Here is a 72,089-nt window from a genome sequence, read left to right on the forward strand (position 1 = left end):
TAGAAACACATTATCCAATAATATAACTACTCTGGATGGCATTACTCTGGCCTCCAGCACCACTGTAAGGAACCTACAGTAGGAGTTATACAGTGGGGCAAAAAACAATTTAGTCAGCCACCAATTGTGCAAGTTCTCCCTTACTTAAGATGAGAGAGGGTACACTTCAACTATGAGAGACAGAATGGGAGGAAAGAGTCCAGGAAATCACATTGTAGGATTTTTAATGAATGAATTGGTAAATTCCTCGGTAAAATAAGTATTTGGTCACCTACAAACAAGCAAGATTTCTGGCTCTCACAGACCTGTAACTTCTTCTTTAAGAGGCTCCTCTATCCTCCACTCGTTACCTGTATTAATGGCACCTGTTTGAACTCATTATCAGTATAAAAGACACCTGTCCACAACCTCAAACAGTCACACTCCAAACTCCACTATGGCCAAGACCAAAGAGCTGTCAAAGGACACCAGAAACAAAATTGTAGACCTGCACCAGGCTGGGAAGCCTGAATCTGCAATAGGTAAGCAGCTTGGTGTGAAGAAATCAACTGTGGGAGCAATTATTAGAAGATGGAAGACATACAAGACCACTGATAATCTCCCTCGATCTGGGGCTCCATGCAAGATCTCACCCAATGGGCCAAAATACCAGCAACAGTGTGTGAACTTGCACAATTGGTGGCTGACTAAATATTTTTTTGCCCCACTGTATTTGATCAGGATCTGTCCTTCAATTCCCACAAAACATTTCAAGGACTGCCTTTTTTCATCTGCATAATATTGGAAAAATCAGACACATTCTGTCTCAAAATGACACAGAAAATCTAGTCCATGCATTTGTTACTTCTAGGCTGGATTATTGTAATTCATTATTATCAAGACTCTCCAGTTGGTCCAGAATGCAGCTACATGTATACTGACAAAAACTAGAAAGAGTATTAGAATAGAATTTTCACCTTCAAAGCTCTTAATGGTCAGGCTCCATCATATCTTAAAGAGCTCATAGTACTTTATGAACTTACCAGAATTCTATGAGCATGCAGGTCTACTTGTGGTTCCTAGTATCTCTAAAAGTAGAACAGGAGGCAGAGCCTTCAGTTATCAGGCTCCTCTCCTGTGGAACCATCTTCCAGATTTGCAGACACCCTCTATATTGAAGAGTAGGCTTAAAACGTTCCTTTGTGATAAAGCTTATAGTTGTCCTGTACCAGCTCCTAGTTTATGCTGCTATAGGCTTAGACTGCCAGGGAACTCATGATGCACTGAGCTCCTCATCCCTCTATATCATCTATAATATCATTAACATTCATGTGCTGTTAATGCATTCACTAACTTAAACTTCTTTCTCGTCTTACAAGTAACCTGGGATTGTGGATATCGGGTTGACAGATTCATGCCCTGGACCCGCTATCATTCCGTCTAGGTCCTACTAACTTCAATGTGTGTGTGTTTTTTTTTTTGTTTGTTTGTTTTTAATGTGCTTCTCTCACCCCCTCCTCAACCCCAACTGGTCAAGCCAGATGGCTGCTCACTTTAAGCCTGGTTCTGACTGAGGTTCCTTCCCATTTAAAGGGAGATTTTTTTTTTCTTGCCACTGTCACCAATTGCTCCTGTGTTTTTGTTTTTGTTTTTTTAAATTAAAGAATGTGGTTTAGACCTGCTCTTTGTAAAGTGCCTTAACGACTTTTGTTGTGATTTGGTGCTATGTAATTGATTGAACCCAGTGTAATGTAAGAGGATATTGATGTTTGGATTGTTAACCTATTAAGCAGAATGTGTATGGTGCAAATCCCACAAATGGCTCAAATGCAAAGAATATTTACTAAAGCATTTCCTTGCTGTCCCTAGTTCCAGCTTTGGGAGCTCTCTACTTGCTAGTGCCAGAGGATGATGGGACAGCATGGAAGCACAGTGTAGAGCAGAGAGATGTTGCTGGTGATGTGGTGGTCTAATAATCTGATTGGCAGTCTCATGTGGAGACTAAAATGATGTTAGTGCTTGCAAGAAGCTTCTTTCAGTGCAGTCTGTAGATGTTAAGGTTGTGGCTATCACCAAATTTCCTGTTCCCACTACAAAGCAAGAGCTGCAGTTTTCTGTTTAGCTGGCTATTACGGGTTTTTGCTGTAATGTTTCACAATTGTCCTTCAGGGCTCCAGTATTTTGAGGTTTATATTTGCTCAACACCACAGCCAGTAATGATATTCAAAGATCACAATGTCCTAGTGTTTCTAAATTGCATGTACAACAATAACTAATGAACTACTGTGGTTGGCTCTTATTGCCCAGAACTACAATGTAGAGAACAGACACAAAGGGGTGATAATGTTATGACCTTTCACTTGTACTTTTTCGCCTTTAATGTACAGGACAGTGGAGATAGACAGGAAACAGGAGGCAGAGAGAGGGGGAATGACACGCAGGATAAGACCGCTCGGCTCGGGACTCGAACCGGGGTCACCTGCAACGAGGGCTATAGCCTCAATGACACCAGTAAGGCTGTCATCTTAAGGGAGGTAATGTTACATGTGACTCTGCTGTTTTTTTTGTCTTTGAGTTCTAGGAGCAGCTGAGCTGACTGATTTGTGGGGTCAGCCTATACAAGTGGTTCTTCACTGTCCACTCCCTAGTCCAAGACCCAGCTATTTGTTTCATCTTTTAATAAACTCTTTGAAATCATAATCTGGTGTCATGTCCATTGTGTTGTGGCTCTCAGGCCAGCTATAACACTGCCATTGACAAAAAATAAAGCAGACTAGAGGAGAATGGCAACAGGATTTTTGTATCTGTGTGGTCTGCATGTTGTGTGTAATGCTTTGTTAATGTTGCAACTAGGTGTAGATAATCGGTCTACAGCAGATAACTCTGAATAAGAGGGAGAATAAACATGTAAGAATGCAGCGGTAATCTGGGAAAATTAAGTAAAGCTATTTCAAGTAACTTCATGTGACAATAAATGGACTGATGGCAAAAGAGTTTTGTTGCATGGGTGCCTGCAAAATGTGGGACAGAGGTCATTCTGACATGATGTATAAATATCATGTACAGCACAGATTTGGTGGAAGACTGAGCAGCAACAATGGGGCAATGAGAAAACAATCCAAATACATCTTCCTGATATAGTTTGATTACATCACAGCAAAAAAATATGTATGTTGCCAGTTTTGGAAAGCACAGACAAATGTCCTGCTGATTACTGCTGACAGACACAAGATGAGAAAATGCTCTTCTGTGTTCTGTTTGAGGACTTAATGAAAAAACACAAATACCTTTGGCTGCTTAACTATTTTATTGTGTGGTAAAAGTAATCTAAATACCACAATGTAGAAAAGACCTAATTACAAGTAAAACATCTGCAATTACAATTCTAGTGAAACAGGAAGAACAGATGTTTTAGCAGCAAAATGTATTTATAGTGTAAAAGATTTGATGAACAATTGTGAATAATCTATGTAACTAGTCTTGACTGTTATGTACTAGGAGTGAATGGGACTTCATTTTTCTGTACTTTGTTTTTATTATTAGTGTGGGGGGTTAATTGTATGTTTTAATGTTTCTCAAATTACATGTTTTTCTGTTTTATGTAAAGCACATTGAGTTGCCATTGTGTATGAAATGCGCTATATAAATAAGACTGCCTTGCCTTGCCTTGCCTTGCCTTATGGTTAGTAACCACTTACCTGTTCTGAGCCAGCTTGGAAGGTCCCTATTTATAGATCCTGTGGACTGAGTTATTAGATTTGATTGTGTCTGAACTGAATGGGACAAGTTTGAGGAAGGTACAGCAGCAGGCTTAGGGAAAGTCAATAATGCTGGATCAATAGCCAAATATAATGATTCTTTGACTCAGAGAGGGAAGGATTGTGTTATTGTTCCATGGTGAAACAGGGATTGTGAAAAAATCAGTGGGGAAAAGAAAGCATTTAGAGGTTTATGTAAGAGCCCCACTCAGGTAAATGCTGTGGATTACAAGTGATGGAGAGCATTAGCAAGGATGCAAAAAAGAAATGTCGGAGGAAATTTTGTTGTAACACTAGGTCTAGATACTCCAGTTAGGCAGATATGGTCCAGATTCCAGAATCTGGAAAAGTCCTCCACTGTAATGTTTGTTGTGAATGATGTTAAAAGGCAGTAAATAAAGAAAAAAATGTTCATAATTCCAAGTTACTGGGAGAAGAGGGCATTAGGATAAGGGAGGAAGTATTGAATGGAAATTAAATTATGTATGTGAAGGAAGCAGCTTGTACAATGTGTGTTTCTATTTGAAAGAGCTTAAGAATGCAGTACAGGCAGGGGCAAATACCACTCCAGGACAAGATAAGATCAGCTCTGAACTGATTAATCATTTAGATGATACTGTGTTATATGACATCCTTGCTTTTTTGAACTATATCTGGGAGATAGGTAAGTTACTAACAAAGTGGAAACATGCTGAAGAGATTCCAATTTTGAAACCAGGAAAAGATCCTTCCTATCCAACTTCCTATAGACTTATAGCAATAGCATCTGTTCTGTGTAAGGCAATGGAAAGAATGATTACAAATAGAGTTGTTCATTTCCTTGAAACCAATTTTTTGTGAACTATCAAACTAGTTTCAGAATTGGAAGAAGCACTTTATTACATTGCAGTCTTGGACCAGGATATTAGGAAGGTTATTATCAATAAGGAAGCTGTGGTTGCATGGGAAATAAAAAAAAATAAAAAAAGATTCTATGTGGAGGGAGGGTGTGCTTATTAAACTCCATGATGCAGTCATTAGTGGCAGAATGCTTTATTGGATAAATGATTTCCTCAATAATAGGTCAATTCAGATGAGAGTTTTTTTTTAATATAAAACTGTTAGCATTGAAAACTATATGCTCCAAAGGTTAGTCCAGTCCTCTTCAATGTAGTGCTAAATACCACACCTCAAAAGTCCACCAAGATTTTGGGAAGTCTGCATGTATGGCTGATGATGCCATCTGCAGGAAAGAAAAAAATACTGGTCATCTGTTCTGTCAAGCTGAAAGGGCATTGCACCAGGTTGTTCAGATAATTGGGGATTTATGTTAAGTACATTTGTGATTTTGGCTTCAAGAGGAAAATTCCTGCTTTAAACCTGTGTCAGTATTTACTGTGAGAGAAAGTAAATTACATTGTAAGCAGTTTAGCCAGAAGTGATTGAGGGGCCGAAAGAGACCCTTTGCTTGGGATTTATCAAGCCATAATAAGATCCACTTTAGGTTATGACTGTGCATGTCATGTCTGGGTTAGCTGCTAATTCTGTTCTCAGCAAATTGTATGCGAGTTTTGACTAATAGTATGTGAATGAGTTTGGTTTCATACATGCATGGTACTTCTGAATAATGTCCCTAACGGCTCCTCACAGAGAACGATTTGGGACGCCGCTGTCTTTTTTTACCTTTCACGCTTGCCGTAGTGTTGTACAACATTTAGCGCGCACTTTAACACAGTGCAGAGAGGACACTGCTGCAGCAGTTCCGCCTTATATATCATAACATTATACATTATATTTACTTTGTTAAGCCTTTCAGGCAGTAATTATCTATTCAGTAAGTTTGACAGAAAACCCGTCACTAGCGCGCTAGCTGTAGGAATGTCGTTATCAGGGTAACCAGGAAGTAAACTACTGTTTCTACACAGAGAGGAGAGGAGTTAACATAGCTTTCATCTGTCTCACAGAGAAAACTAGCAAAATGGTAAGCATGCCCAAGTATTATTAACTATTCCATGATGCCTTAAAGTGCTTTCGGGTGTTAACTATGTACTGCTAACACTATACGTTTAAAATGTTCATCCTAGAGAAGGAGTCTGGCTCCCAGTCAGGTTGCTAAACGAAAGCAAGGAGTAGATTCTGGTGAGGAGGATGAGTGGACATGTACAACTGTAAGTACATGATAACATTGATGTTTTTTGCCTGTAGTTGTACAGTGCATGACTGATACATTCAAAACTGTTCAATGCAAAATAACAATGATGTTTCAGATATGACAGATATTGTACAACATACAACATGTGTGAACTCTTCTTATTTGTAAGGAACTATTTTTCAATTCGGCATCATCACAGTCACTTATGAGTGTTTATTTCTATATAAGAGTAATCTTTAAAACTAGTAATCCCCACAAACTAATTCAGCCATCCAAGGTGCACTATGGAAGTAGTGAGCACAGTGAACCTCCTCTAAAAAGGAAAGATTTAAAACACTTAATTACTTAATTACTTAACAATTATATATGAGAGTTTCCTACACATTTGTTCTAGAGATAATGTTCTAAGTTATATCTTAATATTCTAACATATGCTATGTGACATTAAGATAAGATTTTTTCATAAGATTTTTTCTTCATAATGTAGAGCTATCTTACATCACCCTTTTTGGGAAAATAGGCACAAGGGAGTAATTTAGCCATTTAGAGCATGGTTGGCATTAAAAAAGTGTGTAATGTCTTTTCACAGGAGAAGAGGAAGAAGCGCAATAAAGAGGCGAGAGAAATCCATATCTCTCCTTTCAGAAAGCCTCTGACACAGCTGAATAACCGACCTCCATGTATGGATGGTGCCAAGCATGTAAGCACTGTTGAGTTACTTTGAAATGAATCTAAGTTGTGTATGTGAATACTTGGAATTACTGGCTACACTTTCATGCAATGACTTCTCTCACATGTTTAAAATCTTTTTCTGCAGGAGGAATTTATTCGCAGTATACTCTCCAAGCCATTTAAAATCCCCATTCCAAATTACACAGGTAACACTTCTTTTGTGACTGTGGCTTTTCTTTTATTTCTAGCTCAGTAAGTAAAAAGGTACTTCAACTGCTTCCTTCATCATTTCCTGTAGGCTCTCTGGGAATCAGGGCACTCGGTCTAAAGCGTGCGGGAGTACGGCGAGCACTTCATGATCCATTTGCAGAAGATGCACTGGTTCTCTATGAGCCATTAGCTCTGAGTGCTCATGACCTGATCAAAGCAGACAAGTAGGTTAAAAATATCTTACTTAACTGAATATTCATGTGTTGATTGGAACTTGTCTTTCATTTAAGCGTTTTTTCTGTGACATGTAGTGACTAATTTAATCTGCATGGGCACACGTTGTAGGAAGACAAAAAGGGAAATATGCACACTTTTCATCAGGTTTCTAAAGCCATGCGTGTGTGTGTGCATGGTTTTGGACATAAATGGCCTTAATGACCTGTTTGCATTTCAACATTTCTGCCTGCTCCACTGTCTTCCAGTGAAAAGAAAAACAAAAGTATTAGCAGAATTTCAGCTGTCCCTCCTCACAGTGAACAGATGTCACATGTAGCTGTAAAACACCATCAGCAGTGATCACAAACACATTTCAGTCTCTGCATTCTGTTATCTCTCTATATGTTTGAATTTACATTGTCCAAGTCTGCATTCCCCATGTAGGATTCAAATGTGCAGTGTGTCTGTATAATGCATTTCTTCACTTTGTCCGTTCTAGAGACAAGCTACCAGTCCACGTTGTTGTGGATCCAGTTCTAGGAAAAGTCCTCAGACCTCATCAGAGAGAGGTACATTTTAAGAATGTCTCACATTGATGAAGCTTGTATTGGTTAGTTTCTCTACAGAACTTTTACATATAAATGAAGTTTTATATTTCCCGTTACATACATGTTTTTATTGTATTTAGGGGGTGAAGTTCCTGTGGGAGTGTGTGACGGGCCGACGCATCCCAGAGTCGTATGGCTGCATCATGGCTGATGAGATGGGCCTGGGGAAGACCTTACAGTGTATCGCCCTCATGTGGACGCTGCTACGCCAAAGCCCTGACGCCAAGCCAGAGATAGACAAGGCCATCGTAGTCTCACCATCCAGTCTCGTTCGCAACTGGTACAATGAAGTAGGAAAGTGGCTGGGAGGACGGGTCACACCAGTGGCCATCGACGGAGGGTCAAAGGAGGACATAGACAGAAAACTATGTAATTCTCTATAGAGGAAAAAAAATAGCACCAAAATAGCAACCAAATGTTGTCTAGAGATGCGGGATACTTGAATATCTGGTTTGCCTGCTTGTTCATCATTGCTTTGTTTGCCTTGATTTCCAGTAAACTTCATCTCTCAGCGAGGTTTGAGAGCACCAACCCCAATCCTCATCATCTCATATGAGACATTTCGTCTGCATACTGAGGTTTTGCACAAAGGCAAAGTTGGACTTGTGATCTGTGATGAGGTATTTCAGCAACATCATTTAACTCTCCCACTCATGCATTACAGTACAGTACAGTACAGTAAAAGGACTGCTGATGAGATGATGTAACATGAATGCTTGTGCATGTTGTAGGGCCATCGGTTGAAAAACTCTGACAATCAGACATACCAGGCCTTAAATGCCATGAGTGCACAGAGGAGAGTGCTGATATCAGGCACTCCTATCCAGAATGACCTGCTGGAGTACTTCAGCCTGGTCCACTTTGTTAATGCTGGGATCCTCGGTATGCAGCCACACACACACACACACACACTAAAGAACTAAAACACATCTGAGTTATTTCTGTCGTTTGTTGTGGTCCTCAGTTTTTGGTTTTTCCCTTTCCATTGCAGGTACAGCACAGGAGTTTAAAAAGCGCTTCGAGCTTCCCATCCTAAAGGGTCGAGACGCAGATGCCAGTGATAAAGACAGGCAGGCTGGAGAGGAGAAACTGAAGGAGCTGATCAGTATCGTCAACAGGTGAGCTCAAAGCACACATGCAAGCTATTTTTTCTTAGTTGATTTTTTTGTTACTGCTGCATCTTTTCCCTGCGAGGCATTCTGTCTGCTCTATTTCTGTGACAATGTTTGATTTGTTTCTAATTCTGTACACCTCACACTACTTATCTGATGTTGGACTGTGATGATGTGATGGACTCTTAAGGGCTGTCACACTCTTTATGACTTATATTCAGTTTGTTTTCCTTTTAGCAAGATATAATCCTTAATGTTGAGTTGAAGTTCTTAACCCTCACATACTGTTTATATTCTGACTAAATTAGTGTCTACACCAATTAACATTCATAAATTCCCCATCAGTCATTAATAAATATTTAATTAATCCTTAATGAAGCTGTCAGAGAGAAAAAAGGATTGTGTTCTTTTTATTAATGGAAAAAACATTCACAGTCACCATTACTGCAAACAGTTGGTCTTATGTAAGCATAGCACACTTTGTGCAAAAAGCATGTGTAACACTGCAGTTAAACACATTACATATGTTATGCTTTGTTTCATATATTGCTTGATATAAAGAAAACATTAGGCTGACTGACTAATGGTCTGCATGGTGTGTGTCAACAGGTGCTTGATAAGGAGGACATCTGATATCCTGTCCAAGTATCTCCCTGTGAAAATAGAGCAGGTTGTCTGCTGCAGGTGGGTTTGATACTGAAGCACAAATAGCATATTTGGGAACGTTTGATTAAATTCATGTATGCCAACGGGAAAGATTCCTGCAGACACAACTTAGATTTTCTTGTAATATTAGTGGTACTGACGGTGTGACTGTTCCCCTGCAGGTTGACACCTCTGCAGACAGAACTGTATAAGCGCTTCCTGAGGCAGGCCAAGCCTGTTGAAGCATTACAGCAAGGCAAAATCAGTGTGTCCTCCCTGTCTTCCATCACATCACTCAAGAAGCTGTGCAATCGTAAGTGCTTAAACTGAATATAACACACTCTGAAAAAGGTTGAATAATTATAATAAACAGACAGACTGTCCTCTCCTTTTTTAAGCAGGTACAACTTTCTATAAAGTACCGGCTCAAATGTAGCACTTACTAGTTGCCATGTTGATACTATATTAGTTACGTGTTGTAAAAACAATGACGTGTGTGTGTGTGTGTGTGTGTGTGTGTGTGTGTGTGTGTGTGGGGTGTGTGTGTGTGTGTGTGTGGTGTGTGTGTGTGTGGTGTGTGTGTGTGTGGTGTGTGTGTGTGTGTGTGGTGTGTGTGTGTGGGGTGTGTGTGTGTGTGGGGTGTGTGTGTGTGTGGTGTGTGTGTGTGGGGTGTGTGTGTGTGTGGTGTGTGTGTGTGTGGTGTGTGTGTGTGTGGTGTGTGTGTGTGTGTGTGTGTCAGACCCAGCTCTCATCCATGAGAAGTGTGTTGAGGGGGAAGAAGGCTTCGAGGGGGCTCTGGATCTGTTTCCACCTGGCTACTCCACTAAAGCTGTGGAGCCTCAGCTCTCTGGTAAGAACCTGTACAATACAGCACAGTAGATCTTTGACATCCAGCATGATGGCACCAGTGGAATCACTCTGTGTAACAGGGGTAGAATAACCTTGTTAAGATGTGTGGCCACGACTTTAATGGCTTGGAAAATTACTGCTACTTTCATCATCATTACATTCCACAACAATATTCCAACAATTATCTAAGTCATGCTGTGTTTGTTTGTTCCACCGTTCAGACAGACATTAATCCAGTAGGGCTGGGGTTAGTTTAACTTCATTCAATATCATGTTGTGAATAGAAGCATTAAATTGCTTAAACCACCAGGTTGTCGCTTCTGTGGCAGTGGGCCAATCACATGTCACATTAAATCATAGAAAGCTTGTGTTGATTGGCTGTGAGAAGGTCCACACCAATAGTCATGTTTTCTAGCTCTGGATGGATTGCAGGTATCATTTCACGGGAGACGTTTAGATACTACGATTTATTTTGGTATTGTACTGATACCCAGCCCAATGCTCCAGTCTTGTCATGTTTTTACATTTCTACTCTTCACAGACTAAAGAAACGAGATACAGCATGTTAGTGAGCTTTGTTCACTTCAAGTCAAGGAACACTTCCATCAAATCAACACAATACATTTAGTCCTCCGTCTAACCTTGTTTCCATAAAATAAATCAGATATATGCAATAGAACAATAACAGACTGATAGCCACAGAATCTGAATAACAACCCACATTAGTTTTCCTGCTAAAGTTTGCTTCTTATCTGACTTACAAACATGAACACACATCATCGTCACGAGTCACCAAACAAACCTTCACTGGGGAAAAGTGAAGTAACATCAGCTGCAGCACATTAAACAGCATGTAAACATATACAGTTGGGTGCTGGTGTCATCCCTACTCTTTTGTACCAGTGCTAACAACACACTGACTCTCATGTAGCTACAGCAGTTTGTTTTCTTCCTGCACTGTGCCAGCCTGCCAGCCTGTCAATCAAACAAGACTCCAGCTGCTGACATGAAAAGAATTTCCTCAAAGACCTTATTTTGTACCCCTTTTTTAATAATAAAGTGTATTGAAATGAAAATAGAAATAGGATTATCTTTGTGATTTTATTACACAGACGTAAGATCGACATCAATCTGAACATTTCACTGTCAGTCATCTAGATCATGTTTTAAATGTATAAAAGTGCCATAGAAAGTTCTACTGTTAATATTTAATTGTTTTCTAACCTGAACTGAATAAAGTGTTTAATTGTTCCCTCTGTTCACTCTGTTCCAGGGAAAATGCTGGTTCTGGACTACATTCTGGCCATGACGAGGACCACAACCAGTGACAAGGTGGTGCTGGTCTCCAACTACACTCAAACACTGGACCTCTTTGAGAAGCTGTGCAGATCTAGAAGGTGCATGTCAGAGAGAACTGCCATTTATTTCTGTATGTTTTATATGAGTTGTCAGTGAAAGTGAGCTGTTCTTTTACAGATACCTCTATGTTCGACTAGATGGCACTATGTCCATTAAGAAACGGGCAAAGATTGTGGAAAGATTCAACTGTCCATCTGTGAGTTGGAAACAGTTTTAAATGACAGTGTGAGCTTTGAAAAGCTGTTAGCTAGCGTCTGTCTCTTCTTTGTTTTGTTTATTAGAACCCAGAGTTTATCTTCATGCTGAGCAGCAAGGCTGGTGGATGTGGCCTCAATCTGATTGGTGCTAATCGCTTGGTGATGTTTGATCCTGACTGGAACCCTGCCAATGACGAGCAGGCCATGGCTCGGGTGTGGAGAGACGGCCAGAAGAAGACCTGCTTCATCTACAGACTGCTCTCTGTTAGTTCACTGCCTGTCTATTTTTACACTAATATTCTATATAGACCAAATGACTTTTTTTCACATTAATATAATAATAATGACAGAACAGTGTGGTGCTGTTAAAGAGTTTCCATATTTAAAGTGTGTGTTTGTGCACTGACAGACGGGTACAATCGAGGAGAAGATCTTGCAGAGACAGGCTCATAAGAAAGCTCTGAGCAGCTGTGTGGTGGACGAGGAGCAGGATGTGGAGCGTCACTTCTCTCTGGGTGAACTCAGAGAACTCTTCACTCTCAATGAGGAGACCACCAGTGACACGCACGACAGGTAAAAAACAAATCACTCTTAAAAGCACTTCACTCTGCTGATTCTGCTAATACTTGACTTTTAGTAGTCTGACCCACAAAGAGATATTGTTTTAATATTGTGCATATAAATCTTTTTTTACTCAAAAAAAATCCCATGACTGTCCAAAATAATATTTGTTCTGCTAAAAATACCTCATAATCTAACTAACATAAACTAATCCGAAAAAAATACCATCAAAAAGCAGGAACAAACACCAGTAATCAGTAATTGCCTGCTGTTCTATCAAAACTTAATTCATGGTGAGACATCCAAGTCATAATATCCAAGGAAGGAATCATTTCACACATTCAACCCTAATATGCAGACTCTAAGTATGTCTGATACAGTACAGACTCTCTTTTTCATTTTGAGAGATTGATTTAATGTTTGAATGGTGTTAGGTTTCGCTGTCGGCGCTGTGTGAATGGCAGAGAGGTCCGGCCTCCTGCAGATGACTCTGACTGTACCAGCGACCTCTCCCAGTGGAACCACTGCTATGACAAGAAGGGCCTGAAGGACCAAGTGCTGAAAGCCTCGTGGGACGCTGCCGTCTCCTTCGTTTTCCACCAGTGCTCTCATGAAGACCAGAGGGGCGTCGTATAGCATGAGGAGCACATCAGACTCTGTCACACTATCATATGTACATATATATAGATATATAATACTATTTATTTGTTGAGTTTTTCTGTTTGTTTTTTTAATGAAAACTGTAAAGAAAAATGAAATAAAGGAGAATGGTTGGTAATCCATCCATCAAGAATACTGTAACTTCTTCATATTAATAACTGCTCTGACAGAATGTGTAAACACTGGACATGGATTTGTGAGTTATGCTTGTGCCAAGTTTACTGAGTTGTGTGCAGATAGGACACTCTAACATGTTGAAATAAGATGTGATTCACACCTGCCTGTGAGTCAGCTGATTGTAGGAGGTTTGAGGGTTTACTTTGTTAAATTCATACACTCAGCTGAAGATGATGCTGCATAGATGCCATGACACTAGAAAACTGTACTAGTACTAGGTTGAATTGTAATTTAAATTCCATTCAAGAATATTTGTTCAATATTATTTTAGCATATATACATATATATCTGTGTCATTAGAGGAGCTCCAGCGTTGTGTTAGTGGATCAAAGTGGGACAAAGAGTTGAGTTACTGAGTAATTTACAAGAAAACAGTGGAACCTGTAAACTAAGGACAGAAAAGTAGGCAAACAAAGTTTTGACTGGACAGTAAGAGTAACTTCAATAAGTTGTCCAACTAAACTGGTTTCAGTCATACATCCTTAAGAGCTGTTGTTTCTTGAAAGAACTCATTTTGATTGCACAAACCATAAAGAAAAAAACTCTAGCCACAGATGTTTCAAAGGATACAAGTAATACAAATGAACTGATGACATAGTCCTTAAGTATAACCTTCATATTTATAACCAGTGATAGTTCCTCTGCTTACACAGAAGAAATGATGGCAACCAAGTCAGCCTCACTGTAATGATTAGATGAGACCTTAGAGATAATGTTTTTATTTAGATAACACACCAGAGGTTTAACTGAAATCAAATAAAACAAATCTAATGATGGGGCTGAGTGTGAGCTATTTAGCAGATGCCTTTGCAAAATAAACCACAAATTAAGAATTGTGTGAGTAGGTGTCATGAAATGTACAGGAAGCTGACACAGCTAACAGCTGATCCTGTAATGATCTGATGGTCTTGAGATCAGACACTGAGAAGATACCTGATAGTGAGCATTGGAGCAATTAACTGGAATTAAGACAGAAGAGATATTTTATAGAGAAGTTTGAGAAATGACTGTTCATTACCTTAAGAGAACTCCATTGATTTACAGAATGTGTGTCTTGTCTGTTCTCTTTCTATCATGTTATTATTGTTATATATTTTAATTACTTTTATAAATATTAGCACTCTTAATGCCGTCCACACTCCTTATCTGTGGGTGGCGCTATTGCACCATTTATGTGTTTGTTAACAGCATAGAGAGAGCAAACAAAAAGAGCAGCTGCTGTCATGCTGTTGTGACTGATAGTGATGAATGAAGTCAGTGTACATAAGCCTGCTAACAACAACCTCACTTCTTAGTTAAAGGATACAAACAACTTAACAATGCAAGCCGACAAAAAAAAGCCAGAGGATATAACATTATGTCTGAAGAAGATATGTTTACAAGCAGTCAGGAAACATTTGGCTGCTGTGGGCGCTGAGGCTGTTGTTGGTAAGTAGGAAATATTATCGCTTATGTATTTACACTTATGTATTCACACTTAGAGAAAACAAACAGGTTGTTAACTTAACTAACACTAAGAACAGGGAGATACTGCAGCTAACTGCTAGCTGCTAAAAGCTAACTAGCGTTAACGTTGACTGATATACTAAATATCTGATCAGTTAGAGATACTAACTACGCCATACTCCGTTCAGTATCTATCTCATCTAGTTCTATCTAGATGTTTGTATCTGCCCTAAAACAGTCATTAAATACTGTTCAATAGGTTTCCTGTTAGTTAAAGTCTCAACTTGTAGAGAAAGTGCTCAGCAGCGCCCTCTACTGTGTGTTCTGGTTATAAAGATGATGTTTGAGATGATGCTCTTACTAGAATAGTGTTTAATAAACACCAACTAACTGAACATTAGTCCAGAGTGTAGTGTAGTGACACACTGTTACACCTGTACATGCTAATGTATACATTCACATTGTCTGCTTTGCTGTGTTAGTGATACTTGACCACACTGATACTTGATTTTGAAGGAAGATATTGAGAAAAAACTCCATAACTATATATCCATAGTATTTTTTCTTTACATATCCCAAACAAACATTCTCTATACAGATCTTTTTTTCACAATTATGTTCAAAGCACACACTGGGCAGCACAATGTACACAGGAAAGCAACTTATCAGTGTTCTCTGGTGGACAAACTGTGTCACATTAATGTTAACACTGTTCCTCAAACACCTCATAATCATAAACACTACCCCCAGAAGATACTTTGACTTTTCATCATAGTAAAAGTGCACCTGTAAACAACCATCAGACTCAACTGGTGATTTGACCTTCTGCTGGTACCTTCATTAATAATAATAATAATAATAATAATACATACATACAATAACAATGTTAATTATAATAATAACAATAACAATAACAATAATAACAATCTTTGTTCCAGAGTCATGGGGCTTGGCTTGACCGTCTCTGGTTTGTAGTCTTGATCTAGGAGCTAACAGACCTCGGCTGGAGGATCTCAGGTAGTAAGTCAGTGATATAATCAGGGCCAACTTTTAAACAGGCTTTAAAAGTAATCATTAAGATAAGACGCTGACATAAGCATTATGTGGACTCTGTTGGACTTTGTGAGTAGTCTTGCTGCAGCATTTTGAACTAGTTGAACTTTAGAGAAGTTGTATTGAGTTGTATTGAGACAGAAATCCAGCGAGTTACAGTTGTGTGAGCAGAATGTAATGAAAGAGTGAATGACACTCAGAGATATTGCAAAGTTGCAGAAAGCATGACTGTGGAACTGACTTCACTTGCTTGTCAAAGTTGAGTTTGTGGTCAAAGCTCTGGGTTTTGATGCAACAGGATAGAGAACCTGAGTGAGAGGAGCGTAGCTGGCTGGAGGGGTGTGGACTGTGGACTTGAGATAATGGCTTCTGATTTTTGTGAGTTTAGCTGAAGAGGTCTGGAGATAGCCATGTTTTAACATTTGTAAGACAGGGTTGTATTTGAGCAGTTAAATTGGTCCTAACTGGAAACTGATATATATGGTTTGATTCATGTCAATTCAAACTCACTATACTTTAACTGGTATGACTGCCACTCATTCATTGTAGAGCAGTGAGCTGCTCATTGGTGTCCACTGTGTTCTAACTGTGTTCTATCTGTCATAACTTAGATCTTCCAAAGCCTCTCATAGAGGAACTTCTTCCTCATCTGACTGTTTGCCAACTGGATGAACTCCAGCCTGCTCTAAATCTCAAAGGTAAGAACAATGCTGTTTGATCATTTTTCTTTGTCTGTCTTTGTTTGAATAACAACTATTCATATTTAGATTTCCCTTCAGTGATCTGTTTTGTTTGCTGTCCCTCAGGAATATCAACTTACTCTGGATGGATTAGGATCCTGGAAGACATGTGTGGATGTGCTGCTGACCGTGTATGTGTATGTCTTCTTAAACAATGAAAATCTCATGTGTAGTAACATCTAGAGCCCAGATGTCATCTGTCTCCTGTGTTATATTTCAGACACCAGACTTTCTCACAGAAGAAGCAGCCAAACATGAAGTGATGAGAGCGCTTTTTACAGTTGTATTCAACGGCTTCACAAACACCTTTGTGAACAGAAACATCACAAATCTAAACACCCCGTCCTTCCTGCAGGCTGCAGCTAAATGCATCAAACATTTTTTACTCTTTACTGGCATGCATAAGCCTCTTCAGAGTTTAACAGCTGAGCAGAGGCCTCTTCTCAACCTCTTAGAGCAGTGTATCAGGAGTGTTGGTGTATCACAGTCTGCAGATCTATCAAAGAAGAAGACACAAACTGCGCTGTATGTCCTCCATCGTCTGCTGGATCATGGAGTGGCTAAAGAACTTGTGGTACATGTGAAGTGTCCCCTTATGCTAGCCTGGCTCCTACATGGAAGAGGATCTCAGTATGTGAACCGCAAGTTGAAGAAACTGATGCACAGCAAACGTGCAAACCGTGTTTCACAAGCTGTTTCAACCAGTGCAGACGAGGCCAGTTGCAGTCCAGGTCTTGAGACTTTGGACACGCAAGATGATGAAGCGACTCCATGCAAACGTTTAAGGCTGGATTCTGTGTGTGTGGAGGAGGCGGGATCTGGAACAGACCTAACCGTGGACCCACAGGTTATCTGTCGAGCCTTCACTCCCTGTGCTGGTCCTCCAGCAGAAGCTTGTCCATGGGGAAAGATTGAACATCTGGAGATCAGACAGTGTGGGTCTGACTCCCTCACAGTGCTGAACTCTGCCCTGCTCACCTTTTTCTGCCTTCGCTCTCTAACTCTTCACAGCACATGTAAGTCTGCCAATCAATTTGCCAGTAGGATGAGGTTCAGGAGTTATTATGCTCTTAGTAACATGTATCTGTGTTTCTGAACTTCCTCTAGTACGGCTAACAGTTTCTATGACTAGTGTGTTCAAGAGCATCATTCTTTCACAAGAGCTTTGTATTTAGCTATTGTTTAAAATGTCTCCATACCAGTACAGATATGATACCGGATACCAAAGTAATATTTATTTTTATATACTCTAGAAGTATAAATGTGATTAGACATTTTGATGCTTTAGATACTTGAACAATGTTCAGTCTGTGCTACAGACACATTCATTTCCTGCCTAAATAGTTGAAGTTAGACACCACCTCTGGTTCTATCTCATGAGTGTAAAACAGAAACGTCACAGTGAACAACTTTTACTGGCTTTATATTTGGAGACAACACATAGCAGCTCAGCTCAGAGTTGTTTTTCTTATTTTTCTTGTAATTTTAATGGACTGAACCTTTAAATGTTACAACTTAATATTATTCATGTATTCCTTCCTTCTTTTCTCCCTCCCTCCTACTTTCCTTCCTTCCTTATTTCCTCCGTCCTTCCTTCCTTCCTTCCTTTCCTTCCTTCCCTCCTTCCTTCCTCCCTCCCTCCTTTCATTCCTTCTTCCTTCCTCCCTCCCTCCTTTCCTTCCTCCCTCCCTCCTTTCCTTCCTTCCTTCCTTCCTTCCTTCCTTCCTTCCTTCCTTCCTTCCTTCCTTCCTCCCTCCCTCCCTCCTTTCCTTCCTTCTTCCTTCCTCCCTTCCTTCCTTTCTCCCTCCCTCCTTTCCTTCCGTCTTCCTCCCTTCCTTCCTTAACTCGAGGACAACAGGAGGGTTAATAATGGCATTTGCTTTTTTTTTTTTAATACACTTCATCATAAATAATTCAAAAACTCAGGGAGACAGAGTTAAACTTTGGTTTATATTCAAATGTATTATACTTAGGGTTGGTACCTTTCACATTAGTACTGATGTTAGGTATCAGAGGTACTTCATTTCAGAACTTTACTCTAAATCTGTAATGCCTGAACTATCAACCAAAAAATGTCCCAAACTTAACTTAAATTTTTTGCCTATTTATGTGGAACATTTTAAATACAATATAAAATGTCTGAAAATATGAACATATAAAAATAGACAATCGCTGCAAGAAAACAGAAAATGGCTGCAGGTGGCGCCAAATCATAAATAACAAAACAAAACACACTGCCTTACCCAACAGATCCCAACAGATCCCCACTGACTCACTACAGCTGAAAAAACACCTGAAATAAAAAATAAATATGTTTTTATTTATACAGACTTATTAACGTAAAAACTGTGGTTCTAGTGTTAAAGGGACATAACAACATAACATGCGCCCAGCTCGTGTGTTTCACTCCAGAATGATGCACAATGAATGAGCCAAAATTTGACTAATACTCCATAGCACTGACATCATTCGGTCAGTTCCACTAAAAGTACCAACCATAATAATGTAAAAGATGAATTATAAATGGGAACAGTACACGGAAGAATGAAGAGCTGGACTACACAGTGTTATAATCTGACTGCTCACATCAAAATTCAAAGGGATGAATTTAAACACATGGTGTCTGTAAACAGTGTACTGTAGTAGAACCCATTAACTTTGTTGACTAAAATGAAATATCACTGTCAGAGAAATGACATGATGTGAAATAGTTGCACCATGTTTGTTGTGTTGTGCAGGAATGACTTGTCGTGTGTGTGTGTGTGTGTGTGTGTGTGTGTGTGTGTGTGTGTGTGTGTGTGTGTGTGTGTGTGTGTGTGTGTCTGTGTGTGTAGCCACCTTCAGTGTATCAGATGTGTTAGGTCTGGCTGGAGCCCTGAAGCAGCTGTCAGGAAGCTCTCACAGCTCCCTCACTGATCTGAGTGTCAGCGTCCTGCCAAACATCGAGCTCATGGACGTTCTGCTGGACACAAACCACAGCTTGACCTCCCTCAGTGTGGAGTTCCAGACCGATTTATGGGAACAACGCCTTAGTCTACGTCCTCCACTGTTAGACAAGTCAGGTACTTTGAAGCCTTCACTAAAGTCGAGCAGGATTAAAAGTGTTTCATACCTGCTGAAACACAAGGTTCTTTTGGGAGACAGTGCTGAACCAGGTGAAATGTTAAGTCATGGTCAGGATGCTGTGGAATGCTTAGTTCAAACCACACTGACTTTGCAAATTGAATTCAAAGGCAGTTTGAAAATAGCTAGCCACACTGCAATTACTGCTGTTGTTAAAGTTGTTCTTTTTATATGTATTCTTCAAACTGTGGAAAGTTCCAGAGGTCAGCAAAGACTATAGCAAACACTGCTGTAGGTTCCGTGTTGATGAAGCATTTAAGGACATTTGATGTTAAATGATCATTCTAGTTTATTATTATTATTATTGTTATAACTTTGTTCAAATTTTTTTTTTCAATCATTTCTATTAGTACTTATAACTTATGTTCATTACAATTAATCTATTGATTACCTTTTCAGTTTATAATCGCATCCATAAAAGTCAGGAAATTAGCAACACTGCTTTAAATGCCTTCTTTTATCTGATCATACAGAAACACTCATAATATTACTCAATTGTTGAAGTTGATTGATGAGTTGAGAACCTTTTTCATCCAGATGATCAGCCAACAAAACTGCAGGATTTATTTGGAAAAGACAACAAAAGTTAACAGTCCAAAACATAGTTCAGACTTTGTTATAGTGATGCCATCACATTCTCAGGTCTCTTAATTGACAACAATTTTCTTATTACTTGATAGGAGTAATGGTCAAAACTACAAAAATAAGACAGAAGAATATGCTGCATGAATGATAGTGAAGCAGTGTAATTGATTGATTCCTCTCCCTCCCACAGCAGAGCTGGCCCTGGAGAAGCTGACAGTCAAAGTAGCTCAGGTCCAAACAGATGTGACCTTTATTACATCTGTGCTGAGACGCTGTCCACATCTCACTTCGCTCCATGTAGCTGGGATGAGACTACCAACTGGCTCCTCCCAGAGTCAGCTCCTCACCACTCTGTCAGGTAATGTGTCAGTGTACAGTGCTCCACACAGGTCAGTGCTGACACACAACCTCAGGACCCTGTCAGATTAGATTCTTGTTTCTTGGCGACCCCCATGTAGGCATTGGCCGGTATGAGATTCTGGCGGTATGATAACCATAAGCTAAAATATCACGGTTTCACGGTATGGCGGTATTGCGATCACAGCTCTAAAATGTTCCTGAAAGGAAGAAAAATAAAGACAGACATTTAACCTAAATATACACTGTAATGACAGTGTGAGGGGTCGTGATACTCTACGCTGCAGCTGCACCACCTGAGGGATTTCTGACCACCACTTTCTGTCTTTGACCAGACTAAAAACGGCTCATACCTTAGGAACGGTATGACAGAACATTTGGCGGTTTCGGTTATTGTGACTTTTTCAAATCGCGGTATACCTTGAACACAGTTATCATCCCATGCCTACCCCCATGTGTGGTAAGGCGGTTCCAGCAGATCATAGTAATAGAATAAGTAGAAATGAATGATAAAGACCGTGTAAAGTGAATTCAGACATTTTCTTCTAAACACATTAAATAGGTCATAAATGTATTTCTAAAAAAGGTGTAAAAAGCATTTCAACCATTTAGATTTGAATTGTGGAGCTAGGCTTCACAAACTGTGTTTCAACATTTCTGTGTTCAGGATTTAGTGGGCAGGTCTGAAAATCATAAACCCACCCCTGCTGCTGTAGAGGTATAAATACATTCAGCGCACACTACTACTACTACAGTCTACAGTTAGCCAGTTAGCAGCCGAGTTAGCCGCTGAGCTAGTAGCCTAATTTCATATATTTGGTGATTTTTTGAATCATTCAAATATTGGCAATAAATCTCATGTGCAGAGCCACACTGATGTACTATACATAAGTACTGTGTGTGTGTATACAAAGCACGATACATCATATTCTGGTTTCAGTACAGGCTGATGGTATACCTGCTGGACATTCCTGCCTGTCGCACCTCCACCGGTGCCTTGGAGACCAGGGGTACTCCTTTTTTGTGGCCTCTTTTGGGGTCAACACCTCTGAGGGCATTCGTGGGTCATCAGCTGGGGACCACCAATCATGGACGTTTGGCTCCTTTAATCCAGTACGCCTCTCGGTGGCGGAGCGATCCCCTGCTGTGCTGATGCCCTAGGTGTTAGCTTGCCCCCAACTCTTCTCCTTCCTTCTCAGCCATAGCCAGAAGCGCCTTCTCTCTGCCTCTTCTGCAAGCTTGTTGTGCTACATAACATGTTCTTTGAGAAATTGTAGTAAAAAGTCAAGAGGTAGTGTTATGTGAAGCTCTGTTTTGCACAGGCACATTACAAGAAAGCTCTCACCTGAGTGTTTCCTCTCACTGTGTGGAGCCATTTCTACACAAGCTAAAGTAGTCACTGTCTTCACATACAAAGGAACATGTCAGCCTGTGCAGCACAGTGACTCACTGACATCTCACTTGTAAGTTCATCAGTTTATTCTTGGTTTGGCTCTGCACATAAGATTTGTTGACAATAAGAAATATAAGGAAAACTGCCAGCCTTATACTTCACCTATGGTCACGAGCTTTGGATAGAGACCGAAAGAATGAGATTGTTGATACAAGCGGCTGAAATGAGATTCCTCCAGAGAGTGTCTGGGCTCAGTCTTAGAGATAGGGTCAACAGCTCAGACATTAAGGAGCCAGCTGAGGTGACAGACGATGGATTGATGGATACTTTAATGTTAAATAAAAGGAGAAATGTATTGTTCACAAAAATAAAATCAAAAACACTAAAAGGAGATCAACTTTTCATAGATAACTCACCAGTCAAGTCCTGTTGTTCTGATGAAATGTATTGTGAAGTGCTGTCTGTCAGTGTGAATGTTATGATCACCTTTTAGAGTCAAATCCCTGCTTGAGGAGTCTCACTTTGGAGGATCTGAACCTGTCTGATTGTCTACCTGAGATCATACATCTACTGAGAGGCTGCAAGTTGGAAGGTAAGGAAAGAAGAGAGAGTGATGACTGCAGGAGAACAGACACCTCTTTATCTGTTTATCATTCTTTGTTTTAACCACAGAAAACACAAGAAAATAGACTTGAAGCTTTAGAATATGTTTTGGCTCACATTCACACCCATATGATGTAGTGAGAGTGATAGCATGAGCTGTTCTGGAACAAAATGCAATAACAAAGCTGTGTAGACATTCTGACAATCTCCATCTGATACCAACAGCTGCCTGGAAGAGCACAGAAGACACATTTTCTTCCTTTTCATTTTATTCATTATTCAGTTTATTAGTGGAATGTTTAGAAACGATTCTGCATCTGTCAAGTTATGAATGTTTATAAAAAAATGAAACGATACAGTTGAAAACATGTGTAGTCTGGAGTTAGTTAGAGTCCTGTTGTCTGTGAGCTCTGCAGCAGTACATTATAGTGACTCTATATATGAATGTGCTCCCTCAGGGTTTAAGGATCTGCTTTAAAGTATCATATTAAACCTGCAGGCATTGTATCAGCCTTACATAAACCACAGCTGAAATGCAGCAGACATAATTGTGACAATAATTGTAGCCAGCAGAAAGGACATATGTGACATTAGAGTCTTTCATAAATGAAAGGAGATGCAACAATATTGCATACTGCATCATTAAGACCACTTAAGTGACTTTTTTCATGTGTCAGCGTTCTTTTCAGGCTGAAAGGTCTAAAATTGCATGTTTAATGTGCTGAGTCCAGTACACAGAAGCATTCTCTGTCTCTGTCTCTCAGAGCTGCAGTTTAATGACTGTCGCCTTCTTGAGAAATGGTTTGACAAGCAGCAGAGTTTGCAGCAGTTGGTTTGTGCTCTAAAGACAGTGTCCACTCTCCACACACTCAGCATGGCTCAGAATCGACTAGGTAAGAACCTCCTCTGCATTTATCAGTACCTATGCTAGAAACTAAAGTGTTTGCAGCCACAGTCACGATTAGCTTTTGTTGGTGTCAAAAATGTATAAAAATGCATGCATGTTTGCTTCCACTGCTGTCATGTGACTAGCAGACATTTAGTTTGTTAAGATCAACCAAGAGTATCAAACTCATTTTAATTCAGGGGCCACATACAGTCCAGTTTGATCTCAAGTGGGCCGAACCAGTAAAATCATTCCATAATAACCTACAAATAATATAAAATATATAGATTATATCTTTACTATAATAAACCATGTATTTACTGTGAAAAACAAGCAGTTTTAACAATATTACGTCTGTTTTTTCAGATGATTTCACCGCAAGCAGCTTGACAACATTCAGAGAGCAGAGAGAGTATTTTTTAGGTTTTACACCACTACTATCACACAATATCATGTCCATTTTACCAAAGACATGAAAATATAACAGCAATAATGATGGAAATGTATTTTATTGAAAGTGAAGTACAAGAACTTAATGGAAACATAAAAAGAAATCCTCATAACTACTTATTAAACTATTTATAACATAACAATCTTATTAAAACTATGAATTTAACAAAAAAACCAAACATTTGTAGCATCTATACAAAAGTCTGACATTTTAAAATATTTTCATTTTCATGCGTTTTGGGCCACTTTAGGAAGAGTCATCAAATAGAGTAAAAGACATTTAGAGTGTTTTACAGCTGTTAATGTATTGTGTTGAATGTTATTCTGGTCTGGATGTAAAAAGTCTGTATTACTTTGCAAAGTATGAAAATTATAGAAAAGTTATCCAGCGGTCCGAATTTGACCCCTTGGCAGGCCGGTTCTGACCCACGGGCCTATGTTTGACACCCCTGAGATAAACAGTTGATGTACTTATTTGCAGTGTAAGGAGTCTTACAGATGTCTGTTTTATAATAGATATGTGAAATATCCAACATTATATCTATATATAAATAACAGAAAATCTCTAAAAGCATGATATGTCCACTATAAGTTCTGTGGTCAGCTCTCACATTCTAATCATTTTGGTGATTGAATGAAGAATGACACTGGTAGAAAGTGTAGCAGATAAATGTTTGTTCCTGTTGCCCTTAATCTGAACTCCTGCTGACTGACAGATCAAACACACTGTCAAATCCTTTCCTCCAGTCCCGATCAGCCCAATTTAAACTTGGTTCAATGTTGAAGTGGCTGTAAACAACATGTTTATATTGACAGTGAGTCACATTCTCCTCACTTCTCTACTGAGCTTTATAATGTCTGTCATGTGCACTCAGAGCTCTCATCAGTCTGGTTTCCAGCAGCAGGCAGAACATGGTGGAGCATTTAGCAGCTAAACAGACAGACATTCATCAAACTGAAACAAAGCAGTGTTGCTCTGAGTCTGCTGTTGCCTGTTTATACAGTGTTAACAGCTTGTTTAGCCAGCCCAAAGTGGCCTTGTTGTTTACATAGTGTGAATTTCAGTCCCTCTCAACAGGCAGGTGACTTGTATTTGTGGTAATGATGTATCTCTAACTCATGAATAATGTACAAAACAAATGTTTTGACTGTGTCAACTAAATTCACTCTCTGTTTTAACAGCCAAGAGTGTGTGTGTGCTGGCTGAGCTGTTCTCAGGATCCTCACCAAGCTCAGTCAATCGCCTAGACATCAGGTAAGAGATGGTCACTTCATATTACCACAGAATTATTATCAACTTTTAAATCCATGTTCACACAGAAGAAGGACTGTGGATTTAGTCCTCCATCACTTCCATTGTAAGTGTACTATGAATGATCTTCTAATGATCAGTATGAACAGGAGGAATCATTACAGCAAGAAAAACAGGTTTCACTGTTCATTTGGGCTCCTGACTGTTGGTGTAAGTCAGACTTGGAAAAACTGTGAACCCATCCTTTAAGATGCTCTGCACAGCTGTTCATGTTAAAACTGAAAAAGCACAGTTCTCTTTGCATTATCTCACAATGTATTTTTCTTGTGTACTTTCTTGTAACAATAAGATTTCACTGTAACTCATTTTGAATAAAAACTTAAATTTAACTGAAGAAAAAACTTAAATTCTTCCTCAAAACTGTGCAAATGATACATGATCTATAGGATTAAATATATGTGACTTGATCCTACCACTATCATTCTGTTCATACATCTGTAAGAAAAATATGAAAGCTGTCAAAATCAGTCATTCATTTTATGTCAGTCCTCCTGACTTATACTTTACCATTACTGTCATTTAATGTGTAGCAATACTGTCACTCAACTATGTGTAACAGTATTTAATGTATTTTTCTTACATCAACGAGTAAGAAAGTAAGTGCTTCCAGTTCAATACCAAATTACAACCCCCCCCCCCCCAAAAACAAATGAACTTTTACAACTTATATTAAATATGATTCTCTTTTCTACGGTTTTTCTGTGGTGTAAAGCCATCATAATAACCTAGAATGAGATTATATAATAATATATTGCTTCCATGTGTTTTGTCCTGAACAGCTCTAACTTCATCCAGGCAGCTGAGCTGCTGGACTTCTCCGAGGCATTGAGGACACATTGTCCACCACAGCGACTGACCCTGGATCTCAGGAAGAACCCAGGAGACCGAGACCCCAACACATGGAATACTGCACTGAGGAGGCTCCGGCCACTCTGTGTTCTCCTGGTGGAAGGCTGGAAATCCACAAACACCATGGCAGACCACATCAGCAACATGTGAACGTCTGTTGGAGGAACTGTTTGTAATTTTGTCTTTGACAGAGAAGTGTGATACTTCAGTTTAGACTGTAACAATAGATTTGAATGACCTCAAAGAAGTCCAAACTACAGCTGCAGCAGGAGCTAGTCTCCACTGTCCATCTTCTGCTGTATTCTTCTAAACAGTCATATTCTCAACTGTTTATGGCTAAATACACTGAACAACTTCCATTCTGTGTGAATTATGACTTGAGAGCAACATGGAAGCAGTGTGAGAGTGTTTAGTTAACACTAAGAGGACATATTAAGCTGTATAAACTGCTTACTACTACTACTTACTATCTGGAATTTGTACATTTAAAAACGTTTTCATACAAAGCTAATGAGCAGGCGAGCTGTTAAAACTGTGTGATGTAACACATGTAATTGCATTAAAGCACAGTTGTAAAAATAAAGGCAAATCCTGTTAGTTTTGACATTTGAATCATTTATTAAACCAACGTCCATTACACTTACAGAGTCTTCTCTTGGACAGAGTGTGAGTGACAGTGGACTGTAAGATACAACTGAAAAACCTGGAGGATTGATGTTGAGGTGAGGAGCACTTTCACAGCAGCTGTCTCACACCTCTTCATTGTCATTTTCTTTACATCAGAAGAACAGCATCGACACTGACTACCAATTCATCATTAGTAGGAACCAAGTAGAAAAAAAACGGATTAAAAAGAGCTTCATCTTTATCTTAGTGGATTGTTTAAAGCTAAATATCGTAACACTTTAATGTAAATTGTTTTTCCTTGTATATTCTCATGTTTTAGTAAATTCAAGTTGAAGAGAGTGAAGACCCTATTTCTGCATGCTAATTGGTTGATTTGGTGGGTCAATACAGGACAGCACTGCAGTCTAAGTCTATCTACAACCATCTCTTACATAAAACAAAGACACAAATGCACACCACATACACACTCACACAAACTGCTGCAACCTTTCAGCCTGGCCTTGGCTTATCTCCCAGGCTGCTCAATTACTAAGTGGTTTCACACTAAATCAAATCAATAACTTTTGGCTATATTCATACTCCATAAAGAAATCACTTTTCAAATGAGGGTTTTCTATGATGTCACCTGTCTCAAATTTAAATGTAGCCTTTTAGCTGAAGCTCAAAAATGTTCTGATCATCTGAAAATGAGCCGTTTTAAGATTTAAAGCTGCAGCTGCAACCTAACATGGTGGCAGTGTGTTCAGCATCTCATGATGGGAAGCTAGATTTAGGTGCTGGGAATTAAAGTTGCCCTCTTTCCCCACATTTTCCTGACGTGGGTTTTGTCAGACTTTTGGAATGAGACATCCAGATAAGCACACTCTTAATGAGACTTCCTATTAGCTAGTTTGTTTCAAGCATATAACATGCAATACTAGTTCCTACACACAACTAAGTTGTTGCTCATTATCTCTGTGACTGTTATATAAATGTAATCAAACATCAAGACTCATTTCCCATCATTACAGTAGTATTATTGCATTAGCTGTTAGCTGTCTAAAAGCATCTGTTAGCACAACACTTCATTTGTTGACAGAATAATTGGAGATATGATGAGAGTCACAGTCTACTGGGTCACAGGAGGTTAACATGATTTTCTTGCATTCAGCAGTAGTTACCCACATTTCTGGTTTACTCAGAACTCAAAATAATTGAAACTTTTCCTCTAGAGAAGTCACTTCTTTGTGGAGTATGAATCAGACCTACAGTTACAGATATTGGGACTTGAAAATACTTTCTGGTACTTGATTAAATGGTGGGTGGGACCATGTGTAGTCCAGACTGTTCAGAAAAGGGTTTGAATCATCATTTTTGATACGTCTTTCAATGTGAGGAAACTATCATTTATCAAGACTTTTAAAAAGAACTTTAAGAAAAAAAAAGAAATAAACTCCCACCCTGTTACATTAACTTCCACAGCAGTTTCCACTATTACATATGGTGCTTTTTCCTCTCGTTTCTGTATATACCTATTTTTACATTGTCTGTACAGTGTCAATGTACATGTAATCTATGTGGAGTGTGTATGTCAGAGTGAGTGAGCTGCACATCACATACAGTACACAGAGACACTCATCACAGTCTCTTCACAAAAAAAAAAAATTGAGTCAAACATTAACTGCGAGTGAGACTGAGTGTCATTTGGACCTTTAAAAGTGAAAGTCCGTGTTCTGCCAGGATGGTTGTGGTTGTGGTTGTGTGTGGTTGTGTGTGTGTGTGTGTGTGTGTGTGTGTGGTTGTGTGTGTGTGTGTGTGTGTGTGTGTGTGTGTGTGTGTGTGTGTGGAGCGTTCACAATCATCCTTGCAATGTGTCACCAAAAACCCAAATGAATCAAACTGGTAAAGCAAGACACACATTCACACATCAACATGTATGTGCCCTATCATATTGAAAACCACACACTAAAGTCACACATTCATGCCATTCACACATACACACATGTGCCGTAACAAAAACACACACGCCGGAGCCTACAATACAATATCTCGAGAAGGCATTAAGGAAATCTCCTTAAATAAATATAAATAAATTAAATCATATATAAAAAGAATGGGTTAAAAAAACAGAAATTCTGTTAAATACAGCAAAAAATCTCAAAATTAATACAACAGTACTTGCTCATAGACAAAAGACTGTATGGATGCAAGAGACAGGTACATTTTGATTTTGTAAACAATGACAGGAGGACAGACAAGCACGCAGACAGGTAGACACATTCACAAATCATTAGTGAGCAAAAGGCCTGTTGGGGCTCAGTGGTGGGTGAGGGTGGAGTCAGTCAAAGTTTGTGTGGTTAGATGTGTGTATATGTGTGTGGGGTCTGATGGGGTCAGGTGGGGTCTGGTAGGGTCAGGTGGGTAGGGAGGACAATGGGGTCGGAGGGTTTTTGTGAGTGAGCTGGAACTTCTGAAGTAGGAGTGTGTAGTGGTGTGTTTGGCAGTGCTGCTGCATCCCTCCTACTGTATTGCTCATGAGCATGGAGGGGGGGGGGGGGGGGGTCAGACGCTTTTCCATGATGACCGAATGGTACAAGATAGGAGTGACATCTGTTTGTACAACCTTTGTACAACCAAGGATAGACCATCATCTATGACGGAGCCAAGGCAACAGCTGCTGGTTGATTTTGTTTAGTTTGCACAGTTCAAACCAGTAAGGGAGAAGTAAATACTGAAGATGATAGTGTAGCTTTTGGTTGGTCTTCCATGTAATGTGACTGCCTGTCCCTATGTGAAGTGATTAGAACATGGACACCAAACTCCAGCTGTACTGTAGCTTACTGACTCTAAGTGTCAGTGTAGCAATTACTGTACTGTACAGTCAACATAATAACACTACTGCTAACCATAGTGCATGTTTAATGTGAGAATATATAACCTTTGAAATAAGTAACACCACCATCCTCCCACATACAGTATGTTGAATTTACAAGAAATACTTCACACTGTTGCTCAGTTCAGAACACTTGTGGCTAAACTTAGCATACTTTAGATATATATTTCTCTGTAATTTTGGAGTCAATTTACTGACTTTGGGGGCACTGTTGCACTATGTTTTAGCATTTAGCTTCATCACTTGTAGCCAAAGTGGCTGCTGCCAATCAAAAGTTACATTGGCTCACAAGTGTTAGCACGCTATCAGTCAACATAGTATAATGCTGAATTCATTTAATGGAAACACAAGAAAGCCTGTGGTTATTCTGAACTGGCAGTGTTCATACATTATTTTAAGATGGTTCTCCTCATGCTAGCCTTGTAGTCATAACAGTTAGCTTGCTAACAAATGAAACAATAAACAGTCTATAGGTAGCTCATAGCTTATTAGTTGACTGACCAGAAAAGTTTCTCCACTCAGCTGCTTATTATGACTTAATATACTGTAGCTACAAAATGACATTTTTGTTTAAAATCATTTGTATTGCACATGAAAACACTTCACATAGTGTATAATAAAGTCTAAGCACTGAGCCTGCTATCATTGAGTATAGTTAATGCTAAGCTGTTAGCACAGAGAAGAACAGTGCAGTATTGTCCAAATTCTTCAGTTTATCATACTGTGTCATGTCAAAGATCACTATGTATATTGTTAGTATAGAAATGTGGTATGAGGAGTGTGTGAGTATGTACACTTAATGTAATATAAAGAAACTGTGGTTCATACACCTTCAAAACTGAGCTATAACGATTTTGCTCACTGAAACAATGCAGAAAATGAACTTGCAGGAAAACACCAACTGTTCAGTAAGATGAGTGGCAGCCCATGTCGACAAATTAACATGAACATAACCTCATATTTCATGTGTATTTAACAGAAAAGCAACAATATAGAATGAACAATTGCAGCAGAGTTTATATCTGCTAACTCAACATAGTGCTGAAAAATTCAAGTCACAACACAGCTATAGATGACATGGTGTCCATGTTCTCCTCACCTGATGGCTAAGTGACCAACAGACACATCACCTTATCAATGTCTTCTTTTGCAGCTACACTTTTTAAAGTCAGCTTGCTAGCAGACATGACATGACAAGACAGAATGAAGTTAAGATGGCACAGTTTTGCAATGCTGAGGCTGACCCAGACAACATGGTGACAATACATAATTTAGCAATGCCAGAGGGACAAAATGCCAGGAGGACTAACAAGCCTGTTGAAGTCCTTTGCACCCACCAGGTTGTGGCAGTGTAGAAGTGCTGTTGATGCAGTTTGCTGCCAGTGATACAACATGTTGGACACAGTTTCACCTTTCAATGTGGTGTCTGAGGCAGAAATCTAACATGAAACTGATAGAAGTACTGATGGAAGAGTGCAGCTCGTCTGTCTATCTGATGCAGAAGCCTATGGTGAGAGTGTGTGTGACTGTTTAACGTGTGTGGCAGAAAATGTGTGTAATGTATGTTTCAATTTATGTCTTTTAGTGGTCATTCTTGCTTTGTGTTAGATGGTCTTGTACACAATGATATGTGTGTGTTTGCGTGTGTGTTAGTTTGTTTAAGCAGGGGAAAACTACAATGAAAATCAGTTCATAGAAAACAAATGAGCTTGATTTCAACTTTATAGTGAGTGTGCCAGAGCAACTAACATATGTAATGAGATCCCTGTTAATTCTTCCAGATTGTATGTGTAGACTGTATTAATGCATGTGAAGGCACACACAGTACTGTTGTCGTATGAAAACATTGAAACTCAAATATTGGTGTTTTTCTTATTTAAATGGAAATTAAAGAACTACATCTACAGAGAAACAGCTTGTTAAACTAAAAGTCAACAGAGGACAAACTCAAATCAAGAACTCAAATCAAGGCAGTTACTGTTAGTTCCAGAAAAGTAAACATGTTGGAGATGCAAGGTATTCACCCAGCAGCAACACTGTGAGTTGATGATGTTCCTGTGCTGGGGAGTATGTGTGTGTGTGTGTGTGTGTGTGTGTGTGTGTGTGTGTGTTGGGGGAGGGGGGGGGGGTTGAAGGAAGCATAGGGGAGGCTTGGGGTAAAGTATGGGTGGTGTGTGTATATATGTGTGAGTGTGTGTGTGTGTGTGTGTGTGTGTGTGTGTGTGTGTGTGTGTGTGTGTGTGTGTGTGTGTGTGTTGGGTGGGGGGGCTATAGGATTCCGTCCATGAAGCTGGTGTCCAGCCGCTGGATGAGCACCCGGATGAAGGACATTTCCTTGCGGGTGTTTTCAAAGATCACTCGGGGGTCGTCAGATTGGCAGCGCAGACAGTTGGGAGCCATGACCATGGCTAGGTTGTTCACATCCATCTTGGTGATGGTCACATTGGCAGACTGGGCAAATACCTGCACACACAACATTCAGCACAGTGTTCTACAGGTTGCCTCAAGTCAGATTAGATTGAACACAGTTTAATGTTCCCTGGGTTAAACTAGCACAATCATTTTGATCTGAACCATAGATATTTGGTCAGGAATTGTTTGGCACAGTTTTGGAAAAGAGTATTAGTTTCGTAAATAGTAATATATCAACATTTTTTATGTATAATTTGACATATAAGATTCATTTGATTGGTGGCTGAAAGCATTTGTCTCTGTAAGAACACACACAACCAGAGCTTAAAGTGTTTCAGTGCTTCACCAGAAATCACAAAGAAACACAACAGAATTTCTCACTTCCTTCTGGAATACACAGATACTACTACAGAGAGTTTGGGTTGTGTATGTTCAGGCTGTGAGATATCTGTCTCTCAGTATGCTTACATGCGCCATAAACAGTTGGTTACAGGTTACAGTCAGCTTTCTGCATATAAGCTGATATCTTAACTGTCATGCAAACAACACATACGCATACACACTTTGATCGAGACCAAATAACAATTGAATCTAGACTAGCAACATTTAAGCACAGCACTGACCCAGACTGCTTTTGAGTGGCACATTGAGTGGCACATCAGTAGGTGCATCATTTAGCAAGGTTATGTAGAAATTTCTACTTAATAAACAAATGCGTGCATGTACAGAGCTCTGAGGGATTTGTACTGAAATATCATCATGTAATGCACCCTTCCTGGAAATGTGGTAAGTGGACCCCTGATTCTTGTATTTGAGTACTACTGGGATAGAGGGTTAGAGAAACCTGGTTACCCCTGGATGAAGCTGATTACTAAACCATGTACACACCTAACCAGGTTTCTAATGTGCATAACAAAATAACAGCAGCTGGATGAAAGCAGAGATCACTTACGCAGGGCGATTTGTCCTCATGTTTAAAATAACTATCTACTGCTGAACATTTGAAAAATGAAAGGCACATTTATAAAGGAGGTGATAGGAGAGAAATCTTATATACACAGATTTGCAGTAACCAGGTTACTACAGTGCATGTAAACCCTGAGATTTGTACATTTACTCTGATACAATGGAGATGAACAGCATTCTGATTGTGCCAGTCACAGAATTGAACATTTACACTGAGAAAGTCAACAGCGTCATGTTTTTATAGATTCATACTAGTGTGTACAGACACACACTGTCTACTTTCAGTCTTTTAGAGCTGTACCAACTACATTGTATTTAGCTCCACTGTATTTGGGTGGATGCAGAAAACTCAGCGACAGAAATGCGGGACCATGCATGCTGCTGCTGTGATATTATTCATACTCCTGTTATTTTCAATGCTGTTTGTCACTGTGCCTCTCTTTCCTCTCTCCCTCTTTCTCTTTCTCTCTCCTCTCAACCCCACCCAGTCGAGGCAGATGGCCGCCCACCTAGAGCCCAGTTCTGCCTGAGGTTTCTTCCTGTTAAAAGGAAGTGTTTTCTTGCTGCTTGCCAACTGCTGCTCATGTGGGAATGTTGGGTCTCTTTAAAGTTAAACCTGAAGTGTGCAGTTTAGACCTGCTCTATGTGTAAAGTGCCTTGAGATGACTTTTGCTGTGATTTGGCGCTATACAAATAAAGATTGATTGATTGATTGATTAACATTTCTAAACCTGCACAAATAAAACCTTGTGGCTGGATAGAGTCCACCAGAAGAAACATATATTCAAAGTTTCCCTCAAAAGGAAATATGCTCACTAACACAGACTCAGATGAGAAGTGAAAAAGTCCACATCAGTTTAAACTTTTTATCATCGGCCCAGTGAGGAATATTTCTGTTTTATAATTTGCTACTGCTTAAATACTTTAAACTGTGATTCCTCTAATGGCCACTGACTGCTGTCGCCAACAAAACGGATCACTTGCACTCCTGCTACTGTGTGTCTCAGTGGCAGATTATTGAAAAAAACTTGAAACAGTTATGTTTGCAACCATGTTGGTTTTACTGACAGATGTCTTAGTCTATCACAGCATGCCACTAGCCTCATTACACTGTGTTTTGGCTTGTCACTATTTCAAATGGAGATGAATACATGTGTAAGTAAACTAAAGTGTCACTAACACTAGTCACAGTCAGCCAGTATGATGCTGATAACTACTGTACATCAGTATGGGGCTATGACCTGGCCTCACTATTGTGTGTGTGTGTATGTGTGTGTGTGTGTGTGTGTGTGTGTGTGTGTGTGTGTGTGTGTGTGTGTGTGTGTGTGTGTGTGTGTGTGTGTGTGTGTGTGTGTGTGTGTGTGTGTGTGTGTGTGTGTGTATGTATGTGTGTGTGTGTGTTACCTGTAGGAAGCGGATGAGGTAGCAGAGCACCAGTTTGTTGATGTGCGGCAGGCCCAGCACCACGTTGACAGCTGCCTCTGGGTTGTCATAATGATTGATACACTCCTCATAAAACTCATGAGGGATGAGTGGCTCCTCCAGCTCTCTGTACCAGAACTTCAGCAGAGAGGCTGAGAGGGACACACAGGAGGATGCAGAGTTTTAAATAAAACATTTAAAAAACAGATGATACAGATCAATCTGCACAGACATCAAATGAAGCTTGTGTTACATACAAAAAACTCTGACTGATCTGTTTTTCTGTCAACTTTTTGCACAGAAATACTCCTACAATCCAACCAAGGTTCTTTTAGTGGCTGTTGTGGAGTTTTGGATTGATGATCTTCAGCAGAAGAAGTCTTTCTTGAAGTTTTTATATTGACTGTTCAACACTTTGAAGAACTTTGAAGAATTTTCTGACTCATATTCTGGCCTTTTTCAATCATACTTTGAACTGTGAAGGATTTCTTCAAGCATTCTTTTTAGACGTTACATCTATAACATCACAGACTTCCATGTGTCATCTGGCGGGCTGGATGACCTCTAACCCTACATCCTCTTTTTCTCTCCATAAATAAATCAACACAGAGATAGATTCTTGGCTTTAAAAGAATCTGAAAATATCGAAAAGTACAAGTGAATTATGCACTGCTGACAAAGACTACAAAGCATTTGTAATTTGTTACACTTATTTAGCTTTTTTACAGAGCTTCCAGGTGCATCAGTCTGTATCAGCAGGTGGAGTTTGCTCAGTTGTCATGGAGTCTTAAGTGAGGCAAGTTTACACTGATAATCCCATGACTCCAAGAAACCAGAAGTCATCTCCCCAACCGTGTGCTTGTGTGTGTGTGTATGCATGTGTGTTTACCTGGGATGTGTGGGTCTTCCAGCCCTGTGGGGATTTTCCATTGATCCACTTGCAGCTTGAGGGCATTGACTTCATCTATGTCACCTGGTACCCTGGAGGTCAAAGGTCACAGGCTGGTTACATTCTAGTCTCTTCATCACCTGGTTTCTACATGGTTGACCTTTAATTGTTTAACGCTTTGTGTCTGACAGAACAAATGTTCATAAAGTGGCTGGTTTTGATTGGTTTAAAGCAGAGATTTTCAAAGTGAGAGGCGGGTCTCCCCAGAGAGGCTCTAAACAGTTTCAGGGGAGGCTCAGTGAATGGAAGAGATACATTATTACATTAGTAATTACATTAGTTATCAAAAGGAGATCACACAGAATAGCTTCAAGGTGTGTGATTTGGTTATAGAGATTAGTTTAAAGGGTGTAGTTTTGGGGAATTTTACAGTTTTTTCTCTTTCCCAGAGTCAGAAAGTAATAAAAGTCTTCACACAGACCTTTTAATGTACTTGGTGCAGTCTGAAGATTGTCAGACAATAATATCAGGCTATCCTGGCTCAGTTGTTGAGAGTCTATGGGATCAAATATTATCATACTCCCACAGGCATCCAGGAATTGAGCGAGACTGACTTTTTCTAAGGTGTGTGTCTGAGGAGAGGTACACACTCTCAGACTCCTGCTAAATCACATCTAAACACACTGTGGGCTGAGGATTCATCATGTCACAATGTTTTAATAAAGTAAATCTAATGAAATCATGGACAGTAACTTCACTTCAATAAACTATAGAGACATAGTTACAAAATGCAAATACATTAAATTACTAAAAAATGCTGAACTTATATACAATGGTATCAAAAGGTTATTATAACCCGAACCTTCTCTGTTTTCTGCTTTCATGATGCTAAATTCGCCCCTCATTTTTCATTGCTGGATTCCAAATAATATAAGACTGAGCAGCCATGAGAGACTTGTGGAAGTGCACATTTTGTGTCTCCTGGTAATGTTGTTAAATGTTGTAAATGAAGTGTTAAAACATCCCATCTACTAGTCTGTTAGTGTGGTTAGAAACAACACATGTACGTTCTCATCACAAGCCACTCTGCTCCCTGCTCTCTCACCTGAAGATGCCCTCTGTCTGGTCTCCGTTGAGACCCAGAACCTCTTCAGAGAGGCGAGTCTGGACCCAGGGCAGCTGGTGGTCTGGGTATCTCTCCTTCTGAAGCGCCATCACCTCTTCCAGGGAAGAGCCAAACATGGAGGGACTGAAGATGGCGTTCCTGGCATGGTGGATCTCCTCCAGACAGGGCTTCTGCAAACCCTGGAGACACACACACACACACACACACACACACACACACACACACACACACACACACACACACTGTTACATGTCATGTTATTACAGCAGTGCAGCTTGAATACTTGAAAGATGTGGGTCAGACCAGTGGAAAGCAGTATTCAGATGTCACTGACACACACACACACACACACAGCCCATTAAAGAGCTGTCAGAGATTAGCAGGTTAACAGCAGTCAAACACCCGGCTGTGCTGTGTAGCCCTAAAAGTGACAAATGATCTGTGTTAGAGGCCTGCTGAGATTCTGGCACTACATGCTTCATAGGCTCTGAGCCAAGCTGCTGCCTGCCTGCCTGCCTGCCTGCCTGCCTGCCTGCCTGCCTGCCTGCCTGCCTGCCTGCCTGCCAACACACACACACACACACAAAAAACACATGCAGTCAACATACAGCATCTCTAACACTCACTCACACTCACACACACACACACACACACACACACACACACACACACACAACACATGCAGTCAACATACGGCATTTCTAACACTCACACTCACACAAAGTATATTAGAGAAAATTATGATTTCAATTATTTCAGTCTTATAAATAACAGAATGCCAGAGTATGATATACGTTGAAACTGTACTGTACATATAGCAGTAAATATAATACTGCATTTTGTACTTTGAATTCCTCACAGTAACATTTCAGAATGCACATGTTTTTAGAGTTCATAAATTCAAAAATTTAGATAAAAGATCAAGTTGAAATTGAGGCATCAAGCTCAAGATGAAAAATTCAAAGTGGGAAAATGTGGTCTACCAAGCTAACTGTACTGTATGCTGTGTTCCAGGAAAGAAGGAACACAGATGTCTGACTCTTATCCTCACTTTACAAGAGCTTCACTTTTCCTCTCTGAATCTCACCACTCCAATTTAGCAACCTTTAACTGTTTCTCATAGAAACTAAATGCAGGGTGTCACTGAGCATGTCAACAGATGTGGCCTGGCTGACACACACACACACACACACACACACACACACACACACACACAGCAGGGATCTGCCTGAGCTCTGACTCACTGACTCATTTACAGCAGTGTTTGTAACTGCATAATGATTCTATGTATTGCACAACCGGGAAGCTTTCCAGATGTTGCTCACAAGATGCAAAACTTGGAACCAAGAACAAATCTTTAAGAGACGTGGAATGTGATTCTAAATAAGATTGTAAGTGAGTTGTAAATAATATTCATAATAAAGACAGTGTGCCAAACCTTCTCCTCCTCTTCTTTAAGCCAGGAGAGCTATTGGACTATACTGGAAGAGTATGGACGCTCCATCAATGAGAATGTGGATGAAGGAGTTATCTACCTGTATCGAGCTGGAGAGACTAACTTTTAACCCTAAGGCCAAGTGAAATGACTTTATTCTACCATCAAGATTATTGTAGATGGAAATGTTGGCTTTACCTGGAAAAGAAATTGTGAACGGTTTATTTTATTTAAGGATGATGCTAAATTGAGTGTGTGTATGTGTGCGTGTGTGCATGTGTGTGTGTGTAAGCGTATGTGTACTGGATATAATGTATGTATCTTTGGTCAACGTGTTGCATTGTTGCTAGGTTACTGTATGTGTCTTTAGGGGAGAAAATAAGAAAATGACAATAAACGTATTTAAAAAAATACATACAGTTAACTCCTCTTGAAAATACAATAGTGTCAATAAAAAATGATGTGTATTTGCATGTGTGGACTAAACATCACATCCTAAAAGTACAGAGAGTAGAGACAGGGGTAAAAGTGTGCAGACAGTATGCTCATACATACTAAATGAAATATTAGTTTCAGTGTTTGATCTCAGCAGAAGAGACACCATGAAGACAGACGGAGACAGAGCTTCTTACCTTCTTGGCTCCAGTCAGAGCAGCTTTTGTCAGTTTCCTGTAGCAGTATTTGGCGTAGCTGCTGATGGCCACTCCTGCAGTGAGACAGAAGAGAACATTAGAATGATTCAGGTGTTAAAAAGAGAAGGACTCACAGCGCTTTTCATCCATAAAACTTCATAATACAGACTGAAATAAGCCTGATTTTATGAATAGTAGCTGCTCAGCCCCCTTTGAGGTTTATCTAACACATGTTTACAATATCTTAACACATGTTTAGACCAACCTCAGTCATGGATTTGTGTTAAATGCATACATTATAATATCCCTTTAAGGGTTAGGGGTTAAGGTTAGGCAAAAGGAGTCATTCCAGACATACTGTATATCCATTTAATTATTTGCAAAAATGGTCTTTTATGTATTTGCTAACCTCTACATGTCCCTGCTTTATTACCCTCATCATAAAAAGAACTGGTTTATGAGCCTGAATGTTCATTATTGACTCTGGGAACAGTACTGACAAAATTATGTTAACTCAAGGTCTTGTTCCAGAGCCTTCAAACAGAACTGGCTCATATGTTAACAGTAAGTGGAGATTATTAAGATTATTAAAGAAGAACGAGCAAATTTGATATTTTGCTCTGATTTTTAAATCTCATTAAAATGGAAAAACTGAAAGAGACATATTTTCAGTATTTCCTGATATTTCTGATCAAATCTAAAATGTTAGTTAGGAGGACAAATATTTCAAATTCCTAGTTGGAGGAATTAATCTGTGGTTAGGCATGATGTGCAGTTTAGCAACACTGAAGGCCTAGCAGTATACTCACATTACCCTCATATCAGTAGTTATGTTTCTGTCTGCTTCAGGACAGACTAAAAACATTAGTCCTATATCAGCACTCAGCCACCTATTCATCATGTTCACCTGTAGGGGGCAGCAGAGCACCAGTACAGCTGTATTCTGCCTGCCACAGAGCAGAACACCATTAAAATGCACCTGAATGGACGACACATGATGGGAATGTCTCTCACTTTGTCTCCTACTCATAGATGATGATTGTGGGAAGTTAGAGTTGTAGCCAACATGTTGGCCTCCATGTTTGTCATTACACAGCTTTCTGCTGCACCTGATATTCAATATGGGGTTTAGGTTTAATGCAGTTCATTGATTTTCTGCTTAGAAGAACCGGTCTGAAGATATTTGCTGGATTGTGATCTGGATCAGTTTCCCTCTTGCCTGATATTTCATCCTGCAGCTCCCCAAAGATCCTCGTCAGTGTGCTTCAGATCAATACTCCCATTATTAAAACCTCAACCATCTTTTCCCTTAATATCTTCTAAATGCTACATCTGTATGATCATATTGAGGAGTTTGACATGTGATGTGGCAACCTAACCCTAACCCTCCTTCTGTGTAAACATGTGTTTAAAAGTTGATCTGAAGCTAATATGAAGCTTCAGTCATGCAAATGAGTCAAATCTTCATCTTCTATGTTTGAAGATGAAGCTCAATAGAAGCTGATCATCTACTTTAAATGAGTGTGTGGACACACTGTGGATTTAGTCCTCCATCACTTCCATTGAAAGCACATTTGAAAGAAATCTTCTAATAGTCAATATGAACAGGAGGAATGATTACAGAGAAGAAAACCTCTTTCACTGTTCATATGAACACATGACTGCTGCTTTAGGACACATTTGAAAATGTGTGAACCTGTGCTTTAACAGGATCATGTATTAGATCTGGGTGATATAGAAGTAATACAGTATAGTAGATTCTGTGACCATGAGAACAATGTCCAAAACACTGACCAGATGTGTTCAAATAGCAACATCTGCATATATGGAGAGCAATAGACTGAACTGATGAGAAAGCCAAAACCACCAAATAGCATGTGTAGAAGTTCATTCTTGACCACAGAATCAGTCAGGAGACATGGTAGACAGATCGTCTGTAAATGAGAAAAGGTCCCGTCTGTAATGTGACTGTCTACAACACTCCTCCAGGCTCTGTTTGAGCAGTAATAGTTAACTACAGGTGCCACTGTGCTTCCTCCTGTCCTCGTTCCTCCATCCTCCAGCTACTGACCCACAGACTGATTGAGGTCAACTATTATCAAGAATGTTCTAATATCTTAAATGTGTCTCAGAGGAGACAGAGACAGAGGAGGCTTCAGGAAGAGCTTGGGCTGAGGTATGTACATGTAGCTCCTATAATACATAGTGAAAATGTTGTTGTGGGTGGGCGTGTTGCCCCCTCACCCTTGGTGTCATTGAGGGGGTCCATGTGTCGGTAGATGTAGCCCTCCAGGTAGGTGTGGAAGCGGGGTGTGGGGGGGAAGAAGGCAAGGCAAATAGCCATGAGCTCCCAGCCTCGCTCCAGACTGTCGTAGCGGAAGTTCTCGGTGGTTTGACGGCACAGCTGGATGTAGAGCTCATCACGCAGACCCTGGTTGCTCCAACCGCGGACCACCACCTGACAGACAGACAGAGAGCCAGCTCAACTGAGTACAGCTGTCAAATAATACATCTCCATATCTGCATATCATTGTGTCACTTATGATCTGAAAGGTTACTTCATCTTGCAACATAGTGTAATATTTTCATTGATACAGCTCATCTGTATCAATGAAAATTCATGATTGCAGTAAAACATTCTTGTCTCATGTACTGCATTTACAGTACTTATAAAAAAAGGATGTCTTTGCCTTTTATTGCTTTTATAAATGGAATCATGGTCAGTATAATTTGGCTTTATTGACAAGAAATTTACAAAGAAAAAAATGGATGGTGACTACATTTTTATAGGTACTGTAGTTGTACACTTAATGAAGTGGTGATGATAGTTTACATATATATAGCTAAAATCAGTATGTAATTACAATGTAGAGGTTATTTCATGGCCAAATTAGATACATCAGACAAAAAACTGCCCAGACCACAAGAAGCAAACTACTGAAACTACTACTACATGGAATTACTGCTGTGTCAAATACTTACTAAGCAAAATTAAAGAAATCAAGTCATCACTTGATGAGAAATGTTGGAAATTTTCTAAAATGGCCATGGCCTGCAAAAGCTGTGTGTGAGGCTGTTTTTACGTCCATTATCTTCTGAAATCTTGTTTTTATAAAAAGAACCTTCACAAAAGTGTATGATGGAGATTGACTGAGATTTACGCAGAAATGATGAGAGAGCTGCTGAATACACTCCAATAACACTGTACAGACTGCAACACAATCTACACACATACTTCTATATACAAACACCCTGAACATATCCATAAACGATGTTACAGACATTATTGACAGATGAACATTTTAAATGACAGATGATAGAACATTTGATTTTAAATATATTTCATGTATTTCTTATATCATTCATTGCATTAGAAATACTAATGTGTATCTATCAATTCTGATGCTACCCCAAAGTCTACATTTCAATATGTCATGTGGGCAAACTTCTGCTGACTTTCAACAGAAACAGGCAGCATTAGCATTCTTTTTGGAGCCATCATTCATATCATTTTATCTGCAACTTTATAAAATATTGGTCTATCTCTAAGTCTGTGTAAAGTAAGAATAAACCACAGAAAAGTGTGTTGTTCACCACCCTGCCAAATTTGAATGATTAAAAAAATCGGCAAATATATGAAATTAGGCTTCAAAGTTGTGTAAAACTCAGTCTCTTTCTCTGCTCCCAAACGCTGTGGGAGTGCCCGCCGAGTTCGCTAAAACACCGCCCCCTACCAAGTGTCACCTGTCAAAAGTCACCACCTCTACCAGAAACATGGACGCTATGTCTGAGAGCTTTCTGCTGCTAACTCAGCTGCTAGCTCGGCGGCTAACTCAGCTAACTGGCTAACTGTAGACTGTAGTAGTAGTAGTAGTGTGCGCTGAATGTATTTATACCTCTACAGCAGCAGGTTTATGCTAATCACGCCACGTTACGTAATGTGGTGGTGATTTTCAGACCTGCCCACTAAATCCTGAACACAGAAATCCTGAAACACAGTTAGTGAAGCCTAGCTCCACAATTCAAATCTAAATGGTTGAAATGCTTTTTACACCTTTTTTAGAAATACATTTATGACCAATTTAATGTGTTTAGAAGAAAATGTCTGAATTCACTTTACACGGCCTTTAAGCTTTGTCTGTCTGCCGTCTGTCTCTTTTATCCAATCAGCTTCACCTAGAAATAGATTTTCTTGGAAGGAAGGTGCCCAGGTTTTATAAAAGTGTGCACTCCTGCAGCCGTTCCGTGAACAAGGACACACAGCTCACAGTGTGAAGTACTGCAGAGAGGAGGAGAGTCACTTAAAAACTTATATACACATTCCATATGAGGATTCATCTCAGCTTGGAGTCCTACTGGAACCTGAAAATGATTTCCCAAGTTCACATAGAGGACATGAAGACAAGGTAAAATCACTATAGAGGGACAGGTTAGATATTAACCCATGCTGTGTGCATGGGTGAATGAGTCTGAGTAGTAGTGGTTATTTACACACCTCCAGAGCCACACAGAGGGGGTCCACCTTGGAGCGACGGTCTCCCATGTAGGTCTGGATGAGCTTAAAGATGTCCACTGCCTCCTTCTTTACACTGCGATCTGAGGTCACGATCATGGGCTTCTTGATTGGCTCACTGCTCCAAGCCAGCATGTTGGCAATGGATACCTTTCTTCTAAACAGACCCTGACACGAGACAAAAACAAGATCCATTCTAATGTACAGGAGGCTGGAGCACTTCAAATCTATAGTCTGTCAAAGACTTGTTTTAACTGTGAAAAGCACATCAGCGGACGACAGTAGAGTGTTGTAGTTAATGAAATGTTTTGAAAGTGTGTGAAGACACAGCTAAAAGATTAAAATCACAACGGCAGATCAATACAGAGCGTTATACAGAAGAAAACAGATAGTAATCCACTGGGGGGGAAACATGCATCTTCTTTTCTTTTGGACGGGAATATTTGTTCTTTGAGCTTTAAAATATTTCAAACACACCAAACAGATAAACATCATAATCACTACTCAGAGCTGTAAAACTAATAAGGGCATTTATAATTCTTCTATAGTTCTAATATTAAATGTATTACAGAAATGAGTATGCATGTTTTAGAAGTGGTACAGAGATGTTTGAGAAAAATAACAGATGACTGGAAATTATTTAGAATTCATCAACCCTCAATATATTTGAGCTATTTTAGCAAAGCTGAATGGAAGCAAGAAAGACTGACCAGGAGAAATGAGCCAGCACTTACCATGACATTTAATTAAGGATTAATTCAATTAATTAAGGACTGACAGTCATAAACACACTAAACACATTGTTCATCTTGGCTGGACTTGATTTATTTATGTCCTTTATTCTTTCTGTGTGTGTGTGTGTGTGTGTGTGTGTGTGTGTGTGTGTGTGTGTGTGTGTGTGTGTGTGTGTGTGTGTGTGCGTGTGTGTGCGTGTGTGTGTGTGTTCTGTCAACCTGATTAAGAAGGAAATGTGATTGTGTGTTTCTGGCTGGATGGTTATAATCGTTGTTAAAGCTCGAAGCAGACAAACTTCAATAAAGATATAAAAACATTACAGATAAATTCAAACTCAAAGGGTTCAACTTATTTTCATTCCTTTAACCACATGTCTTGGCCTTCCTCAGTTGTCATGGAGATGATGTATCTCATCTTTGGTGATGATGGTATATGATACCATCTCTATGACAACTTGAGGAACTGTTTTGTCAAGCTGCTGTTTCCAAGGTGAAGGAGAATGAGCCTTCAAGCTGAACTCATGCCTGCTGTGTTTTCTTTTTGCTTTTTTTGTGGCTAAGCCTGATTAGTGATCAGCTGATCAGTGAAACAATATATTTAACACTTTCCAATAACAGTGTAACACTGTGCAAGACATTAAGAGTGGGAGTTTAATCTGACACAGTGTTAATACTGAAATAATAAATAAAGAAAGAAAAAGTTGAGATGACATAAGCAAGATAATTATGCATTAGGGTTAGGACATTATTATATATGAAAATATCAACACATTAGACAGGGAGGTGAATCACTAACAGATACATGGTGATGATTATGATGTCATGGAAATCAGTACCTGTGTGTGTTTGTTGAAGTGCTTAGACGCCCAGTTCTCTATGTCGGTCTCTGAGGAGGGCTTTCTCAGGGAGAATTCTGGGAACACGCCACAGCTGGCGCTCGGCATCATATTCCTGGCATTTCGACTGGTCTCAAACTGGGCGCAGGCTCCGAGGTCCTCCGACTGACCCGCAGAGGAAGACAGACAGTGATGATGAGGAGAAGAAGAAGAAGCAGGAAATGTCTTTCATCTCTCTGCTGCTGCACAGCAAGGGTTGAAAGTTTGTCTGGAGCTCAGATGGAGCTGACTGGGATTAATACTGACGTGCTAATACGTCAATATCCACAAAGTTATTTCAGTGTAACAAAGAAACCATTTATTACTCAGTCTATGATAACAAAACATGACGCAGCAAAAGTTATTTAAAACATGAACATGTTCTTGTAACATAGTTACAAGAACATTTTTATGGTGTAGGATAGGACAGGTGAGGCTGCTATCAGTTGGCATGAGTGGAACTATTTACAGGGTCTCTGCAGCGTTCACTAAATTAAACGTTTAAGACTTTTTTAATACCACAAAGAATGTCATTTAGTAAATGTTTGACTGTTTGTCCCTCTCCCCTCAGGCAGGAGGCTACGCAGCATCCGGGCAAAAACCTCTGAGAAACAGCTTTGTCCCGGATGCTGTGAGACTGTTAAACTGTTTGACCATCCTGTTTGTGATACTGCACTTTATCTTTTTTTAAAACTATTGCACTTTAATTATATGATGTTTTAGTCTTATATGTTGTTTAGCCTATTTTAGCTTGTTTTTAATTAGATTTAATGTATTTTCGAATCCTGAGACCTGAGTACTACATCTCACTCACATGTCTGACATGATGACATTATGAAATAATAATGGGGTTGATCTATTCACTTCAACTCTATGTTTGTGACATGTGCATGTCATGCGTCAGCAGCACGTGCAGCATGCCAGTAGGCACAATTATTTATTATATTATATAATAAATAACAACTCAGGACATTTATATCTATGTGTTAATTTGTTGGGAAAGTAATGTCAAGTCAAGCCTGATGCCTTCAGTCTCTTCCACAAAGCGAGGTATAGAGTATATATATATTGATATTGGGTATCATCAGGTGAACATTACTGCATTATACAAATGTAAAGTACACATGTATTTTTTGCACAGCTGTCAAATATGAGCCATCAGTAGGTTTAGTCTGTAATAATTTGGTACCACAAATAATAACGTGAATGCTAATGCTAGCTTGCTAACTAGCTAATGCTCATTTCTGGTAAGTGCACAACAGCCATGTTTGATTTGACACAACACTAACTTGTCCAAATTTGTGCACTACACAAGTAAGTACAGAGTGTACACTGTGTACTAACAGAAGTATTAGAGTCATTAGAGAATGCACCAGTCTTGTCAAACTCTGGGCAGGAGCTAAGCTAGGCTAACTACAGACAGGAAACTATATGTATGTACTTGTATGAATTAAAAATGTTGAACTATTCCTTTAACAAATGCAATGTTTCTCTCTTGACATGTCTGTGCTGAACTCATGTCTAGCTGTTGTCTGAGCTTTGTGTAGAATACAGATGAAGTCTCATTATTCCCACACAGCCGTGCTAGTGGTTTCTAGCATGTAGCTGTTGTAATGCTGCCTGTCATCTAACAAGATTTCTACTTTTCACTCCTTCTCTGTGGCTGAATAAACTCTCCTCCATGTTCCTGTTCATTTCATTCTCTGTTCTCACTCTCCACTGCTTTTTCTTCTTTTCTACCAAAAGTGGATTTTGCTCGGCAGCTTTCTGCTTCAAACTGAAGCGTTGCTGAATTTTAAGAGGAAGACAAAGACAGAGTGGGAGCAGAGAAAGACAGCGAGGGGAGCAACAACCTATTTTCTTCTTGGGTAAGTGCTTCCCAGCTCTCTTATCTCCACAGGCCCACTGTGGGCTCAGATAAAGGAACTTTTTCACACCAACCTGTGCTTATGTGTTCATTCCATATCTGTCACATGACACTGAAACAAGCTGACCATTCATGTGTTTGTGAATAAATGCAGGTTTGCTTGGTTTTTAGGTGAACTCACAGAGTTCTCAGACCAGGACTAAGCAGCACATCACACATTTCAAGTGTTTCTATAGTGAACTATCCAAAGACCATGTACAGAGCTGCAAGTGGAATAAAAAGGTGCTAGTGCTCTAATGCAGCATCATTTCATGCAAATGCTGCATATTTATGAGGCCATAAGTAGGTTGAACAACACTGAATGTGATTAAGGCAGTCTATGATAAATGGGTAGTACAGTGTCCAGTTTGGGAGAGGTGTGATGTGTATTTCTGTACAGAGAGCACAGTGTGGTATGACACAGTACCAGAATCTAACTAGCTTCTCTTCTAGAATAAAACAGCATCTCCAGGAATCCTGCTGGAGCGTTCAGGAGTTAAAGCAAGGCATCATTTTAATTCACTGAATGTGCTTAATACAACTTCACTGACTGCTGCAGGAATGGGACATGACTGCTCTGTTGCAGCTTTCTCTGAGCTCACAAAGATGATTAGTTTGTCATTCCATCTGTCTGTTAGGTTTCATTTTGCACCATGATAAATGACAGAAAACATGAGAGCACCATTCAAAGTTTTCAAGAAATGCTTCTATGTCTCCTCCAAGTTACACTTTGCATTAAACCCTGTGTTTATCTCTCAATACTTGTAACTAGATCTGGTTAGAAGTTTAGTTTGACAGTTATGATGTCATACTTTCAGATATCAGCATATATCAGCACACTGAACATTTAACAGTATGAAACTGGTACAGAAAATGCATCAAGATGTCTCCAAGATTAGCACAGGTTTGTTGTGCTGACCAAACATTCTCCATCCAACATCCATTTAATCGTTTTGTTTTCAGTTCAGTTTTCAGCTTCCAGTTTGCTCTGTTTTACTGGGCAACTTCAGAGAAAATGAAAGTGTGAACATGTTGCCCATGACAACTCCATCTGCTGATGAAAATCATAACAGCTGCTAAACAGATGTTGAGGTGAGATGTTTTGTCGAGGTCAAGAATGAACCTTTTCTGCTTTTAATGAATGTTAATAATGATGATTAATGACAAAAAATGTGTTGCTTCTTTCTGACATGGAGATCATTTTATTTAATAATTTAGTCATGTATTACCAGTAAGGGATGTAATATCTCACGATGAGCTGTGCTCACTCTGCCCACACACTCAACTAAATTCTCTAGAGAAAAATACAACTTTTAGCAAATGAAGGATTTCTTCCAACTTGGATAATGTGCTATTATTATAAAACAATTAATGCAAGGGCAATAACCACACTGAGCATCCTTGGTTTTTCTATTCTAGGTGTGTATGTGTGTGTATGTGTGTGTGTGTGTGTGTGTGTGTGTGTGAGAGAGAGAGAGAGAGTAGGTGCAGTGACAGTGTATCTTGGTGGAGCAGACAGCAGATTAACCATTAGATAAGCCAGTCTAAGGCTCACAGCGTTACATGGAACATCCAGGTCTTTCCAGCAGGGTGGCGCTGTGACACAGGATGATCACACCTGACTGGCCCATCAAGTGGTTTTTTATCTATATGTGTGTGTGTGTGTGTGTGTGTGTTTGTGTGTTGTATACAGTATGACTTTGGCTCTGTAGCTGCCAAGTTAATCAGCTTCATTTATCTGACAGATGACAGAATAATGAAGGAGCCACAGAAACATGTTTGTATTTTTAATAAACCAGACAGTTTCCTAATAATCTGCTGGCTGGTGGCTCTGTACAGAATGTTGATGTGCACTCTCTGGTTGGAAGTTATTGGATGTGGTGTGATGTTCAGTTAAACCACTGGAGGTCATGTTGAGAGTGGGTTATGTGGATGTAACAGTACCTGTGAAGGGTGCAGGTAAGGCTCTGGGGAGGCCAGGTTGGTCTGGACAGAGAGGCTTTTCTCCAGCAGAGCCTGAGGAAAGCCCAGTCGATCAAAGGTGCTGCGTTTCCAGTGGTGCCCGTCGCTCTGAGCCAGCGCCTCGTCCTCACTGAATGCCCTCACCACTGGTCCCGGTAACGGCAGAGGCAGCGCCCCGTCACTCTCGTAGCCATCCTTGGAGCCGGTACCCTGCCCCACCCCCCCTCCCTGCCCCGAGTCCCAGCTGCTCCTCTGTTTCATCACCTGCTGGGCCTCCCACGCCAGCCTAGCCTGGGCCAGCATCGCCTCCGATGCCGTACCTGCCAGCTCCCCCTCTGGCCCCCCGCAGCGAGCCAGCTCCTGGGGGAGGGACGGTTTGCGGCTTTTGCGTTTGCGGTTTCCGCCAGGAGAGAAAGCCCCAGTGGAGGAGGAGGAGAGGGAGTGGGTTTGGCTGGACGTCCAGGATATGGAGTCCTCATAAAGTAACCTCTGGCCTCCCTCTCCACCCTCTCCACTGTAGTCCAGCAGTAGGCGGGGGTCTCTGATCAGGGACTGGCTGTGCTGCAGGGTATAGGAGCCTCCATACGAGCCCCCGTAGCCCCCTGTTGTGCCGTAACGCAGCAGACGGTCGGCGGTCTTGAAGCGAGGGCTGGAAGACGACTGCTCCACGTACACCAGCTGCTTGACGTACTCTTTCCCCACAGGACTGTATTCCAGACTCTGGGTCTTTTCTGGACACTTCTGCCGGGTCAGAACCAGCTGGCCATAGGGGGACTGGCCCTGCTTGGGGGAGTGATAGAGGGGGGCCGGAGACTTGCGAGCCGGTGACTTGCCGGTGCCGTAAAAGGAGGAGGAGTCAGAGAGGTGCATGTCAGTGGGGGGCTCCTCGTAGATGGGCGGGGGCTGGTACTCCGACGGCGGCTCCTCGTACAACGGGGGCTCGTAGGCGTAGCGGGGGGAGGGAGGCTGGGAATCAGCTGAGGAACGACGTTGGGTGCCGGTCCCGCCCAGCTCCGCCCGCTTCAGGTAGGGAGACTGACGACGGTCAGTGTAGAGCACGGGCGAGCCGTCAGATTCGGAGGGCGGGTTGCCTCCAGAGGAACGGCGGGTTCGTGAGGTGGTGCCTCCTCCAGAGGGAGGTCCAGGGGCGAGGGGGTCACAGGGGGAGTAACCGTTCCCCTGGTGGGCCAAGAAGCTGGGCTCTCTGTCTGTCACTTTGATCAGCATTCGCTCCTTTGTACCAGTGTTCCACCTGAAGGGAGAAGTCCTGAGAGGAGAGGAGAGGAGAGGAGAGGAGAGGAGAGATTTAATTAAGGGTTAAGGGGCAGAGTGATAAAGAGCTGTCTATCACATTCACACCACAGGGCCTGGCAATATTTTTATATTTTAACACATATTTGAAAAAAAAGCTATTATATTCAAACCTTGTGTGCTCTTCACTTTGCAATTACCACTTCATTTCCTTGGCACTAACTGTAATAATCTTCTAAATGGCCTCGACTTTGTGTCAGAACACCACGCTGTGTTCTACTCTGGTGATGCTCCATGAATAGTACTTTTTTTAAAACACAAGGATTTTGTATTTTAGGAGACCTGCTATCAACAAAGAACAGGACCCAGCTGGAAACAATGAATTATTCTCAAGGTATTTATAATATCTCTTAATACATGTATACTAAAAGATGAGGTGGGAAGCACACTGATTGTTTTTTTTTTTTTAAGATTCATTTTGGACTTTTTTGCCTTTATTTATAAAGTAACTGGCAGAGAGGCTGACAGGAAACAGGGAGAGAGAGAGGGGAAAGACCTGCAGCATAGGTCCCTGGCTAGATTCGAACCAGGGACGCTACTATTATGTGGCACGTGCTCTAACCAGTCAACCGCCAGGATGCTCCTCATGCACAACCCTGTCTCTGTGTTTTATGAGAATTTTTTCCTTTTTTTTTTCCCTTATTTAATGTCCTGATGATACACATTTGAAAAAATTCAATGGTCTTGCAATAGTGTGAAAGGTTCATCAGACGCCAAAACCACACTACTCCATATACAGTGCAACTACAGTATGTACTAACAACACTGAACACATTCATTTTTTCCCCAGTATAATATACATATGTAGCAGAATTAGGACTGCTTTAAATGAAGTGGTGGGCTGAATGTGGAGTAATTGGTCAGGTGTGTGCAGGTCTGAAGGTAAGCAGGATTTTGTGTGTAACACCATGAATGTCTTCAAGCAGAGACTGAAAGTGTTCATACGTATCACACTGAGACTACAAGAGACAAATCACTGTCGGTCTACTAAAAAGTCCAACAGTGACATAATGGTAATGAAACTGAATGTGATTGGTCATTTTCACATTGGCAGACAATGTGCAATTTAAACTTGGAATAAATGGCTTTTGTATCTGAATTATGGAAACAGCCCATTTAATTTTCCCTTTGGCAGTAATTGTTCATTTTAAAACCTAAAAATGAAAACTGAATTTGAAAATGTTCTTTTGAATTTCGTCATACATTCTGCACACACAAATGGAGAGTATCATTTTAATTAGATCTATGCCATAGATTTCCATACTCTAAAAATGTTAAAATATAAATATATAAAATACAAAAATGAGCTCTCAGATTTAATGTCTAAAAGCAGCTGAGGCAAACGTCATGAAGTAACTCAAAGAAATTTCATGTTTAAATAATGTTATTTTTATGAACTTCAGCATCCTGTTCACCCTCACATACTGTTCATATTCTGACTCATAATTCATCTCTACACCAATTCATATTCATACATTCCCAGTCATTAATAAATATTTGATTATTCTTATGGGAAAAAAAGACATTCATAATCACTATTTTATGGTCCAGAAGAATATTTTAACATGATTCAATACTGATTTATTTTTTCATCTTTTTATTAACACAGATCAAATTTGTACATTTGCATGTATAGAATATGTATCAGCTGAGACAAAGACAGAGAGGGATAGAGAGAGTGAGAGAGAGAGAGAGAGAGAGAGAGAGAGAGAGAGAGAGAGAGAGAGAGAGAGAGAGCGAGCAGTGGTGGTCGAGTGAGCTAGAGAGTGAATAAAGACAGCGTGAGGTGGGAGCGAGATCAAAGCTGTGAATAAAATATTATTTTGTAATTGTTTCACAGCGGTTACATTCTAAAGCACAAATACACACACACACACACACACACACACACACACACACACACACACACACACACACACACACACACACACACACACACACACACACACACTGTGTGTGGATCAAGCACACACACAAACCTGCTGCTCTGTACACTTAAATGATAGGGAGACAGAGAGCAGAAAGACAGAGAGCAGAGCAGACCAGAGAGAGAGAGAGCAGAGCAGAGAGACAGAGAGCAGAGCGGAGGGACAGAGAGCAGAGCAGAGAGACAGAGAGACAGAGAGACAGAGAGCAGAGCAGAGCAGAGAGACAGAGAGCAGAGCAGAGCAGACCAGAGCAGAGAGACAGAGAGCAGAGCAGAGAGAGAGAGAGAGAGCAGAGCAGAGAGACAGAGAGCAGAGCAGAGAGACAGAGAGCAGAGCAGACAGAGAGAGAGAGAGCAGAGCAGAGAGACAGAGAGCAGAGCAGAGAGACAGAGAGCAGAGCAGAGAGACAGAGAGCAGAGCAGAGCAGAGAGACAGAGAGCAGAGCAGAGAGAGAGAGAGAGCAGAGCAGAGAGACAGAGAGCAGAGCAGAGAGAGAGACAGAGAGCAGAGCAGAGAGACAGAGAGCAGAGCGGAGAGACAGAGAGCAGAGCGGAGAGACAGAGAGCAGAGCAGAGCAGAGAGACAGAGAGCAGAGCAGAGAGAGAGAGAGAGAGCAGAGCAGAGCAGAGAGACAGAGAGCAGAGCAGAGAGAGAGAGAGAGAGCAGAGCAGAGCAGAGAGACAGAGAGCAGAGCAGAGAGACAGAGAGCAGAGAGAGAGAGAGCAGAGCAGAGCAGAGAGACAGAGCTAGCAGCTGAGTTAGCAGCAGAAAGCTATCAGACGTAGCGTCCATGTTTCTGGTAGAGACGGTGACTTTGATTGACAGGTGACACTTGGTGGGGGGGGGGGGTTTCCAGCAAACTCACTCGGTGGGCACTCCCACAGCGTTTGAAAAAGTTTTACACAACTTTGAAGCCTAATTTCATATATTTGGCGATTTTTTTTAATCATTCAAATTTGGCAGGGTGGCTAACAACACACTTTTCTGTGGTATGTCAAACTCAGAACACATATTTATTCTTACTTTACACAGACTTTAAATCAAAGGTAGCCTATATTTTAGAGACAGTATTTGATGCAGGGACACAGTCACAGCTACCGTTCACCACAGCAGCCTCTGGCAACAACAGAGCATTACTTCATCAGCGAGCATCCACTAATTCATTCCTTTCAGTGAGTGGGCCTCACATTCTGCTTGTTAAGGAGACAACAGGAGGAAGAGAGAGAGAGTGGTGTGGGTTGAAGAACAAGAGGTGAATTAGGCGACAGGGAGGGAAGTGTGAAATCGATTGCAGCATTGGCCCCCCTCCATCTCCAAATACTTCCACACACTGATCCCCGGGGCCAGTGCTGAATGGTGGCAGTGTGAATGCGAGTGTTTGTGTACTTGTGGATGTTAATATGTATGTGTGTGTGTGTGAGTGTGTGCGTGTGAGTGTGTGAGTGTGTGTGTGTGTGAGTGAGAGAGAGAGAGAGAGAGAGAGAGAGAGAGAGAGAGAGAGAGAGAGAGAGAGAGACAAAGGGGGCAGGATTAAGCATTACAACATGGTCCATACTCACAGAGCTCAAACTCATTTTCTTTCTTTCCACCTCTGTGGTCTAAAGCTCTTACTCCATCAATTCCCTTTTTTCATCTACCCACCTTTTCTCTCTCTATATATATATGCTGCTCTGCTAACCAGCTACACAGTGAACATTGTTCCCACCTTCCTTATCTTTAAATTATTCACCATCATCTGACCTTCAAATCAATTTACACATCCTGTGATTGGTCTAATCTGTCTCCATCTGTCTCTGTCACTGACGAGTCAACCTGCAGGATCCTTCCTCTCCTTCATCTCTCTTTTCTCTAACTACACAGTCACCCCTGCTGCTCACATACATTACTCTAGCTGAGACGTTTCTCAAAGGTAACAAGAGATACAGATGGGAAAGGTGGGAATTCTTTCATAGATAGCATGAGTGGAATAATTCATCTTTGGTACAACTCAGTTTGTGGAAAAGAAAAGAATTTTCTAAATGTTGTTGGTGAAATGATTTCCTCCCTGAGAATCCCTCTTTCTATGTCCAATTACTGTCAAATCACTCTAGGAGGAGTTTTGAAAATGTGTTGCCCCATCACCCAGACATCATCATCTGAGGTATCGACTATTCTGTCAACATGGCTGACTTCTGGTTGGGTGGAGCTAATTAAAGGCAATATACAATATATGGGAAATGATGTGAGCAATGTGCCTACCAAATTTTGTGAATATCGGAGCAACTTCCTGACTCTCCTGACTGAAGCCTGTCATGCAACCCACTAAATACACTTGAACCCAACTGCTGTTTATTTTTACAATGTTCATGCTTCTGATGTGTGCACCAGCAGCCTCAGCACCTCAAAAACACAGCTTCATGTTTCATGATAAATAAATATATTGCAATACTGTAGCATTTATTCTATTATTCTATTTAGCTTCATCTCAAATAATCATTTCAAATGGGCTAACTAAAGTTTAGGCAGATGTGGTTAACCTGCTAAGTAAAAGATCTCAGTCCTTCTTCCACCTCTGTATAGGACATATACTGTAATACCATGACTTCATTTATCTTATTCTCTCTGTTCCTTCAAATGTCAACTAATTCATATGTAAAAATGAACCAACTGTGTGCCACATTATTTGACTTTCTAACAGCAGAAATGACTGCATCGTCAGCCATTATGCACTACAACTTCATTCATCTTGTGGCTGATCACATGAGCTTTTTTAAGTTAAGAAATAGTTTAGAAATAACATTTACTTTTTTCTGCCTGACGCTTATTTTTTTCAAATATAATGGAAGACATGGAACTAATTTGTTGATACTTTCTTGCATGTTACTGTGTTCCCCACATTTTGCCATTAAATAATAACACATCCTCCTCATGTACATTGAGTCATTGTACAGTGAAATGTTCCCTGCTCTCAGCACTGCCTATGAAGCCATCTCTTAGTCTGACATCAGTGTGAGAAATGAGGACAAAACCCACAATCTGTGCAAAAATACATTCAGCTCAAGTTATTATGAAGCTTCAGCAGTCTCAGTTTGACAAATCAAGCGGGTACCTTCCAAAGTTTAATCCTTCTTAGCACTAAAGTCCCTTTGTGTGCTACCATCCCTCCACTGCGGCTCATAAGTACAGAGTGTCTGACAAAACACAAAAGAGGAATTTCATACTATAAAAACGTATCCTTTAATATATACTGTATGAAGGCCATAACATCTTAAAAGAGAGTAGCAGTGTTCCATCGTGTTAAAATGATTAGTTGAATAAATATGTAATTAGCAGAAGGTCAGCTGATGGTCATTTTGGAAGCTGATAATCCCTGAATCATTCATGAACATTCTCTGTTCCAGCTCCTCTAATGTGACATTTTGCTGCTTTTCTGTTCCACATCATTGTAAACTGAACACATGTGTGCTTGTTAACAACAACAACAGCCTCTCAGAATTAAAAATAGCATTAAAAGAAGGAGCCAGGGCATTTCATGCTGCCTTATATGCATCATCAACTACAACCTGAGGGGGAGTGAATGACCTCTTAACACATAGCACACACATGCAATTACACACACACACACATACACACACACACACACACACACACATCAGACTACGGTCACTTCAGGAGACATTACATTCATTTACTGGACACCTAACACTAACCATCGTCACTACCTGCCGAACCTGAACCCTAATCTTTACCTCTGAACCAAATATGAGCCTTTTTCCCAACTGGAGACATGACTTTTGTCCCCAATTACGCAAGCTGTCCTCAATCAACTGATCCTAAGTCTGAAATTTGTAGCAGATGACAGTACACACACACACACACACACACACACATATATACTCTGGCTATATACACTATATAGGCTCAGTGTTCCTTATCTTGTTCCCTGGCTGATCATTCCTTTTTTTATTTGCATACTAAATGGATTGTGTTTTGCAGCAGTGCTGTTGTTTAGTTTGTCGTTTGTGCAGTTCTCCTTGTTAGAACATTACATTGACTTCCATTCATTGTGGACAGCCTAACCTGAACTTGAATCTTTACCATAACCAGTTCATGCCTCACTCTTACCTTCACCAAGACCTTGGAAATGTTCAATAGCCTCAACAGGATAATATTGTCGTCGTGACATTCATGCATTAAAGCAAAATTTGAATTTGAGAGAATGAGAGAGTAAGTGGACACTTCACATATAAAAACATCCAATAAAGAATGTGTGAGAGCAGATCTCCAAACCATCTGGACTGACAATCTGCAGCTGTGCTATCAGAGCCCTACACACACACACACACACACACACACACACACACACACCCTAGCTGTTCTACAAAGGGCTGGGCTGGGCTGCCACAGATGGATGGAGAACAGGTTTTCAGGACCAGTCCAGAGGGGTATTGCACAAAAGTAGAATAAAGAAATCCAGGATAACTGAGCAAGCGCAGCTTGATCTAGTCTGACCGGCGCATCTTGGCTTATTCGGTTGCACGTTTGCTGAGCCAGGATGAAAAGGTGCGGTTATGTCAAGCCAGGTGTAGATAGTTGGGATAAGTGCATGTTCAATGCATTCTCAAATAGACCCATGGCATCGATCACAGAATCACAGATTGGAAAATGGAAAGGTGTTGCGCGTCATTCTTCACGGCCGCTGAACAACAGCTCCTGATGGAGTTTCATGATGAGGTTAAAGAAATTATAAAAAAAAAAGGCAACACAAGCACAAAGCACTGTAATCAAGGAAAGGGAGAAAGCCTGCCAGACAATCGCGGAGCGGGTCAATGCGTAAGTAGTGCAATTAATATGCATTTGATGGGTTAAGCATAGTTTAGTGGGTAGAGCACTCGCACCATGTGTTGAGGCTACAGTCCTCGCTGCAGGCGACCCCGGTTCAAATCCCGCACCAAGTGCTCCTATCCTGCATGTCATTCCCCCTCTCTGTCTCCAGTTTTCCTGTCTCTCTCTACTAACCTGTACATCAAAGGCAAAAAGCCCAAAAAATATACTTAAAAAAAAAAAAAAGTACAATTAATACAACAGTGCTCCACTAGAACTGTCAAAATTACAATTAAAGGACTAAAGAAGTTACTGTCCAAGCCCACTAATCAACAGTTTTGATTTAAATTAAATTAAACACTTTGATTTAAATGTGGCAAGTAAAAGTGCATGCTACTCAGGAAATATAATTAAGTGCAAACAATTATTATAATTAGGTGTAGGGCAGGGGGAAGGTACTGTACATCTGCAGCTGCAGGATGCACTTCTGCAGATGAGAAGACAGTGTTGCTGGACTCCAGGCTTGAGGTATCATGTCAATTTTGTGGAACTGTCTTGCTCATTTAGTCCATACTGGATATGAAGTCAGTGATTTGGTGCTAATAAAAAATAAGGTGTAACAGGACCCAGATGCTGCTCAGCCTCAGAAGCAGCCAAGTAACATTGTGAGTATCGGCTAGTAAATAGTACAAAGTAAATCTACTGTACGTTATACACAATAATGATACCACATGAATGACTATAAAATGACTGCTGCAATTAAACAGTCAACAGACTTTAATGAAACGACAATATAGTCTATTATATCAACATATTTAGAAAGACCGTGGAAATGCTGTAAAACACATTAATTTGTCACATGATTGACAGAACTGCCAGATAAATCCCTGAGAATAATCTTAGCCTGGTTGTTAGCCTGGTCTGGAGCAGGCTAGCTACAGAGAATAAATCACCATAGTAACTGGGCCGGGTTAAATTTAACCTGCTTTCATGCAACCGACTTGAGGCTAAATTCAGCCAGGATAACTAACATATCCCGGCTTAATCCCTTATCCTGGTTTTGTGCAATACCCCTCAGGTTGAGTTGGTCTGCCCTGTTTACCAGTCCAACAGTTAGTGTAAACTAGGTTATGTAACTAGGTTGAATAAAAACAGCTGCAAAAACACTGGAGAGGCAACTTGTGTGCACATCTATAAGTCACATCTACACAGGAGGAGTAGTGTGAGCAGTGAGCAGAGCAGCAGCAGCCAGTGTGTACACAAGATGCCTTCAGGTCACCTGCATACTGCCACTGCTTTAGAGCCCAACACTCAATCATTCCCATGTACTTTATAAAGTAAGCAGGTTACTGGTTATACAGTACATGCAACAGATTAATAAGCAGCTTTCTCCTCTACTCTGACCTTGTTTTGGACATGTGGCCCACAGATTGTAACTGCATCAGTGATAGAAGATGCTGCTCTCTGACTTTCTTGTGTGTGTCAGAGCAGAACGACAGTGCAGTGAGAGGAGAAGGCAGGCAGATATAACAGTGCTTCTCTTTCACAGTGGAAGTGTATGATTAAACAGTCAAAATGTTCAGTTGGAAACTTATTTAGACTTGTACAGTTAGTTTCACTTAGTTTAGTTAGTACTCCAAAAATGCAAGGATGCATCACTGTGTGAAATTATCTCTACTTTTACCTTCTCTCGTCTTCATCTTGTCTCTTTCCTCTCTTCACCCCCCCATCCCCCCTCCACTCTCTCTCTCTGGCCTCTTTCTCTCCATTTGTCCGTCCCTCTCTCTCTTTAACAGGATCCTTGGTGTGTGCAGAGAGGCAGAGCTCTGTAGAGGTCAATAGCTCCCATCTGTCAGAGAGGAGGCTGTGTGGTCTATGACAAACTGCTCTCCTTAACCGGCTAAGGACAGTCTCTGGAGAGAGACTCAGCTTCCACATTAAATGCACTGCTAGACCTCTAACTGCTATAACTAAATGTTGTTGGTGAAACAGTAGGACAGACAATATGAAGCCTTTTAACTTTATTGTGTTCAGATATGCTACTCTGGATTATCATTGAAACATCCCATGAAGTACATAATGTTCAGCCTTTAATGACTGTGCAGTATGTGCAGGTATTTCTATCAGGGTGGGGATACTTGTGGAAAGCAAACCTCTATGCACAGATGTAGTGGGACAGTGTGCAGAATTCAGTGACATCTAGCAGTATGGAACGTAATATCTATAAGTATGTTTTAATTAGTGTACAATCACTTGATCACTTTGTTGTTGTTATTAGACTGAGTCCTTTATATCTACAGATAGATATAAAGGACCGCTATGTTTCTACAGGAGCCTAGAATGGACAAACCAAATACAGGCTCCAGAGAGGAGCTTTCATGATTTTTGAGTTAGGGTTAGGGTTAGGGGTTAGGGTTCACAGCCAACGCAGGTTCTCCTACACCAGTGGTCTCCAACCCTGCTACTGGACAGCTAGCTCCCCACTCTAACACATCTGACTATTATAATGAACTTATTATCAAACCCTCTGACAAGCATAACACATTATTTATTAGAATCAGGTGTGTTAGAGTGAGGTATAACTAAAACATGCAGGGCAGTAGCTCTCCAGGAGCAGGGTTGGAGACCACTGATCTACACACTTGGAAGGGGAGGAATGTTCAGTTGGTTGCAATTTGCATCCTCACAGCTAGATGCTACTAAAGCCTACACACTGCACCTTTAAAGCTGACCAAAGGGTTTCTAAATTTACATTCATTGCGATGTCGACCACATTCTATTAAAGAAGGCTAACTGCTATAGGTCCTTCATAATAAAAAGCTTCCTGCTGGTTCACTGGTGGAAAGCTTTTATTGTGAAGATACAGCAGCAGTGACTGAACAGGAGAGAGAGAGAGGGAGGGAGGGAGGGAGAGAGAGAGAGAGAGAGAGAGAGAGAGAGAGAGAGAGAGAGAGAGAGAGAGAGAGAGAGAGAGAGAGAGAGAGAGAGAGAGAGAGAGAGAGAGAGAGAGAGAGAAATGAGATGAATAAAGGCCTGTGCAGTGAAATGTGTTTGAAGCAGTAGGAGACCACACACACACACACTTTACTCTCTGATCAGCTACAAAGACACATGAGTTGAATGTAAGTGTAGTGCTACACACAGCTGGTTTAAGGGAGGAGAACATCTCAGGTTGGTTGTGGTTGGCTTTGATGCAGAAACCCTGCTGTGAGGGTGAGTGTTCATGCTTTGCCATGACACGATACAATTGAAACAGGCTAAACCTTGCACATGGGGAAAAAAAGCATAATATTTGCCCCCCTGAATGGCCTGTCGATCAAAACTATTTCTAGTGATGTTACACAGTTAATGTAAAGTTCTGGTGACTCCTGATCTTTCCTGCAGCACCACAATCAAGACAAAAACTTCACAGAAAAATAGAAATCTAACAGGCACATTGTCATGAAACCTACTGAACACATTCATGCTCTCCAGAGAACCCTCTCTCTAGAAATTGTACAACTAGGAAATTCAAAATCATTCATATGTTAATTAATGCAACACTCACATTTCGAGGTGTTACCCACACTGCAGTATCTGGGCTCTGTCAGGCAGCAAGTCTGTTTCACTACACACGTTGTTCTCCTTCAGCTACATATGGCCTGAGTCTGTAATTTGGTCTCTAAAAGCAGTGATTTGCTGTTCCTCTCAGCGTACACAAAGTGAATAACTGGTTAGAACAGCTAGGGCACTTGCACACTGTGTACTCTGTGTACTCTGTGTGTGTGTGTGTGTGTGTGTGCGCACGCTAGGCGTCCTCTTGCTGAGGCAGAGACACATTTACAGGACACTGTGACCCCAGCCAGACATATCCACCAATCACTGCAGACTGCAGCAGATTACAGCAAACCAGCCTAGTTAGACAGAGGGGAGAGGAGGAGGGGGGTGATGGGATGCTGGGGGTGAGACAGAGAGAGATCAAACTGAGTATAAAGACAGGTGAGAGGCTCTGAAGGTGAGAGAGGAGAGAAATGAATGGACAGTGACAGGAAGTGATAGAGAAGGAAGGATGGAGAGGAAGAGACAGAGGGATGAGGTGATCATTTAAACACTGTGATTCCACCTGGCACGGCTGTGTTGTAGTTTTGTCCCATCCTCTACATGGCATCATACCCCACCACGAGTGTTTCAGAAGCAGTCATCCCCCCTACCTGGAGAGGAAGTGAGGGCCTGGGGCCATCATGGCAGCATTGCTATCATAAAATCTTATGATTTTCTGATTGTAAGATGAACCCCAGTCTGTCCTGGTACCACTGGTTAGAATGTCTTATTGATGCTCCAGCAGCCACACCACAGCCGGATCTCAACCCAGACACAGCCAGTGAAATCACTTCCTCTTTATTTGATTCCCCAGCTTGATTCCACAGTAATACATGTGAAAACTACAGGTGGCAAATAAAGAGGGGATATATCATCCATCATCAGAGTCATGTGGGAAAATGTCAAGTATGCTGTACCCACTCTCACACTCTCATGTTGTGTGGGTTAAAGATACTATTTCCTTAACCCTTGTGTACCACAAGTTTTATATTTGAGAGCCGTAAAAACACTGTAAAGCATTTCCTTTTTTTGTTGTATTCATCATATTGTATAAAATATTCTCCTGGACCATTAAATAGTGATTGTGAATGTCTTTCATCCATAAGATGAATTAATCATTTATTAATGACTGATGGAGAATTTACAGTATGTACAGTAATGTGAAGTGTGTAGAGACTAATTATGAGTCAGAATATGAACAGTATGTGAGGGTTATAGTTAGGCAACCTTTGTTGTCATGGCCACAATAATAACCTTGGGGTTTAGGTTAGAGGACAATGGTGGTTAGAAATGAATCATAGTTAGAAACAGTCTCCACCTCTCCTTCTACACGTCATCTAAACTGCACCACTGCTCCACCTCATATTTACTACTGCCGTTAGTTGGCAGCTGTCACTCAAACTGACATCACAACCTCCATGCAGTTTCTGTCGTGTTCCAAATGTTGGAGAGAAAAGATTAAGCAGAGCCAGCATTAACACAACAATAAACTACTGTTAACATCCACATCCCTGTCATTAGTATTAATGTTTTCTTTTAATGCTATATGCCATATGTTTCATAAACTGAATACATGGCTGTACATGCATTATCAGCACGATGGAGGAATGCTGTCTCAGATGTGGCTACAGTGTGAGAAGCACAAAGATACACTGACTTTCATACATTGGAACAATGTATGAAAGGTCTAGTAGCACTCTCAGCTGACTGTTGATTTATGTATTTATATGTTGTATTTGTTGTATGCCCTGATGGGGTCTGCTGCTGACCCTGTGTCTCACCTGTCTGTTTGTCTCTGTCGTTTTTATAAAACTAGAAAACCTACACAGCACTGCAGTACACAGAAAAACTAAGACAATTAGATGATGACACCACCCCGTCCATTCAAGCTGCTTCCCCTAGGGCGGCGCTATAAAGTACATATGGCAAGGAAAAAAATCTACAAAGACTCTTTCATTCCAAATGCAATTTCCATGGTCAGCAAACTATGGAAAGCTAGATGAAAGGGAGGTGTAGCTAAGAGCACTATAAATGGGCTGGAATTGGTGCTTTCTGCCTTACACCTGATATGCATGCATATGTGTGGGGGCTGTAAGGGAGGGAGGGGTACATGTGCTGTGCTGTGTCCATCTCCCGGACATATATCTATGTGTAATGGAATGAATGTGTTTATTTTATGTACTCTATGTGTTTTATATATTATTTTTACCAGTGAAACCAAAGACAATTTTCATGCAGGACAGGACAATAAAGTATTTCTATTCTATTCTATTCTACTTAGGAGGGCTGATACATGTATGTCATTGATAGATGTAACAGTAATTAGCTGATCTAAAGGACTGAGGATCTTATTCAGACCATGACGTACAACCTTTATGTCAAGACTTGTGAGTTCTAAAATAATAACAGTGTCTGCCCGTCTGTTTGTTTGCAGGTGACTCAGCAGTTAGCAGCAGTCTCACCTGTCTGCCTCCTCTCTGTTACCCTGTTTGTCAGACAGCTCCTGGTCCAGGGAGGAGGAGGTGCTCCCCTCTCGGCTGACCCCGCTGTTCCGTCCCGGGCTGTTGTCAGCTGACGTCCTCCCGCCGCCACCTCCTCCTCCTGCAGGACGGGGGTTGGTGCCATCAGTGTGCTGCTTCAGTGTTTGCAGTTTAGCCAGGGGGATGATGTCGCAGCCCTGGGGCCGGTGCCACACGGTCCGCTGGGTGGAGGCGTTGTAGTAGTAGAAGCGTGAGGTGTTGGGGTCAAACAGCTCCCACCACTGGTTGTCACCGGTCCGCTTGATGCGAACGCCCTGCGGGGGGTCCCATACGCACTCGCCTGTTAGCAGGTTGGCGTACATGCGCTCCCGCGTGCGGGGCTCGATAATCTCCACCCACTCCAACCTGTAGGGAGAGAGCAAGGAATGAGTTCATCACCATGAAATGAACTGAAATCTGCTACTGAGAACACTTATACCACAAGTATTATAAGTTGAGAAGCAGAAGCACTTCAGATTGACACGTCAGCAACAGCAGGTCTTCCTCAGAGTTTAAAGTCTGTGTAATAAATTTGTGTTCTGAGTTTGACATACCACAGAAAAGTGTGTTGTTAACCACCCTGCTAAATTTGAATGATTAAAAAAATCACCAAATATATGAAATTAGGCTTCAAAGTTGTGTAAAACTCAGCCTCTTTCTCTGCTTCCAAACGCTGTAGTAGTAGTAGTGTGTGCTGAATGTATTTATACCTCTACAGCAGCAGGGGCGGGTTTATGCTAACGCGGCGGTGCTTGCCCACTAAATCCTGAACACAGAAATGTTGAAACACAGTTTGTGAAGCCTAGCTCCACAATTCAAATCTAAATGGTTGAAATGCTTTTTACACCTTTTTTTAGAAATACATTTATGACCTTTTTAATGTGTTTAGAAGAAAATGTTTGAATTCACTTTACGCAGTCTTTAAAAGAGAAGAATGAATGTGAGTCTATGGCTGCTGGAGGAACCAGACATAAAATAAAACCCTCACAGAATAAACAAGCACAATGATTCAAAACTATTCATATAGGGGGTGCTGGTGGACTCATAATGACAATAATAATAATAATAATACTAATAATAATATTACATTTTATTTAAAGGCGCCTTAAGACGCACACATTCCTCTCTGTGAGGTTTTTATAGACTTTTTGGAAAAAATGTTACCCTAGCCAGGTGAGGAACCATATATGGTAACATAGGTTCATTAACCTTGATTTGAAACATTACATTTTTTTTAAATGTCACAAAAGCAAAAAAAAAGTCATGTAATATCCCTTAATAACTCTGTAGGGTTGTGGTCTATTAAAGGTTAAAAAAAAATAAAAAAATAAAAAATTGTATGCAAAACATCCAGGGAGCGCAACTCTTAGATCCTACAGCTCTATACCAGGAGTCATGTAATATATTCTAGGGTACACATCCCAAAAGTCGAATGTAACATATTATTATAAGATACATTTCAACTGGTCAGGTATTACTTCCACAATAACACTCCTGATGTATATGTACACCAGTCCTAACGATAGACTAGATAACAAACAGGCTTTTAAAATGTGCTCATTCATTAAAAGTATAATATGATTAAAGCACCAATGACATTAAAGGCAGAGCTCCTGTAAATACCATAATGTGATTTTGCTTTTAACCCAACTATGTGGATGTATGAGGCGTACTCTGATGATTCCAATTAGACTCATGGTAGGTTTACTTTGTAAATGAAGTTCAAATCTATCGGATACACATTTTGAATCAAACATGTTTTGTTCAGTAGCAGAAGCGATCACACATAAAAGTGAACAGCAGGTTATTAACAACACTACAGAAGGATTCCACACAGAGACCACATTATGAATAATAAAATAAAAGCCCACTCACATGGCTCCGCACATAGCAGTCTGCTCCTGCATATGCCTGCACGCACACACGCACGCGCACGCACACACACACACACACACACACATACACACACACACACACACAGACACACATTCTCATCTGTCTTTATCTCTAATGCAGCTGTGTTTATCCCAGAAGGAGGAAAGCAGGCTTTAATATGACTCATAAACACACCTACACAGAAAAAAACACACACATACACATGTATATATATTTTAAAACCCACACCGCCTGTTGTGTGCTTAAAGCCTTCAGGCCAGTTGTTGATGGATAAGAGGTCAATCAATAACTGAGCAGGCCCACAGTGAATGAGTTAAACAGAGAGGGATGCAGCAGCAGGGTAGGATGAGGTGATGCTGACTCCAACAACAATCATTTAGCAGGATTTTGGAAAATGTCCCAGAAGCAACACAAACTCAGGTGATAATGAGCCTTAATTCTTTCAAAATCCCAAACCAACAATGAACTGATCTACTAACAAGTATTTTGTGTATCTTATTGCTTTGTGCCACACAGCTCCATTGTTGTCAAAGAACTACTAAAAACAGTCATCAATGAGCCAAATGTCATCACGTCATCCTGCTGCACTGGATGACATGTCCATGAACACACACACACTGCAGTTTATTTGGACTCAATCTCACACACACCCTCCTGCTGCCAGAAATACTGACAAGAGCAGCAAATGTAGATTAATCCACTGCTGAAAATAGTTTCTCCTGTTTGATTAACATTTACATTTAAATAAAAACTACAGTGATGAGCAGTTTTTAAATTAAAATATGAATGAGTTGATTGACCTCTTCAGTAGGAACCAATGGGCTTGGAGCTGAGGACAGACTAACATACTGATGGTTTTTTTTATAACCAATAAGAAAAACATAGACCAACAGCTGACTCATGATTTAATTAATGTTTTTTATGTTTTGGTGGAAAACTAAAGCATTGTAATCTGGTAATCAGTGCATCCATGTCATCAGATAATCAGATCTGAAGAAAAAAATGACATCATGAAGAAGAGAATATGATTACACAGGATCTTTTTTGGAGGTGACTCTGTAAGATTAATAGGAGTGCATTAGTCTCGTGGAACACTTCCAACTGTATGTCCATGCAATGATGATGTCATTTTGGTGTCAGCCTGATGCTGACTGTGATAGATGACTGAAATCAGTGGAAACCAATCATGGCTATCTTCATCATTATAGTACATTGTGGAGTGTGTATTGTATTAAAATAGAAAAAATATGATCTTTCCTTTGAGAGATTTATGAATGCACTGACATATAGAGGATGAGGAGAGAATTAACTGTCAAGAACACAGTGACCTCAGTGATAGAGACACAGCACAAGGTTAATATGGTGTTTAATGTGGTTGGAATACATGACAATAAACAGTCATGATGAGAACTACCTGCAGTCAAAATCTTATTTACACTCAACATTTCCGAGCATCTGTGTACACATTCAATGTACACATACACACACTTTTTATTAGGTGCAGCTGATGGAGTCGGCCTGGGCCCACACCTTTAAATAACAGCTGAAGATATAACTGACCAATCAGAGCCTTGTAGGCGGCATTAAGAATGAGGACATTATCATCATTTTAGCTGATTGCTATCTACAGTAGTTATGTATCTATGAAAAATAGTAACTGTTAAATGGGAACAAAGATGTACCCAGCCTGGATGTACAGGTTGTTATGATAGCTCTCACTCTTTCATCATGATAAATATTAACTACATCAGCTGTTTCTGAGTCAGTCAACTGACAATGATGTGTGAGGCAGAGAACAGAAATCAGCTGACATGTTTAATGTCACACTGATGACTGCAGTGAAACAACATGGAACTACAGTCTGATTATCAGGCCAAAAGAGCAGGTGGTGGTGTACAATGGAAGGAATGGTTAGACACATCTGAATGATATGCTGATATATGGATATCATTATTTTAGACTACATATCATCTTAGATTATGGATTTTTGGTTATATTGGGATATAGCACAATTGTTGCATTTTCCTAGTTTTAAAGGCTGCAACAGTGAAGTGAGGTCATTCTATCATTTGCCATTACTCACTTATAATAATAATAATAATGGTTAGGGTTAGTAAGAAAAATAAGACTATTATTTTTTTATAATGTATTTATTTATGTATTATTATTATTATTATTATCATTATATTATATTACATTATATTATATAGTCCTCCCTATACTATACTATACTATACTATACTGTATTATATGATACTATACTATACTATACTGTATTATATGATACTATACTATTCTATACTATACTATACTGTATTATATGATACTATACTATACTATACTATACTATACTGTATTATATGATACTATACTATACTATACTATACTATACTATACTATACTATACTGTATTATATGACACTATACTATACTATACTGATATGTGATATTTGGTTTTGTCCATCTCTAGTTAGTAATATGACACAATTAATACAGAAAGTTTAGCCAAGTAAGATTGTTTACTGGCTCAGACCAGGTCATCTAACTTTGAGACTGATGTTACACCAATACTGTTTGTATTCCAGTTTTGAACCCTGGAGACAAAATAAAGGGACATCACGTGCACTTATATTGGAGTGTTGTAATGGAATTAACCTTACTGATTAATGTTCATTCTTTCAAATAAATATTTATTCAGTAAATCATTGGGGAAATCACTGTCACTGTCACATCCTGAAGCAGAACAATTAGCTTAGCTTCAATAATCTTTTAAAATTCTCATCTGTCAAACTGGTTTTTAGCAGGATGAGCAGGGCAGCAGTTAGCAGCAACTGTACAACTGCACATGGGAAGACCTGTTTGGGGCAGTCATCTTTTTCCATAAAAGGCTCTTAGATGTGGAACACACTACCAACAGAGACAAAACTGATGAAAGATATTAACATTTAACAAGCATTTTTAATGAATTATTTTACTAAGACTATGTGTTGTAATCATAATCAATCATCCTTTTTATCATTATTGGTTTTGTATGTAATATTAATGTGTCTTTTAAAAGCCTAACTAGAGACAGGAGATGGGAACCAGCAATAGTTATAATGTCTATATGTTGTACTATGATCATTTGCATTGTTCCTAATAATAAATATGTACATGCTGTGCATTGGGATATTCCAACAAGAAGGTGCAGCAGTCCCAGCTGCTGAGCGGCTTATGTTACAGGGCAGATCAGGGAATGAAGTGTGGCTGGAAGTCAATCTGAATCTGGTGATCCACTCAGGCCTGAGCATTATTGACAGCATAGCTTAACGGCTACATCCTCTTCCTCTTCCTGTGGCGGAGGGGAAGACCCAGCATCGACCAACCACAGTCCTGACAGCTGACGCAGCGCAGATGGACTCAAGTGTGCTGAGGAAAATCACTCAGGTCCTTATTCAGAGTGAGCAGTAGTGGAGATGCTTTATTAGTGTTCTATGATAGAGGCAGGTCACTTTATACTGTAAGTATACTGAATACAGTCAGTGTGTGAATAGGTATTAATCAAAGGTTTGGGAAGGTATAGTAAGCTAGGTATTGTATTGTCAAAGAAAGAAAGAAATTTGTATTCAGATCACAGTGTGATACACAGTTGATCAAGGCTGAAATGAAAAGGGGGGCATGACCGTTGGTATATCACATGATCAGGGGGCCAGCCAGTCCAATAGGGGGCTAGAACCTAACCCCAGACATCACTCTAATATAAATTCTACTCTCCAAATGAGGTTTTCTACCTCAGGTTCAATCATTGCAGCTACAATCAGCCACATCTGTCAGATAGTACTTCAGATGTTACATTCTTGCCTCATTCACTCAAGTTATTTAAGCCTGTTAAATAAAGCTGGTATATAAAGAGACACTCAAGTGTATGTCTTCACTCATGCTGTAAAAGGATGAAGGAGCTCAGAGAGGAAAGAGTTCAAACTAGCACAGTTCTTGATTATAAAGATGAAGGCCAAACAGACAATAACAGACATAATGGATTAAACAAAAAATATAAAAATACATAAAAATATGGATTGTGAGGGAGAGGCTGCTCCAAGACTACTTGAAACAGGAGAATTGACAAGAACCAAAGGAAGATGATGTGGATGGCAACATAAGGGTACAAAGCTTGAAAAGGTAGACAAATAGCAATAAAACCATCTATTATACCAGCAAAAGATCTCCATCACATCTAAACCTGAAAGACAAGTAAGGAGCAAAGCAAGCGACCCTGCTGCCTGATACAAAACCTGGAGGTGAATCGAGTAAAGAAAGGCTGAAAAAAAAAGGTAAAGAGACACAGGACAAAGACACTTCACTGGCCTAAAACATTGAAAAAGTAGCTACCTTTGTGCTTCTGACAGTTGGAGCAGAGTGTGTTACCATAGAGACAGAAACCATGGTGGAACCGAGCGACAGCAGCTCCAGCAGTGAGGTAGAATACCCTGCTAACTGAAGCAGCGCTATCATATGTAACACTAAAAACATCATCCTCTTTCATACAAACAGCATGAGCATGTGGAAGCAGCTCATTTGTAGTGACTAAACACACACTGCAGAGGAGCACAGAAGAACACACACCCTGACACACAGTTAAGTGTAGAGACGAAACCTTAGACACAGACAGCCAGGGGCGGATTAAGCTGGTCATAGGCCCCTAGACTAGTTTTTGTGTGTGGGTCCCCCCCCTTACCCATCCTTTATCAGAAAAAACTTGCCCTGGGTCTGCTAGAAAGTCTCTCACACACACTTGGAGGGCACAGCGTGCGTACACACACACACACACACACACACACAGACAGTCTTTCTGTAAAGAGTATGTCAGAATAATCTACAGCTGTGTGTAATTGGTGGTGTCTTGTATGCAAATATAATAACTGTACAATGTCGGTCAGATGCTATGCTGCCATCTAGTGTTCATAAATGAGCATAACTATACTTTATAATACAAAAAATACGAATTGAGGACTTAAGGAAACAGAGGAGGAAAAAAATCATTTTGAATTCTTATTGCAGCAAGGCGAAATTTTTATGAAGTCAAATGTGATTTCCAAATGTGCAAGTGGTTATAAAAAGTTGTAATAAGTCTTATTTTACAATAACAAAAAAAAAGGTACATCACCTTATCTCAACTGTGTTACCTCATGTTAGTGTGATACTGTCCACACAGGAAGACAGGTTTGTATGAAAGAGGAGCAAGAAGTTCTATGACCAATACTGTAAACACTGTACAGTATTTAACTGTGATTTACAAAGCAGGCAGGCAGATACATATATTGCATTAAAAACTAAAAGATTTAGCCATGAAATAAAAAGGGCTCGTCACACTTTGATTTTTTTAATCAGTTTACATGACCACAGCTTAGGACTAAGTATCGTTTAAAAAAATGACAATACCTGTAACAATCCAAGTACCCCTAAAGTGATTCCGATACCAACTGAGTTCTTCATTCAACACCCATCTTGTGAATAGAAGCATTAAATTGCGACTTCACCACCACAGACGGGTTGTAGCTGCTGTGGCAGTGAGCCAATCACATGTAGCATTAAATCAAAGAATGCTTGCGTTGATTGGCAAAAAAGGTGGATTGCAGTTACTTAGAATCGATTTATTTCGGTCGATACCTCAAAGGTATCGAGTACTGATACCCTGCCCTACTACAGATGTACAGTACAGTTGACTTGGGCCTGACACTTGTACAACACGCTCCTGCTCCTATAAAGTATACAGTACAGTACAAATCCAGTAACGATGTGAGGCTCCAGAAGGAATGGAATGATTTCTTATGATACTTATAAAACCAATCCAGTCTTTAACTCAAGAATCTTATCAGGGGCTGCAATTAGTGGCATGAATAGACTGGACAAATATCTTTTCAGGTGATATTAATGCAAGAGAAAGTAAGTAGAAAGAAGGAGGGTGGACTTCTTTTTAATTATTCCATCATTTTCAACTTTCTAACATTCCACCTTGTGAGAAAAGGCAGAGATGGAGGAAGAGAGAGGTTAGTCTTGTCATGTATAAAAGCGTGCTAGGAATATTTACACAGCGAACACGCACACACTCAGGGCGCACCAGCATACACACACACATTGAGACAGCCTTTACTATAAAAAGCAATGCTACAGAAAAAAATCTGCATCTGTAAGCGGGTAAACAGCTTTTAGCTTTCTAATCCAACAGGTGCAACATCTGCAGCAGTGCACAACAGTCTGCTTTACTGAGGCAAAATATCAACATCCTCACAGAGACACAAATGGAACTAGTGTGCAATATTCAAAAATACAATCAAATCAGCAGCTGCAGCAGCACATACAGGGAGGCTGTGATGGCTCCTCCAGTCCACATGTCCCACTGTCCTTGGGTTAGATACTGAACCCTGAATTGCTCCTGATGGCTGCACCAACAGTGTGTGAATGTGTGTGTGAATGCTCCTTCTGATGAGCAGGTTGGCACATTGCATGGATGGCAGCCTCAACATATGAATGTGTGTGAATGTGTGTGTGAATGGGTGAATGTGACATGTAGTGTAAAAGTACTTTGAGTGGTGGGAAGACTAGAAAAGCGCTCTATCCATTTACCATTTTAACATAACAACAACTGAGAGGAATATGTATTTCTATTCCTACCTTTAGAGTTTTCCTGTTTTTTCTGACAGAGAAGTCTTTAATGAGCCTGGTTAAATCTATTGTGTACAGAAAATCACCTTCAATGAAGATCACGTACAGGTGATTCACTATGTTTTGGCTCATAGTGGATCTCAGTCTATTTTTAACTAGTCCCTGTTTTAAAAAATAATGCTCCCTGCTGGCACTGGTTCCAGACACAGTCATGAACAGAACTACAACATTTAGAAACAGTAGTTACAGCAGTGACCTTTCTTTAATACATTCTCTGGATTTTCTCTGGATGTCATCCACAAAATCTTCCTCCACATCTCCTGCATGTTTCTTCTGATGAATTCAGTGTTATCCCAGCATGCAGGTTCCCAGCTGCAGGTAGCAGGATTTGCTGCCTCTTATGCCCTCTCTGCAGCAACATGTGAGGCGATCATGGAGGGATTTGTGGTGACAGACATGGCTTAATTCCCTGTGGTATTGATTGTAAAACATACTGGTTTCTCAGGTGGTTGAAGTATGGGTCCCTCTGTCCTCTGTCCCTCCTGCTGTGACAGTTAGACTGTCCCCAACCAGTGACGGTCTTCAACATAACCAGACCAACCTGAAACAATACTGCCATAACTGGGCCTTGGATGTAAACAGTATCAACTAGAATGAGGAAATGAGATCTGTAGACTGAAGCATGGTTCATGTGTCTCTATTGGACAAACACCCAATTAAGAGCCACCACAATGGATTCAGTCAAAGCACTCTAAACATTTAAAGGAATCCATTGAGAGCACTAAAAACCCAAAAGAAGAGCAGAGCCCTGGAAACAGCTAACCAGCAATACTCCATCAGCACTGATTCCAAACAATACACAATAAAACTAGAACTAATCAGTGAAAAGGCTTTTGATTAAGAACTGAATTGTTTATAGTCTTTTTATTCTATTTTGTTGTATTTGTTTTGATGTTTTAATTTTTTTTTGTACTTTTTTGCATTCTTTTATTATCATTCTATAGTTTTATCTTCTTATCGATCTTTTCTATTTATTTTGTCTCTTAATCTTTTTTAACCTAGTTTTATCCCAGCTTTTATTAAACATCATCTTCTAAATGACTTTTCTT

At 40.3% G+C, this 72,089-nt stretch overlaps 3 protein-coding genes across 3 annotated transcripts; 2 read left to right on the plus strand and 1 right to left on the minus strand.

Annotated features, from left to right (window-relative positions):
* The first annotated feature begins 5,594 nt into the window (after positions 1–5,594).
* Positions 5,595–13,012, plus strand: rad54l (RAD54 like). Its single transcript, XM_053322288.1, has 18 exons — positions 5,595–5,608; positions 5,806–5,884; positions 6,458–6,568; positions 6,686–6,746; positions 6,839–6,974; positions 7,466–7,535; positions 7,655–7,943; positions 8,070–8,194; positions 8,306–8,456; positions 8,566–8,692; positions 9,296–9,370; positions 9,514–9,644; positions 10,071–10,181; positions 11,454–11,577; positions 11,657–11,735; positions 11,821–12,000; positions 12,146–12,309; positions 12,732–13,012. The coding sequence occupies exons 1-18, from the start codon at positions 5,595–5,597 to the stop codon at positions 12,931–12,933; spliced, it is 2,229 nt and encodes a 742-aa protein (XP_053178263.1). The 3' UTR covers positions 12,934–13,012.
* Positions 13,013–15,995: 2,983 nt separating this feature from the next.
* lrrc41 (leucine rich repeat containing 41) lies at positions 15,996–26,423 on the plus strand. The gene is made up of 10 exons (XM_053322293.1): positions 15,996–16,011; positions 16,245–16,331; positions 16,440–16,504; positions 16,594–17,389; positions 19,208–19,435; positions 20,272–20,439; positions 22,325–22,423; positions 23,199–23,327; positions 24,953–25,025; positions 25,862–26,423. Exons 1-10 carry the CDS (start codon positions 15,996–15,998, stop codon positions 26,079–26,081), a joined length of 1,881 nt encoding a protein of 626 aa, XP_053178268.1. The 3' UTR covers positions 26,082–26,423.
* A 5,219-nt stretch (positions 26,424–31,642) lies between these two features.
* On the minus strand, positions 31,643–60,024 carry arhgap39 (Rho GTPase activating protein 39). The gene is made up of 10 exons (XM_053322828.1): positions 59,892–60,024; positions 48,285–49,569; positions 44,396–44,560; positions 42,808–42,993; positions 40,557–40,770; positions 38,313–38,386; positions 36,225–36,424; positions 35,120–35,211; positions 34,213–34,382; positions 31,643–31,893 (listed from the first exon to the last, which is right to left on the minus strand). Coding segments are annotated over exons 1-10 (2,583 nt in total). The 5' UTR covers positions 59,894–60,024; the 3' UTR covers positions 31,643–31,698.
* Positions 60,025–72,089: the final 12,065 nt, after the last annotated feature.

This window comes from Scomber japonicus, chromosome 7 (genome assembly GCF_027409825.1).
Source record: "Scomber japonicus isolate fScoJap1 chromosome 7, fScoJap1.pri, whole genome shotgun sequence".
NCBI lineage: Eukaryota > Metazoa > Chordata > Actinopteri > Scombriformes > Scombridae > Scomber > Scomber japonicus.

What these genes read in the sequence shown, in the direction of transcription:
- rad54l (XM_053322288.1), top strand. An exon ending in TGTTAATGCTGGGATCCTCG is followed by an intron (nt 8,457 to 8,565) that starts GTATGCAGCCAC and finishes TTTCCATTGCAG; the next exon opens with GTACAGCACAGGAGTTTAAA. An exon ending in TGTGGAGCCTCAGCTCTCTG is followed by an intron (nt 10,182 to 11,453) that starts GTAAGAACCTGT and finishes ACTCTGTTCCAG; the next exon opens with GGAAAATGCTGGTTCTGGAC.
- arhgap39 (XM_053322828.1), bottom strand. An exon ending in ACTTCAACAAACACACACAG is followed by an intron (nt 42,994 to 44,395) that starts GTACTGATTTCC and finishes GTCTCGTGTCAG; the next exon opens with GGTCTGTTTAGAAGAAAGGT. An exon ending in GGAAGACCCACACATCCCAG is followed by an intron (nt 34,383 to 35,119) that starts GTAAACACACAT and finishes TGTCCCTCTCAG; the next exon opens with CCTCTCTGCTGAAGTTCTGG.
- lrrc41 (XM_053322293.1), top strand. An exon ending in TCCACTGTTAGACAAGTCAG is followed by an intron (nt 19,436 to 20,271) that starts GTACTTTGAAGC and finishes TCCCTCCCACAG; the next exon opens with CAGAGCTGGCCCTGGAGAAG. An exon ending in GTCAATCGCCTAGACATCAG is followed by an intron (nt 25,026 to 25,861) that starts GTAAGAGATGGT and finishes TGTCCTGAACAG; the next exon opens with CTCTAACTTCATCCAGGCAG.